This window comes from Rhinatrema bivittatum, chromosome 18 (genome assembly GCF_901001135.1).
Source record: "Rhinatrema bivittatum chromosome 18, aRhiBiv1.1, whole genome shotgun sequence".
NCBI classification, from domain to species: Eukaryota; Metazoa; Chordata; class Amphibia; order Gymnophiona; family Rhinatrematidae; genus Rhinatrema; species Rhinatrema bivittatum.
This window is the reverse complement of record NC_042632.1, coordinates 29,839,715-29,911,622: the sequence shown is the minus strand read 5'-3', so window position 1 is coordinate 29,911,622 and position 71,908 is coordinate 29,839,715. Positions and strand designations below refer to the sequence as shown.

Below are 71,908 nucleotides of genomic sequence, written 5' to 3'. Positions count from 1 at the left end.
TGAACTTTTTGATATCTAAAGAGAGCCCATCTATTACTTGGTATAATTTGATGGGACAGATAGCACACTTCGAACTACTGCATATCAAGCTGGAGCTGGGAAGTAAAAGAAAAGAATATAAATCTTTGTGGGATCATTTTTAGAATATAAGTTAAGTGACTCCAATAATTTGGGAGATATGAGTGGGGTGTGGTTGTGGACGGATGCATGGGTATTGGGTATGCATGCTGGACATAGGGAACACATTTTAAAAAGAAGGAAGATATACAAGGCATGAGCTGTATTGTATTTTAGTTGTATTTTTGATGATCTGATGGTTTCATTTTTCTCATTTGTCTTCTCAATCAACATAATAAAAAACTGACAATTTTAATAAACAATTTTATTTAACTTTCTTGCTGAATAGTAGATGTTGGTCAAAGCACAAAATGGACATTCATTCAGGAAAACAGGTAAATTAACAAATTACTTTATATAAATCAACATTAATAGAAACACTTTTCTCCTTTTTCTTTGTACAGGTTCCAATCATGGATTTAGGATTTTGCTGCCCCTAAGCACTATTGGTGCTGTCACCCATTCCCCCTTTTTCATAAGGTCAGACAACAGTGAGCAGAAGATCTAATGGACAGCATCTGAGAGGCAGATTCTGGGACACATTTTTTTTTAATTCTGAAGCATAGTGGCAAATATTTCCAGCTTTTATTTTGCATTGTAAAAATAAAATTCATTTTTCAGCCTTCCTCATGTTTGTGTAATTTCTTTTCTTTGGGTGAGGAAAAGAGAGGAGACAGAGAGTGTGAGAGGACCAGGGAAAGGGAGAGAAAGGGATGAGGACCAGGAATGGAATGAAGGGGAGAGAACCGGGGAGGAGAGAGTGAGAGAGGACTAGGGATAGGGAGGATGGGAGATGGGGAAGATCAAATTAGGAGGGGGGTGTGAAGATCAGAAATCTGGGATGGGGAAGAGGAGGCAGGAGTAGAAGTTTCTGGGATTGAGAAAGGAAGGAGTAGGAGGGGTTGGGGTGGATTCCAGGATCTGTGGAGAAGGAAGAGATAGGAAGGTAGGGTGCTTCTAGGACCTTGTGCACAGAGTTTGAGATCAAGAGAGAGAGAGGACCTGAATTGCCATGAAGTGGGGGAGGAGAAAGTGGAGGGGAGGAGGGGGGGAGAGGAGAAGGAAGGAGCAGTTGTTCCACCATGCTTCAGTCCTGCTCCTCTTTTCATCCCTTCTTTAACCTCCCAATATGGCACGAGCGCACACACACTGGCATCAATCCTTTCTAACACTCACACAGACACTGATCCCTCCCCCATTCCCCTTTCGCTCATGTACTGATCCCCCCCCCCCCCAGCTTATCCCCTCTCATCCTCCAGCTTCTCTCTTCATCCCACCAATAAATCCCCACTCAGCCCCCCTAACCTCCTCAAAATGATTCCCCTCTGCTCTGTCTGCTCCAGGTTTATCCATCCCCTCGACCCCTATCTCTGCATGGCAGGCAGGGAGGGGCTGGATTAGTGAGCAGAGTAGCTCTTTTTTTGCTCTGCGATGTCTGCTCCAGACTCCCCCTCCCCTCTTATTTCCTTTATCCTGCCTGGGAAGGGAGGGGCTGAATCAGGAAGCAGAGGGCTATTCTTCACTGACTAAGATTCAGCACAACTAGAAGGAAGTAACTAGAAGGTGGAAAAAAATCTGAGACCTTCAGCCAGGCTGTCCCCAGATTTTTGCTGCCCTAGGCAAACGCCAGTTGTGCCTATGGACTAATCCAGGCCTGACAGGTTCACCTTGTTTAACAGTAACAAATGTTTCTTCACAGGTAAGATTCTCTTGCTTCTCCTTTCACTTTTTCATTTGTCTGTATTAGCTCTTTAGGCTCTGACTCCTTGTATTTCTTTTCTTAGAGGTTGTAACACTCTTACAGGCAAATCACACAAACCAAAAACAACCTTTGTTATGGTGCTCTTTCCGCTTTCTGAATTTGACTTTTGTTCTTTGTTATCCAGGTTTGCCTGAAGCAAGCATCAACATCAGGTGAGTACTCAAAAGTCACCACTGTTTTTGTATAAACTGGTTTGACTGGCTGTGATGCACAATTATTTACTGAAAACTCTTTCACTTTGTGTTGCAGGTCCTCTGATTCTCCTCCCCAGTCAATGGCTCTGTGCATGGTAGTGGATTACAATATAAACATGCATAAAGTAATTATCACAAACAGCAAAACACAAACATTGGACATAAAAATAAGCATGATCAGCAGCAAACAAAACCTCACATTGCACCGTCAAGTTATAATGTCACAATAATAATAATGTTAATTAGAGAAGCTTGCTCACATCCCCACGTTTTTCATTTTTTTTAAAGGTATTGGGGTCAGGTGTTAGTTGAAGGTGTTAAGGCATGGCATTCCATGTTAGTGGACCGGCCACTGAACTTGCCCAAATGGAACACCAAGTAATCCTTTGTCAGATCTCAATGTTCTTTGAGGGTATATGTGGAGAGAGGCTCCTAGCCATGCAGTACTGATGCTTGCAATGTGTTCATACAGATATTTTTCTTCAGGTTATAATTACAATTTCCCGTGATGACCTCTCTCACCACAGTACTTTCCTGAGACGTCAAGTCCAAGCCATTTCTAAACAGATACCACATCAGCCGTGAAATGGTCCCAGGGTGCAGGCTTCCTCAGCTCCTCTTGACTACGTCATTCAGGTTTCTCCTGTGCTGAGTTAAAAGCTCAAAAAGATAAACGATCTCATTTAAACTGGTTAATCTTCCATAGTCAGATGTGTATGGCTGTTGCTCAACAGTCAGGATACCTATTAGGTGATGGAGAATCTTTCTGTCAGAAAATAGAAAATAAATATTTTTAAATCAATTATTGTGCAACCTCCTTAATTTGTGAACTGATTTTGTATCAAGTTGTATTTGATTTCCTGTGTATATTTCCTCTTTCATTATGTTTATTTTGTCTTCTTGATAATGTTTTCCATGTAAGATGTTTTCTAATTATAGTTAAGGTAAAGAAAAGAAATTCACGTCCCTAGCGCTGATTTCTTGCCACATTGTAACACTGCATTCTCTTACTCTCTGACTCAGTTGCTGATGCACAGAGCTTCCCTGCCCTTTGAACTTTGTGATCACATACACAATTCTAATTTACAAAACTTCCAGTCCTTTAAGTAAATCTGGTTTCTCCACACAGCAGCCAAATCCTTTAGCTCAGGTCCTTAGACAACCACAGTACAATTGCTCTTTTTTTTCACATTACAGTTTTTCTCTGCTTCACAGGATCATTGCTTTCCAGTACTTGCTTATCATTTTCGGATTTAATTTTTTTCCTTCTAGACCTCCTTTAGGTTATTTTTTCTGAGGAAAATTACTGCTCTGAAACACTTTTCCTTCCCGGCATCTCCCTGATACAGTTTCAAAACCATTTCTTCCTGTAATTTCTCCAACCACCAGTTTCACGTACTTTCACAGGCTTATCAGTCTTTACTTTTACTCTGCCCCTTTCCACAGCCTGATTCTCTGTTTTATACTCACAGATCTCTTTCTCTTTTACAGATCTGACTCACGGCACATGTGCACCTTTAACACAGACACATTCGATTCTGTATCTACTGCATACTAACATTCTCAGAATTCCTCCGTATTCACCTGACTTCTTTCAGCTGGTCTAAGAAATGTATTTTCCCAATCTCTCACAATAACTGCAGGCTGCTGAAAAGTAAAACTTAAATTTCAGTTCCCGTAGGGACCCATTTTACTGTGAGATAAGCTGGCTACTACCAAGAACCCCCTGCAGCCTCCTTGAAAAAAAAACAAACCTTGAGTTTCTGAATCTCAGCCTGGGAACTTTTAGTGTGCTCTTAAAGGGACAGTGCACAGCCACTCCCTTCCAAATAAAAGTACAAACAGAAATCTTGTTTTCTTTTAATATTTTAGTAGTTTAACTTCTGATTACATTACATTATAATTTTCAAAAACTGGTTTAGGGCACTCTATAAATGCCAGAATAACAGCTACTTCTTTTACGATTTGCTGAAAAATATTATTTTTTTGGCAAAACTATAAAATGTTTTCTCTTTCAAAAGAAACTTAGGCCTGGATTTATCAAAATGCGGTAAGTACCGCATGCGATAGCAAAAGGGGTGTGTTTTATGCTAATATAGCATTTATCACTAATTACCTGTGTGAAGAGCTAAGTTAGTGATACCATTTTCAGATTCTGCAATAAGTGCCAGACCTGTTGTATTTCCTGCATTCAACCACTGGGGGACCATTATTGTTGAGAGAGAGAGAGAGAGAGAGAGAGAGAGAGAGAGATGGTAGGGGCACTGGCCATCCATGTGACAGGGGCCATCAGCACCATTTTTATTAGTGGCAGCCGACGGCCCAAGAGTGGGAGATCGCTCCCGGGACCATCACTGAACCACCAGGTGATTTAAAACGTTTTGGGAGGTAGGGAAAGCTAAGGGAGCTGTCGGGGTGGGTTTTTTATCAGCTAGGGCACAGCCAATAAAAAAAACCCGATCAGGCTGCATGAAAAAAAATGCCATACTGGGTCAGAGCAGAGGTCCAGAAAACTCAACATTCTCTGTCAGTTGCCAATCCAGGTCCCAAGTACCTGGTAGAATTCCAAAGGATAGGTCCAAGCCGCCTTGCTCATAACTAGGTAGAAGCAGTGGCTTTCCCTGCTATTTAATTACCACATCATCAGCCGCATTCCTGGCCTAGGGCTTTTATTTATTTCACTCCTTCCCCAGCCACCTGCTAGTTGTGGTGTGGGTACATAAAAACATAACATAAGAACATAAGAACATGTCATACTGGGTCAGACCAAGGGTCCATCAAGCCCAGCATCCTGTTTCCAACAGTGGCCTATCCAAGTCACAAGTAGCTTCTGGAGTTAGATAAAACTCAGATTTGAATACTCCACTGCCCAGCTACATTTATTCCAGGCAACTCGATATCTGCACAACTTTATCCAGGAAAAATGAAGTAGCACTGGGGGGCGTTCCTTGGGCTCACTTTCACTTTGTCTGGGCAAAGTTGATATTCCATACTTGCTGGACAAATTTAAGCAGATAAGTTTGCTTGGACAAATCTCTGTCCTAAAGTTATCCAGATGTATTCAGTGAAATGCGTATCCATGTAGATTTTGCTGAATATCTGGGTAGCTTTTGAAGGATAACTTTCCTGCTAGGCGACTTACTCAATATTGAGCTCTTTATTTCTATAATGTAATACAAAAGCTGGAAAAGTTTCTTCAGAAATGTCTAACTCATGCCACAGACTCTTCCCCTGAACTGCTTCAGGAAACTATGGGGCTGAAAATTAAATATTTTGCCCCTCCTTTTGTCCAACTTCTAGGAGAGGTGGGGGGGGGGGGGTTATCTGTTCCAGCAGTGCCTAGGAGTGCCAAAACCTAAATCCGTCACTGCCTTCCACCCTCTCCATCCTAGATTCTCCCCATCTCCAATCCTCTCTCCTTCGCATCCCCCCATCCCGGGTTCTTCTCTCTTTTCTTTTCCCATCCCAGCACCTCTCATTGGATGAAACGTCCAGGATTAGGTTCAACGAGAGTTAGCGACCCTAGAAGGACAGAGGAAAGAATGTCAGGACAGCATGAGAGGGAGACCAGCGAAAGAGGAACGAGCAGGGTGTAATGGGCCTTTCTGGACTAGGAATCTGAGGCGACAATGCGGGATTTCCTTTTGCACTCAACTCTGGAGTCAGATGGAAAAGCAGAAAGCTTGAGCAGCTGACAGCCCTGGTGGTATAAGTTACTGCTTACCTATTACATAATATTAAAAAAAAACCTCCTGCCGATGCAATTTCTGCTGCTTGGAACTCTGTGTTTTGTGACTGGGCTTTGCTGTTCTAGCAATAAACGCATCCTGTCTGAAGCGCAGTGCTTTGATCCAAGCTGATGGGAAAGGAACATTACGCTTAATGCATGCACGTGGCTGGGGGAAGGGGAATTAAACCTTCTGAAGTCCTTTGTCAGGGCTGTGAGCAGGGCAAGTGAAATCACTCTGACACAGAAAGGAAGAGCCAGTCCCCAACGCAGTCTGTTCTGCTCGCATGTCAGGGAAAGGCAGACTTTCGGTCTCTCAGTGTGTCCCCCTGTGGGCTGCCACCTCTTACCCTCTAGTTTTATTTTTAAAGCTGTGCCAATCATCTCCTTTCTGCCCCCTGCTGTGCTATAGCTCTCTCTTCCGTGCTGTCTCTTCTCTTTTCTCTTCCTCTTCCATTTCCTCACCTCCCTTCTCCTGCAGTACAGGCGTTTTAACTTTCCAGACCCAAACTTCCCTGATGGGTTGTGTGTGTGTGGGGGTTACCGAACAGAGGCTAAATGCCACCAGGAAGTCCCAAATCATTAAACTTTAAATGTAAAAGAGCAGAGAGTGTTTGGGGAGTGTGCCAACTTTGCCAACACTTGAGTTAATGCAATTAAAATGCCTTTTTACATTTATCTTCAGTTAATCAAAATCTAGAGATTTTTTTTTTTGGGACTTCTAATCACTTCCAACCATAACTGTAAGTGTTTGTGTGTTTAGGAGGTCAGGACAAAGTAACTGATTATCAACAGCCCTTTAATTTACTTTAAAAACTCGGAATCTCCGCTCTAGCGCTGAAACCACAGTCTTGGCAATAGGAGCGACATTCTTTCTAAAATTTCCTTGCAAATGTTCTGTAGAATTGCAAAAAAATAAATGTATTTTCCAAGATCCATCACATCTGGAATCCTTTCTGGTAGATAAAGAAAGTTGAGATATAAATGCTGCTAAGAAAAGTAATTATCTCCTTCATGAGTAAAATATTTTGCATTTCTTATAAATAACCTTGTTAATATCCTCCCAATATGGGAACTAAGAATTTTGATGTATTAATGAGTGATAAATCTGCTTTATGTTTTCTTGACATGCAAAATTTTTGCTTATTGATTTTTTGCAATTGTAATTTTGTTTAAAAATTTTAATAAACTATTAAAAAAAACCAAAAACTTGGAATCTTGGGCCAGCCAGGTGGCAGCCCAGTTTCTCCTCCGGGCTGGTCAGGACTCAGGATATCAACTTCATAGCCCCTGGTGAGGGTCAGAATCTCAGCTGTTGCAATATTCTGATGCCTACTGGCCAGACGCAGGGTGCGCTGGGACCCTGGCCGAGGATCATTGCTGCCATGGCTGGACTAGGTGGGTGGATATGAAAGTCCCAGGTTGTTGCAAATTAAAACTCATGGTGCCATGTTGCTAGCCTAAGAGTGGCCAGCTCCAGCTGAGTTGGAAGCCCAAAGGAGGAGGAGGAGGAAATGGCTGAGTCAAAAACCAAACTCAGAATCTGGCTACTTTTGGTTCCCATGCACTTGAAAGCACTAACTAGTGTTGTATCTGAACTAGTTAGTGCTTTCATGTTAAAATATCAAGAGTCCTAGTTTGTTTGTGTGTGTATATAAATACAGTATATATATAGTCTGTATATATATAGTCTTACTTTCAAAGGAAAGTAAAATCCTCAGAAACTTTTGTTTATTTATTTTAAATTGTTTATTTACCGTACACTCCCATGGTACTGATAGGTGCCAAAAAGCAAAATCCTCAGAAACTTTTATTTATTTATTTTAAATTGTTTATTTACCGTACACTCCCATGGTACTGATAGGTGCCAAAAAGCAAAATCCTCAGAAACTTTTATTTATTTAGTTATTTGTTTTAAATTATTTATTTACTGCATACTCCCATGATTGTGGCAGTTTCCAAACTTAAAACACTCATAAAATGTCAGTATATACAATGCAATGAATTTACGCATATTGCCTAAAGCCAACCTCGGTCATGAAAATTCATCAACCTGTGGTCAAGTCGAAATTCTATTTTCACAAATTGCTGTCCCAAAGGCACATTTAAAAAGTCATGTCTTCAAGGCCTTTCTGAATGCTCCAGTGTCTTTCATCAACCTCAGATCATCGGGCATCGTGTTTAAAACAAAACCTTAGACTCGCAAGTCAGCAAATTTCATTCATTTAATGGAGCAGCACTAGCAAGATTTTTCCAGGATATCAACCAAAATCTCCTTCCTCAGTTGCTTCCTCTCTAATCTTATTTCTAGCCTTTCTTTCTTTTTTTGTTCTATTTTTCATTTTTATAATTTTTGTAATTAAAAAAAAGTGATAGTTTTATTATAGAACCCACTCTACCGCTACCAATCTCTTTCAGTTATTATAGCGAGTTCTGGCAAGGAGCTGCAAAGTTTGACCCTGACTTTTAGCCACTCCCACCATGAAGAATCCAAGTAACAGAACCTCCTAGAGACATTCAATTTAAATACTACTATAATCTTCATGAATAATCCATAGCTTGATGCCCATGCTAAGATCCTATCTTTAGTATGATATGGTAAACCTAACCTTGCTTTAACACGCCTTGGTTTCTCCAGTTGGAAAGATGTGATTCAAATAATGATGATAAAAATGAATTTTTAAGAAATGAGAAGAAAAATGGGATATTAATAATTGGTTTAACTGCCAACTGAATAAGTTAGCTACATTTTTGTGGTACTGGTTGCTGTGATTTGAGCCTGTGCATGCTTAACCATACATTGAAAGTAATTTGCATATTGCAATATTTGGAATTAGGCATTCCTTCTGGAGAAGCTTCTTGCAAGCAAATTTATACCAATGGCTCCTCTTTGGCATTTGGACATCTGGCTGCCCCCTCATCACCCCAAGTTGGTGTACCGCCAGAGCTGATTATGTAAAACAAGTGACTCACACAGCAGAGCAGCTACCAAAAGGTACTTGCTTATTCTACCTAATGGTAAATCTGCCCTTGGTGATAGGGTTTAACTCTCTCTCTTCCCCTCCCCCCCCCCCCCCCCCCCAATATTCAATAGCATTCAATCTAAGCCAAAAGGCCAAGAAGGAACCATTCTTGATTCATAGCTCAAAGGTCCGTGTTCGATCCGACATTTGATATTAGCTTAAAGGTCAAGAAGCACTTTATCCAAATAATAATTTTATGCCTGCCTTTCCAAAGGATGATTAAGGTGGCTTGCAGAATTATCTGAATTCAGGTACAATGTCTATGCCCCAAAGAATTTACAATCTCAGTGGGTGCCTGAGGTATCAGGAGATAAAAGTGATTTGCCCAAGATCACAAAGAATAGACGTAGGATTTCAACTCTTTTTACCAGTTCACAGCCTATTGCTCTAACCACTGGGCCACTCCTTCTCCGTCATTAAAATCCAGTCCCCATTTTTTTGTACAGGCAAAACATTATTTGCATAAGGTGCTTCTTGGCCTTTCAGTAACATAGTATTGTCCGCAGAAAAAGACTAAATGGTCCATCCAGTCTGCCAGGCAAGCTTCCCATGGCAGCAATTGCCGCTCCGTGCAGGTTACCTCAATGTTGGGCCGATGCAGTAAAGTGCGTTCAGGCTAAGCGCACTGTTAGCCCCTGTTTGGCCGTGCGTTTTCAATGCGCTATTTTTACCCCTTATACAGTAGCATGTGAAAAACGTGCGGCCAACCCCCCCAAAACTAATAGCGCCCGCAACATGCAAATGCATGTTGATGGGCCTATTAGTTATTCCCGCGCGATACAGAAAGTAAAATGTGCAGCCAAGCCACACATTTTACTTTCAGAAATGAATGCCTGCCAAAGGCAGGAGTTAATTTCGGCCGGCACCAGGAAAGTGTACAGAAAAGCAGTAAAAACTGCTTTTCTGTACACCCTCCGACTTAATATCATAGCGATATTAAGTCGGAGGCCCCAAAAATTTAAAAAAATTAAAAATTAAAAAAATAAAAATCTGCCCGCAGCCCACGGGTTGGAAGACAGATGCTCAATTTTGCCAGCATCTGTTTTCCGAACCCATGGCTGTCAATGGGTTCGAGAACCGACACCGGTAAAATTGAGCTTCGGTTGTCAAACCTGCTGACAGCCGCCGCTTCTGTCAAAAAGGAGGCGCTAGGGATGCGCTAGTGTCCCTAGCGCCTCCTTTTACCGCGGGCCCTCATTTACATACATTTTTTTTCTGAATCGCCTGCCCAGGAGAGTGGCCTGGGAGTGCGCCAGGAGAGCAGGCGCTCACCAGCTCTCCCGCGGGTTTTTCTGTATCGGCCCGTGTGTCTGTTAAGGGTAGTAACTGCTGCTCCATGAAGATTACCCCCATGTCTTATGTTAAGAATAGTAATACTTACAAGCAAGATCAAACAACTGTCAGAGCCATGTCAGCTAATGTAGGGTCAATCAGGGAGATTTGAGCTATGAGGCAAGGAATGTTCCTTCTTGCTCTTTTGGGTTAGATTGAATGCTATTGAATATGGGGGGTAGGGGGAGGGTTAAACCCTGTCACCAAGGGCAGATTTACCTATAGATAGAGTAGGCAAGTACCTTTTGGCAGCTGCCCTCCTGTGTGAGTACTTGTTTTACAAAATCAGCTCCGAGGCCGCACCATTTTGTGAGTATTGGGGGCAGCCAGCTGCCTAAATGCCGGAGAGCAGGCATTCCTACAAATGTGCAGGAGACACACTTATCTAATTACCTTCATCAAAGCAGGAGGATGACATCTCCTGTTAGGAACAAAATGCTTGATGGGGTAGGTGTCATGTATTATTTATTCCCTCCCCCTCTAAGATTCAGGGGCAAAACAGCAGGACTGAGGGAAGAGCAGAGAAGGAGCACTAGTAGGCGCGGGGATGGAGGGACAAAAGTGAGAATGGGGGGAGAAAAGTGAGAAGAAGGGAAGCCAATGTTGCAGAATGGGAAAGGGAGGTTTCAGCAAAGAAATGGGGAAGCATGGAGAAGAAAAAAGCCAATGGAAAGGAAACCTGGGAGAAAGGAAGGGGCAAAAGGAGAAGACTTGGGACTGGAGAGAAGGATGACAAGGAGTGAGGACAGTTAAAGAAGTTCAGAACAGAGAAAGAGCAGAGGAACATGAGAGGATGAGAGAGACAGAGAAAGGACCCAGAGGGCAGCAGGCAGAGGGGACCGAAGGAAAGAAACAATATAGGAAGATGAACTGAGAAACTAAGCTACTTGGATGGCACAGACTGAGAGGACTGCGCCAAAGGCTGGTGGAGACAGAGATGACCCAGGCGCCGAGACGGTGCTGCAGCTGCAGGTGAAGGAAATCCGGGAGAGAGAGGAGAAAAAGTGGTGACAGCGGCGGGAGGAGCTTAGGGAGGGGGGGGGGGGGGGGGGGGGAGGAGCGCCCTGGCACCGGAGGGCTGCCCGGGGAGGGACCCGGGAAAGTGAAAGCAGGAGCCGGACTCCGGCAGCGGGAGGCTGGGAGACGCCAGCTCAGCCCCGTCAGGATGCAACCGCCTCCCCGCAAAGTGAGTGGAAAAGTGCACGGCGGCCAAGGTAGAGAGAGAGGGGGGCAAGGGTGCACCTGGGCAGAGAGAGCCGGGGCGGCGCCTGCTGCCGAGCGTGGGAACCCGGGGCGCGAGCCGAGGCCCGGGCCAGGGCACCAGGCTGCCACGAATCCGGCCAACTCGCCCGGGACGGCTCGAGCCAGAAGGAAGGGCGCGTGCAGAGAGGCTTTGCCTTCCTAGCGCGTGGGTGCCTGCGTTTTGCATTTATTCTCCGTGGTTTATGAAGTTCCCCCGGTCTAATCTGAGCGCCGGGCTTCTTCTTGTCTCATTTGCAAAAAGCAATAAAAAGTCAATCTGCACAAAAAAAAAAAAACAACCCAACAAAAAGCGTGGAGGCAGGCAGTTGGTCGTGGTTGGAGAGTGTTTGCCTAATGCAGAGCCGTTTGCTAGATGTGTGAACCTCCACTTGATACACACTCTGCGGAGGTTTTCCGAGAAGGGTTGGTGTGTTTTTTTTTAGTGTCCTTCCTGGTAGTCTGTGAGATGCTAACAGGAGAGTTCTAGCCGCATATTAGCAAGCTGAGCGTGCAGATGGTCCATGCTACCCTTAATTAACCGAAACTTGCCTTTCGGAGACGCCGAGCTGTCCAGGCGAGCATTTCAGCCCTTATTACCTTCTGCACACAACTCATTGCATGTCATTCTTAGCAGAGTCTATCCTTGGCACCATTTGCACCGGAGAGAAATGGATCATGCATAGTGCTGCTTTTAAGTGTAGAGGATGATTTGGTTTGCAATTAGAGAATAAAAGGACTGGGGTTTTGGGTTTTTTTTAAATATATTTCTGCCTGCATCCTGAAAGTATATTATTTGCATAATGAATTAATACTAGCCATCATAAGTAACTATCTGTGCCACAGGCAAACCTTATTAAATGAAAGTGAACAGCAGTTGGCTGGTGACAGTGGACACAAAATGCTTTTGAGAAGGGGTTTACATACTGCCTTTGAGGAATGGAAGGTTAAATGCCTGCTCCGGTTGACAGGATGAGTATGGGCAGAGGACTGATGCGGGGGTTTCCCAGTGTCACAGGTCTAGGCTCGAACCACTACGCTACTGTGGCAGCAGTGGCATGGTAGGTTTTAGGTGTCACAGGCAATATCTTGTTTCCTGATTTGCACCAGGAGAGATGCACGTATAACCTTGATGCAAGCCCCATACACTCACCAATGGACAGATGCCATATCTAAATTGAAAATCTGATTTCGGAGATGTCCGCCAGATGTCCGCCAGATTATTTAATGATGGTGAGGAACAGCAAACCTTTCCGGAAGCAATCAAGAGGTGTGCAAATTCATGAGAGCTTTGCTCCTTTGTAAAACTTTTTCCTTCCCCCCATTCCAAATGCTGATCAAGTTTTGCACTAGAGCAAAACTGTCACAAGTTTACCCTAGAGAGTTAGGGGAATTCTTTAGAATTTTAGCAGGAAGTTTGATCTTCCTGGTGTTTTTGTTCGCTGGTCGTAATGTCGTCCTCTGCTGATAGCTCGGATGCCGCACTTGGATCTGGATCTTGAGAGGTCAAGACGTGATGGAATCGTGTGGCACTGGTCTGAACTTAGCTCTCCAGCCACTCTTCTCCCCATCCCTGACCTCACTTCCCACTCGCTTCAGACCGATGTTGCCTGATGTGGCCGAAAGACGCAAACTGTCAAGGGGTTCAGCCGTGTGTTTAGTTTGGGGATATAAAATTAAAAAAAAAAATCCATTGGCACCCATCCACCAATAGAAGCAAACTCTCTTATTTAGAATTGTATTCTAATCTGAAATTTGTGGTAAAGATGGCCAGTTTGGAAAGTCGTGTACCTTTTTAGAAGTTTATGAAACTCAAATGCCTGCCTGAGTTGAAAGTTGGATGGACTGAAATACTCCTGCGGATGTTTTAATAGTAATAAAGAATGCCCTTCACGTATTGTGGAAGAAAATAACTTTTTAAGACACACTTTCTTCATCAATTTGGGGGTTTAGCATATACTAGGAAAACACTGTTCTTTCTCTGACAATGGTCTAATTTGTTCTTTTTCTATGGTGCTTTGCGATTTTTTTTTTTAACACTGGGGCCGCTCTGCTGGCTTGCATTTGTGATGGGAGCTGGATTTTCCTTGGAGCTCCTTGAAGGAAGGGAGAGAGGGGGGGTCTCTTCTCATTTACTCAGCCTCCCAAGTTCCTGGAAGAAAACTCCATAAACCATTGTTAAGGTGGACGTGGGGGCAATCCACTACTTGTGCCTGGGATAAACAGCAGGGAATCTGTTGAATTTAGGATTTCCTGCCAGGTAACTTGTAACCTGGATTGGCCACTGTTGGAAACAGGGCACTCGGCCTGGCAAAACTTAGGTTCTTGTGTTATGTTCACATATACTCTCTCCCTCTCGCTCATGCACTCATTCTCGCATACCTCTCTCATATACTGTAAACCCATGCTGTCCCACGGCGCTTGCAGATGCGAGAGGAATATTTGGATGAATGAGTGCAGTGTGGGGAATGCATGCGCTCCCACCTGCATCATGACAGCCGCTCCCAGAGCCTTGCGTGCAAACAGGGGCCAGGCAGGCTGGAGAGTGGTGAGTCTACAGTGCTCGGGCTTGGGGATGCTGGATTTTATTTTTGTTGTTGTTGTCATCGCGTCTCTGAGAGCGGCCCCCCCAGCCCACATGGAGCAGAGGGAGCTGGTGCAGGAGCAGATCAGGCAGCTGCCGTTGCCATTGCCAGATCCTGCCCAGCCAGGGCGCACCCTGCTGCAGCTACAACTCGGATCAAAGCAGCGGCCGGCGGCAGTGCCCTGGGCCAGCTGTAGCCTCCCTGATGTGTGTGGGACTGAAGTTGCGGCAGGAGGAAGGAGGCAGAAGTGGAGCAGCACATCTCCTGAGTTCCTGTGAGGCCTGGCAAGCCGTGTAAGTGTGCACCGGCGCAGGCAGAGCCTGTAGCCACCACAGCAGGAGCCAGGGGGAGAGCCGGCCCTGCCACAGCACAGGTACGGATGCCGCGCCATCTCTTCCCTAACTCCGGGATGGGAGAAGCTAGAGACTACCTGGCACACTCCCTTTATCTGTTATGCAAGGACGGGCTGGCACGATGCGGAGTTGCAAAGCGCCAGCGTGGGTCCTGGCCTGATGCTCTCCTTTCCTGTCCTTTTTTTCTCGGCGGCCCTTGTGCATGGTGGTTTGCTGTGCTCCCCTTTCTCTCTCGAATGGGCCAGATACAAAGGTAGGTGGCCTGGAAAGACTGTGCTGTTGGCTGTAGTCTTCCACCCCTACTTTGCAAGACAGTTGCAAGGAAGAAGCCATGTGATTTTTGCAAAGATCAATCCATAAGGGAACAAGCATTCAGGTAGAAAAGGCAGGAGACCTTGTTTGTCCTGCTACCTAGCCTAAACTTATCTAGTACCCCAGCAGGGATGTTAGCACACAGTTGGTATGCAGAAACAGGAACCTATTTTGTTCCTGTCATGTAGATTCAATGCTTTAAACTTGCAGGAGAAGCATTTTAACATAGCCAGTTAGTGAGTTTACTAAACTGAAATATTGCTTTAACTGAAGCTTTGAATAGAGTTCGGGTTAACATGATAACAGTGGATGTCATCAGATAAAGACCATTTGACCCTCCCACTCTGCCTGGTTTTCCCTACTCTAGCAGAAGGCCATCTCCCAGCTGTTAGGCATACAAGTTTGTCTACCTGCAGGATATTGCTGCGCCTTAGCTGGGAGGTGTAGGCAAGTCAGTCTGTGGCCCAGGCTAGGATGCAGGCTTCTTTTTTCCAGTTATATCCAAGAATGTAGCAAAGTCTTGTTGCTGTTTCATGTTGGTTGGTCTCTTCTTCTTGAGAGTTTGATGCTGCCCTTCTGTGCAAGTTACTTCTTGCCTTTTAATCCCCCTAGAGTCCAACACCTAAAGCTTTCCTCCCCATCCCATTTCCTTTACCTGGTTGATAGGAACATAGAAAGGGGTGGGGTAGATGAAACTCCATTTACAGATAAGAATGTATCGGAAGAGCCAGGAAAACTGAAAGTGGATAAGGCCATGGGCCGGATAAGATACATCCCAGGATACTGAGGGAGCTCAGAGATGTGCTAGCGAGTCCGCTGAAAGACTGTTCAATAGATCCCTGGAAATGTGAGTAGTGCTGCAAGATTGGAGAAGAGTGGTGGTCCCGCTTCACAAGAGTGGGAGCAGAGAGGAGGCTGAAGACGCAGGCCAGTTAGCCTCACCTCACTGGTAGGAAAATGAATGGAAACTCTGCTGAAGGAAAGGATAATCAACTATGTATAATCCAGTGGGTTGCTCGACCCGAGGCAGCACCAATTCACCAGGGGCAGGTCCTGTCAGCAAATTTGTTTCATTTTATTTTATTGGTTGACTAGAGAATTGGATCGAGGAAGAATGTGCAATGTGATTTACTTGGATTTCAGCAAAGCATTTGATATGGTCTCGCATAGAAGACTCGTGAACAAAATGAGAAGCTTAGGAGTGAGTGCCAAGGTGGTGGCATAGCTCGTAAACTGGCTGACTGACAGGAGACAGTGAGTAATGGTAAATGGAACTTACTCTGAAGAAGGAACAGTGTTAAGTGGAGTGCCACAGGGATCGGTTTTGGGTCTGGTTCTGTTTAATATCTTTGTGAGCGATTATTTTAGAAGGGATAGAAGGTAAAGTTTTTGTCTATTTGCAGATGATTCTGAGATCTGCAACAGAATAGACATGCCTGAAGTAGAAGAGAGAATGAAAATATATTTAAGAAAGCTTGAAGATTGGTCAAGGATTTGGCAGCTGGGATTCAATGTCAAGAAGTTCAGAGTCATGCATCTGGGGTGCGGTAATCCAAAAGAGCTGTATGTAATGGGGGATGAGATTAATGTACATGGACCTTGGGGTAATAATGTCTGGTGATCTGAAGACAGCGAAGCAATGTGACAAGGTGATAGCTAAAGCCAGAAAATGCTGGGCTGCTAGAAAGAGGAATAATCCTTGTACAAGTCCTTGGTGAGGCCTTACCTGGCGTATTGTGTTCAGTTTTGGAGTCAGTATCTCAAAGTATAGAGACAGGATGGAGGTAGTCCAAAAAAGGGAGATAAAATGGTATGGGGTCTGCATTGGAAGAGTTATGAAGAGAAGCTGAAGGATCTGAATATGTATACCCTGGAAGAGAGGGAATTGCAGGGGAGATATGATACAGACCTTGTGCATCATTAAAACCTGAAAGGAAACAGAACTAGGGGTCATGAAATGAAATTCCAAGGAAGAAGACTCAGAACCAATATAAGGACATATAGTGGTTGTGAAGACAAAAACAGTAAACAAATTCAAAAGGGCATGGGATAAACACTGTGAATCCTTAAAGGCCTGTAATGAAGAAAAGGGTGCATAGGGGTAATCTTCACGAAACGGCAGTTAGTACCTTTAACGGAAGGCGTGGGGGATTTCTAACCTTAACCAATTCTAACCAATTAACGTTAGAAATCTGCAACATTGCTCTCCACTTTGATGGCAGGAGGGTAAAAAAGGGGTATTGGATTCTGATGACAGCCAATGCTGGGCCCAGACTTTTATGGCCCGGAGTACTGATACGCTGACATTGAGGATAAAGCTTCTTTGGCCAAGTCCAAAAGCAAAACGTGTTCAAACAAATTTATTTGAATTATTAGGAAGGCTGCTCACCCCATAAAAATGTTGCTAGCAGTAATTTTGGTATGGGTTTGACAGTTGCTTGGTTTTTGATTGTAAATATTAGTATCCTTAATGTACGATATGGGGTAACCTGCATGGAGCGGCAGTTACTTACCATGAGAAACTTGTTGGGCAAACTGGATGATCTATTTGGTATATTTCTGCCATGAATACTGTGTTGCTATTACTCCATGGCTTGCCCTTACCACTATCCTCCGTATCTGTCTCGGGCATGTTTAAATTCTGTCCTGGCTATGATTAGTTCTTCCTCTGTTGGTGGGCTGTTCAAGGCATCTACCACCCTTTCAGTAATAGATGTATTTCCTCATGTTTTCTCTGAATCTTCCAACTTCATACCCTGATCCTTTCTCCTTGAATTTTTTTTTAAATGGAAAATGCCGCCTCCTTTATAAAAGCCTGCTAAATATTGGTACATTTCTATCATAACCCTCTTCTCCCATTTTCCAACAAACACTGAGGCTTCTCTGTGTAGGGTTTGTGTTGCAGATCCTTTACCATTCCGGTAGTCTTTCTCTGAACTGCTTTCATCCTATTGATTCCTTTATGAAAGGGCAATCTTCAGAACTGAACGCAGTACTCAAGGTGGGGTTTCCCGAGTGACTTATAGTAGGGAAATATTGCCACCTCTTTTTTTCTGCTGGTGATACCTCTCCTTATACACCTGAGCATAGAGTTAAATTTCTCTTCAGCTTTAGTACTGTCCCTGGCAATTTATTTCTGAATATCTGATTCTGTCCAGGAGATGTTATCATTATCCAACCTAGTTCCCTAGGGACTAATGCTGTGAATGGGGAACTGAAGAATGCAATACGAGGTAGCTGCATCTGTGCAAGAGCATAGGTTCAGATATATCATATGAGTGGTTCACCTGCATTGCTTGCTGGAAACATGCCTAATCTGGGATATAAATCCATCACATCTGTATGTGTCTGGTATCCTGTTCTCAAGTCTTTCTGTTATGTTTAGCACTTTTAGCATTATGAGGAAGCCAGATGTTTTGGCATTGACTGAAGGTAGTGGATAGATAGTTTTTGATGACTGAGTGTGAGGGAATAAGGAATGAAAGTACAGACTAGCACAGATCAGCCAATGCACTTAAAAGCAGGGTGGGGTTTTTTTAATATTTAAATCAATGTTTGTTCTATACACAGTTCTGCCAATGAATTGGCTGCACCTCACTATTGCGCAGCTCATCTCACTTGAAACTTAAGTCATATTGGCCCTTGGGTGCTTCAGCCTCCATGTCCCTTATCCCACATAGGTCATTGCTATGAGGAACTGATGTGGAATTTGTTTGCTTGGCAGGTAAAAGTGACTCAGGAGGTGAAGGTACGTTTCGGAGAACAGCTTTCCAGTCTTCAGAATAAACAGCAGCAAGAGACAGACCTGCTTGAAGACATCAGGTAAAGGAGAAAATAGCAGAAAAAAAATGGCTAGAATGGAAAGACTCTGAAACCACATCTTCCGCATGTTCTGCTGTAAACGTTTTGAGGTTGCATGTCTTTTTTGCTACGAGGTTTGCTAGCCCTCTTGAACTGCAGCTCCCAGTCCTTCTGGCTTGGCTAGTCCAACCCAGCCCTGGTGTGATCCTGCCTTGCTTGCTCTGCATATTTTACATTAATGGGGAAAGGTGACGAATTGCTTGAAGCCTTTGCTGGAAAGCAGGTTATGGTTGAAAGATTGTCACAGCTGAACGGGGAGGGGAGGGGACATATTCATGCCACTCTCATGGGGAATTTTGGGTCATTGCTAATGCCTCATTCTTTTCAAGTTAAATATTTTGTGAGATGTCTGGTTTCCTTCCAGTGGGGGAGGGAAGTTAAATAAACTTCAATGCCCAATAGTCAAGGAGATGAAAGGGATTGAGGGGGGGGGGGGCGGGGGGAGAGAGACTGGAATTTTAACAGGAGATACTGGAAAAGCCACAGTGTGGTATTCATACTCTTACAGAAGCAAAGCCAACTGAGGAGGAAGCAGACAAAAGACTGAGTTATAACTTAACCATTTCCCCAAGCTTGTCCAGGAACTGCTGTACTAAAAATGTAGTGGACAGTGATATTTTTCTGCAAGGATTTAGAACTGAGAATATGTAAAGGTATGGTCATGAGTCGGAAACAAATGTTCACTTTTCCATGTCTCAATTTTTTGTGGCATCTGAGAGCTTCAAACTTTTTCACCAGGATAAACGCTCCCAGTTGGATTGTCGAGGGCTGAATGTGGCATCACAGAATTTCAAACCAAGAACCTTAGCAGGGAGATAAAACAGTATTTCTTCTGTTTTAAATGGTTTGGACAAGCTCCTAGAGGAGTAAGTCCAGAAACTGCTATTAATCAAGTTGACTTAGGGAATTGCCACTTCTATTACTGGAATTAGTTGCATGGAATCTATTTAATGTTTGGGTACTTGCCAGGTACTTTTAATCTGGATTGCCTACTGTTAGAAACCAGGATGCTGGGCTTCATGGACACTTGGTCTGACAACTTCTCACGTTCATAGGTCATCCCTCTATAGTTTAGGAATATTCTCCATGTCCCTTTGGTTAGTACCACATATTGTCATAATCGACTCAAGCATGTCTAATAAATCCCAGATAAAAGTGTGTCTTCTGGGGTAGTGAGGATTCATTTTAGGTTTTTACATACAGCCTTTTAAAGCAAATCGGTGTGCAGGAAAATCATTGTGTTCCTGTATGATTATCATGGAAGAATACTAGGAAGCTTAAAGAATCTGGCATCTACTTAATTCTTTGCAGTGGGTCATTAGGACTTCAGAGTTTTGCCCTCCATCATGATGGTGGGACATCTAAGGTCTCTTGAGGAGCTTTGCTTCTCTCCTTTCCCTAATCTTCTCTTCCCTTTGGAGAAGATGAATCATTCTGTTATCATTTTTTGCTAGGTTAACTCTAACTTTAACAAGGAATTAGCTTTAGATTAAGAACCTAATTCCATTTAAAAAAAACCAAAAAACAATTCCCATAGGTATAAAATGCAGAAAAATGCTTTTTGAATAAGGTCCCACATTGAAAGAAGCTCTTTACTCATTGTATTAATAATATTTACCTTCTTTAATGTGTCTGTTGTTCTGTGGGCTGGGGAGGGTGACGGGGGGGGGGGGGGGTAAAGAGAGAGAGAGATGCGTTGGAGGATGTTGGATCACTGAAACTGCAAGTCCATGGATGCAGAGGGGAAAAAAACAGGACTGTCTCAGGCTGTTCTTCCTGACTATAACCTTCTGGTAACCTATGATCGCTTCAAGTCTCCGACAGTGAGTGTCCATGACTCCAGTCTCCGGTCCTACGTGCTCTCATTCGTGCTCTTTTGTGTTCTCTCTACAGAACCTTCAGTAAGCAGAGGGCAGCCGTTGAGAAAGAGTATGGACAGGTAAGCAGGTTCCAGTGAGCTCTTCTCATCCCAAGCAGCTGTCTCAGATTTACAACCTTTTCCATTTACAGGAAATGCAACGCCTTTGGTGGGAGCACTGCTGTATCAAAGAGATAGGGATGTGTCCCAGGTTTGGAAAACTGGCTGGAACTGCGTGAGAAATCCAAGTCAGTAGGAAGAGGACTGGGTCATCTGATTTGATACAGTCCTATGTTTTATGTTATTGTTGGTCTGTTTTATGTATGTTTGAAATGTAAGTCATGAAGGAGTTTCCTCTGGCAATGAGCATTGAAGAAATTGAAATAAATGAGGGATGAATTGGAGGAAGCAGCATGCCAGATTCTGTTTGAGTGGAGGAGGGAGGTGGGCAATTCTAGGACTGGTCTAAATTTCTCAGAAAGGTGAAATTACGAAACCTACTTGGCAGTCAAGGAAAAGCAAATAAATATGGGAGAGGAAGAGAGGCACACAGGCAGGGAACTGTACACATTGCTTCTGTTTATCTTAGCGTCTGTCTGTAAACAGGACTGTAGAATTTAGCAATGAGGGTGGGAGAGGAGACGACAAAGAAGAGGGCCAAAGGAAAGCGAGGCTAAAGAGCAAGCAGTAGAGTAGAGAATGAAAAAAAAATCAAGCATAAATGAGGGAGCAACCAGAAAAAAGGGAGTGAGCGCTTTTTTGACCCTGATTAAAATTCATTAAAGATGTCTGTTAAATTCACACACGAGCATTCCTCTGTCTTGGCATATCGATTCCTGTTTGTGACTTCTCAGCCTTAGGACATGCATTTTATACTAAATGTGAGGTTTAATTAGTATATATTCAAAATTGTATATGGACATGAAAAAAGGGGGAGAAGAAAGGAAATGATTAGAAAGGGAAGTTGGCAGTTTTTTTATTGTGCTGTCGCATTTTGATTGTATACTCAGCAAGACATCATTTACAGGCACCTGCATATCTCGTCTTTTTCCATCTGTTCACATTTTCTCTCCCTTGCTCTTTTAGTCTGCTGTTTTTTGTATTCCCTTCTTTTTCTCTCTCATCCTGTCTCTTAACTCACTCCTACATTCTCTTCCACAATAGCTCCCTTTCTCCGTGTTCTTCACTTTCACTCCCATACTTGCTGTTTCATCTTTCTCCCTCTCTCTTCTTCCATTTATCATTTTCCTCTGTTACGTGTTTCCTCATTTGTTTGGTATAGGCTACATTTTTCAGGAGGGGGGGCGGGCAGCTCCCTTTATATCTCTTGTAGATGAGAGGTAAACTCATTTAATGAGATTTTGTGTGTTCACTGAATCAGCGGCTTCCCACTCATGGGAATCTCACACTGACTCTCAACTGCTTTGCTTTTTCTACCCTTGGCAAGTCGGGTCCAATTACCCATTCATTCAGCTGTGTCCTATGAATGGAGCAAGTTGTAACATAAAATATTCTAAATCTTATGGGTAATTATGGCCTAATAAATTACAGACAGTGAAAGTGCAAATCTGAGATGGCGGATATTACAAAAGTATTTCAGTACAATCAACCAGTTCATTTGTTTAATAGTCTGAATTTTTTTCAAGCCATGTTGACTAGAGAACACTAGCACAAGAGCAGAATACTGTAATGATGGGACTATTATGTTTGATTATCAGATGAAAGCCAGATTAAGCCAAGTAGATTCTAAAATTTTGTAGTGCTCATATAAAGTTCCCTGTAGTTGGGAAGAGGTATGGTCCAGTGGTTAGAAAAATGAACTCCAACAAGTTATTGAGTCAATGGCAGCACACACCATCTCACTGTGCCTCAGTTTAGCTAAGTACAGCTGGGCAATAATAATCATAACTTTTGTTTTCTTTTCTTCCCTTTCAAAATTATCATGGCATTTGGCACCAAAATTGGTACTACAACTTCTTCACTCAGAGGGGGATGCACAGATGTAGCTTAAGCATTAAATTATAAAGTATGCTGGACTCCTGCTTTAGAAAAGGTAGAAGACCAAGGAACTGCCAACATGACTAAATGGTGATGTGAAAGAGGTTATTTAAAACCAAATGGATATATTTCAAATACTGGAAGGTGGCTCTAAATGAAGAAAATAGGAAAGAGCCTAAGCACTGGCAAGTTGGATGTAAAGCATTAATAAGGCAGACCAAAAGGGAATTTGAAAAAAAGGCAAAACCCCCAAATAAAAACTTTTTCAAGTATATTGGAAGCAAGGGAGGGAGTTGGTTGGACTGCTAAATGATCAACAGGTAAAAGGGGTGCTCAGGGAAGATGAAGCTATAGCAGAAAAACTAAATGAATTCTGTGTCTTCGATCTTTGAGGAGGGTATTGGGGAGCTACCTATGCTGGACTCATTCTTTGAGAGTGATGATTAAGAGGAATTGAACCAAATCATAGTGAACCAGAAAGAAAATGTACAAACTAAAGAATAACAAATTACCGGTTCCAGATGGTAATCACCCCAAAGTTATGAATGAACTAAAAAATGAACTTGCAGACTTATTATTAGCAATCTCTTATTTCTCATTCAAATTAGCTATGGCACCTGAGGTTTGGAGGGTGGCCATCATAATGCCCATTTTTAAAAAGGTTCCAGGGGTGATTCAGGAAACTACAGAACAGTGAGCTTGATATCAGTACCAGGCAAAGTGTTAGAAGCTATACTGAAGAACAAAATTACTAATCATCTAAATTAAAGATTAACGAGACAGAGCCAACATGGATTATATAAATGAAAGTCTTGTTTTACTAATCTGTTGGATATTTTGTGGACAAGGGTGTGTTGGTTGATTTATAGTGCATCTGAATTTTCAAAAAACATTTAACAAAGTCCCTCATGAGAGGCTCATCAGGAAATGAGTCATGGCATAAGCACTGTCCTATTGTGGGTTGGTAACTGATTAAAAGATAGGGATTGGTCATTTTTGTCAGTGGAGAAAGGTAAATAGCAGAGTGTCTCAGGGATCTGTACTGGGACCAGTGCTTTTTAATATAAAAGGGAGTGATGAGGGAGGTTATCAGATTTGCAAATGATACAAAATTGTTCAAACTAGTTAAATCATAAGCTGATTGTGAGGAATTACAAGAGGACCATGCAAGACTGGGAGACTAGGCATCTAAATGGCAGATTAAATTTAATGTGGCCAAGTCAAAGTGATGCATATAGAGAAGAATTATCCAAACTATAGTTACATGATGCTAGGCTCTGTATTAAGTGTCTCTACCCAGGAAAAGGATCTTGGAGTCACAACAGACAGTACTTTGAAATCCTTGGCCTAGTGTGCATTAGTGATCACACGAGCAAATATGTTAGGTATTATAAAGAAAAGAATGGAAAAAATGCTTCTGTATCAATCCCTTAGTTTGATCATATCTTGAGTATTGTGTGCAGTTCTGGTCACTCTGTCTCAAAAAGATATAGCAGAACTTGAAAAGCTGCAGAGAAAGGTGACCAAAATGATAAAGGTGATGGAACAGCTTGAATATGAAGAATGACTAAAGAGGTTGGGGCTCTTCAGCCTGAAAAAGATAGCTGAGAGAAGATATAGAGGTCTTTAAAATCACGTGTGCTGTGCAGTGGTTTATAGGGAACAGTTATTTACCCTTTCCAATAGTAGTAAGATTAGGGGATGCTCCATATAGCTAATGGGTAGGGGTTATTTTTTAAATTCTTTGTTAATTCAGTAATATTGCAACAAGAAAAAAACTTTACATTTAAAATTCAATCAATGAAAGAAGAAAAAAGGAAAAATGTGAAGACGTCAAGAAAAACAATAAATCATCCTGTAGCACTTTTAACACAAATCGGAGGAAGTATTTTTTTCACTCGGCATATAACTAACTGTGGGATTTGTTGCCAGAGGATGTGGTGAAAAGTACATAAACCACTATTAGCCATGCAGAGTGGGGAAGCCACTGCTTATCCTGGTTAAGAGCAAGGAGGATTAGACCTATTCTTTGAAATTCTACTGGGTACTTGCTACCTGGATTGACCACTGTTGACAGGATGCTAGGCTTGATGGAATTTTGGTCTTACCCAGAATGGCATGTCTTCTGTTTTTATGGGCCTATTTTGTTGAAAGGCATTAAAATTCAAATGTAAATATGATGGGTATAGTGGGGTAGATTTTCAGAGGGTTACACACGTAACCCCCGAAAACCTACCCCAAACCCCCCCCCCCCCGCGCGCCGAGCCTATCTTGCATAGGCTTAAGGGACGCGCGTAAGTCCTGGGGCTTTCCTGGGGGGGCATGTCGGGGTGTGTCGCAACCAGTGCATCGTCGGAAGGGGGCATGATGCGGCTGGAGCGTCATCTGGGGGCGTTCCAGAGGCATGGCCATGGCCTCCGCACCAGCCCCCAGACCGGAACATGGCGCGTGGCAGCCGGCCCGGCGTGCGCAAAGTTACGCCTGCCTCTAGCAGGCGTAACTTGTTCAACAAAGGTAGGGGGGGTTAGATAGGGCTGGGGGGGTAGGTTAGGTAGGGGAAGGGAGGGGAAGGTGCGGGGTAGGGTGGAAGGAAAGTTCCCTACGAGGCCGCTCCAATTTCGGAGCGGCTTTGGAGGGAACGGAGGCAGACTGCGTGGCTCGGCGCACGCAGGCTGCCGATTTTGGGCAGCCTTGCGTGCGCCGACCCCGGATTTTAATGGATACACGCGGCTACGTGCGTATCTATTGAAATCCCATGTACTCTTGTTCGTGCCTGGTGCGCGAACAAAAATACACATGTGCGCAAATTTACAAAATCTACCCCATAATCTTTATTTTGTTAGCTCTTAAATGAAACCCAACTGCTATTGCATGTAAGCAACATAACAGTAAGGATGTGCTTAATTGCTAAGGGCTCTCCTCTTCTTGATACCCATTTCAACTGTTGTAACTTTCACAGACACTCAATGGCATCCCATAAAAGAACCCACAACTGCAAACACCATATTCCAGTAGCATTGTGCAACTTCAGAGGGGTGTGCATGTGGATAATGCTTACACAAGCATCAGAAGAGAAGTCTCATGATGTTTTCTAGTACAGGGAGGGTAAAACGAATTCATGTTCCCCCCCCCCCCCCCCACACCAATCTCTGTGCTTCAGCAATCAGTTTTCAGCATTAGTTAAACTTGTTAGAGATGAGTCAACACCATTCGGGTTCAAGATAGGACCGCTCAGCTTTGCTCTCCTAGTCTTTTCATCCAAATTTTGATGAAACAGTCTAGCTGTTTTTCAAACTTCTGGCTGTACATATTCTGGGATTTGTATGTATTTAGACTTTTGTCAGCTCAAAATAAAAGGCTGCAAATAATGGATTGCTTAGACACGGGAATTACAGTCAGCTTTGGCTAAAAGTTGCTTTGAGTTCATCAGCAGGAGTGGCTATCTGTTCAGTTATTATTTTAAGGTCACATCTAAAATCATACCAAGTGCCTAGGGTCAGGAGCTCAATATCTTGCCTTGGCAAGTGGTTAATGTTTAATTTGTGTTCTTTTCCAAATTATTGTGCATTGTATCATTAGGTGAGTAATTGGGTTAAATGCCAACCAGAAGTGGTGGCATTTACATTCTTTGAAATATCCTTCAAGAAAATGGGGTTAGGGGGAATGAATATTCCATTTCATTTCTTAATTTATATACCACAACTGTCAGACTTACAAAAGCTGCCTGAGATGGTTTACAGCAAAATGTAAAACAAAAAACACACAAAAAGAATTAAACGCAGCTCATTCACAAGCCAGTCCCACCCATTTTCTCCCTATTCCAAAAAGGAAAAAAAAGGGAATGAAAAAACTTAACATTTCTGCAATAACCCTTACTCCGCTTTACTGCTCTTCCTCCTGACATTTCTCCAACAACCTTTACTCCACTTTACTGTGCTTCCTACCCTACCCCCTATTGCTCACTATTTAGAAGAAAAGCCAAGTTTTTATGCTTTCTGAAAACCAAGTAATTCCACAGAATCTCCCCTAGCAGTATTTGCAGTTCCAGATTCTCTCAGCAGGAGTAATTTCATGAGAAATGACTACATAATATCTCCATCTCGGACTTTCCCATTGAGAGTCATTGGAGGAAGTGATATTGGTGGCCGTGGGAGGACTTGCAGATAATCCATCCTCGGACTCTTTCAGTAGGACTCTGTAGCTCACAAATGTATTAAAGCCCGTGGGATAAATTATTATAGGGAAAGTCTACACAAAGCTCCTACAGTGCACTGAGCACATAGTAACATAGTAGTTCACAGCAGGAAAAGACCAACTGGTCCATTCTCTTTGCCCAGTTATTCTGTCTGCACTGCTGAGGATATATCCCAGCTGCCAGCCGTAGAGCGTGATCACCTGTAAGATATCGCTCTATATAAGACAGTTTTTGTCATATTCTTTCTTTGTATTTCACCCTCTTGGGCAGCTGAGTATGTAAGATCCCTTTTTTTTTTTTTATTTCTCTCACTGTCTGTTACTCTGCAGATTTTACATGTGTATAACAATGCTGTTTCCTCTGAACCACACAATGCTTTTAGCCCTGAGCAGTGCTGTCATTAGAATTTCATATAGTCTGATCAGCAATCGGCTAAAACATCAGGCTACTGCTCAGTGCGCGGTGGTTTTTGTTCTGCAACCTTTTTGGTGTCCTCCTAACTCCTTGGTGCTCTGGAAATGTTTTCTGAGCACTGGAACAACAGCAGTGACCTTCAGGCAGTGCCTGCCAGCTTCACAAGGCCCCATGGAATGTGACACAGACTTGCTTTACGAACACCCTGTTTACTATAACTTTATAAAGTTGTTGCCTGTGTGGGTGTGAGGATTTTGTGAACAAACCCTGGTTTTTTTTTGTGATTCTAGGCTTTGCAGAGACTGGCAAGTCAGTATCTGAAGAGGGATTGGAATCAGGGCAAGAATGAGACCAATGGAAGCAGGTGGGGTCTGACTCCTAAGGACTGTGTATGAAGAGCCAGAGAAAGCAAACCTGAAACTTTAAGTTTTTGGCATTCCGACTGATGAGACATAGACTGTCTCCCCATCTGTCCCACTGTCTGTCTTTTTATGGGGCGTGGAAGAAATTAGTGGTAGCATCTATGCTTTGTCTATTGCTTTTTCCTTTTTGCAAGAGAGTGGAACAAGAATGGTAGAGAAACACATAAGGTCCTATGTACTAAAAGTGCATTAAAAGCATGCATGCTAAATTCCGTTAATGTATGTGGTGTTGTGTTATATAAAAAGACCCTTAATTGGCTCAAATACGTGCGCTGCTTGGCTCATATGCTGCCATGTTAAGGCACTAGGGGTGTGGAGCCAAAAAAATTTTAATTTTTGCTTTTTTTGGTCTGTTTGTATGTTTTTTGTTTAAAATTATATATATATATATATTTTTTTTTTTTTTTTTTTTTTTGGTGTGTGTACTAATTGAAGTGAAACAAACGACTGCCCATCCCTATAAGGCACCTGCAGGTACTAATTGAAGCGTAGCATTAATGCCCTATACACAAAATGTCCTCTGAGCAGGAGCTAAATTTAACATGCTTTTCTAGCAGGGGACAGTAGTAATCTGCTAACATGCCAGATTAGGAATGCTAGCAGCCCACTACTGGGAGCAGGTCATGTCCTACACTACTTCCTCCCCTCAATCCCCAAAAAAACATTTGTGTCCAAAAAGATAAATTAGGCCCTCTGCCCCAGTCTCCATGTCGCAATCCCATCTCCTTTTTGTGGTTCAGAGTTTGAGGCATCGTTAGGCAGTGCCGTATCAACACTGACCTCCTGCTGGCTCGACATTGGCACTTTTGGAGAGGGGTTGAGGATGGGGAATTGGGTTTTGTTGCATGAAACGACATCAGGAGTTGGGAGGGCTATTTTTGTTGGATGGGGGTGGAAAGAATAACATTTTATTGTTGGGATCGGGTGGTAGGAGGGGACATTGGGGTATAGGTGGCTTGTTTATTTATTTATTTATTTATTTGGAGAGATGGGGGGATTGGGGTGGTAACAGCTTTTTAAGGCTTACGTTTGAGTCCCGTGCACTACTCTTAATGCCACGCGTATTGCATGCTGCAGGCAGAGCCATGACTAGATGGAGCCCTGTTGGATGAGGCGGCCAGCTAGCACGGAGTCCTCTCTGATAGCACAGCCTCTTTCTGAAGATGCCACTGCGCAGGAACCTGCAGTGGCGGCATGGTACCCCCCAATCTGGCACCCTGTCCAGCCTGCCCCGATGGCTCTGCTTGCACCCACATGATGTTGGGTGTGCTTTTCCTAGTACCGCATTTATGCAAACGTTAACAGACGGAACTGGGGAGGGATAGGCACACCCTTGCCTCAACAAAAAGAAATGCACCACAATGGCAGAGCCAGACTCTTGTATTTTAGTGTTCTTCAGCTTCTAATCTTTTTTTACAGTATTAGGAAATGGCCTCAGTGCCAGAATGAGTTGATCCCATTCCCTTTCAGTGGGTCTTGGGACTTGTAATCCTGAAGATAACTAAGATGGAAGGCGTAGCCTCTCCGGGCTAGACCACAGAAATGAACTGAAAAAGTTCTCAACATTCAAAAGAAAGATCCCCGCGTCTCCGGTGACCCTCGCAGGTGCCGAACGCCAGCCCTGGCAGCGGTGGCAGCTGCGGGGAAGCCTGGCCAAAATCCCCTCATTCGCAACCCATGCACACAAAGTGATTCCCCTTCGGAACAAGGTGAGCCTTTGCCCCCGTCCCCCGAGCTCCTCACGGGGCGACTTTGCGCCACTTTGCATCCTTCCAGCACTGCAGCTGCTTTCTGGTGTTTTGGGGAAGGCGTTCTGCTGATTTGCTTGTCAATGCACCAATTAACCTGTCACTGAAGCTGCCCTTCAGGGAGGAATCATTGGATGAAGGTCGGGGGTCATCCTCCAAAATATGAGTGCAATTTGGCCTTTATCTTCTTTTGTGTGTTTAGAGCTTAAACTAACTCTTGCTTTTCAAGTAAAACTTTAAAACAAAGCTACTGATGAATTGTGCTGCACACGGCAATCATCCTAGCCCAAAGGGAGGCAGGAAGGAATGGAAGAACAGCATTCAGTGGGGGGGCAGCACATTTTGTACCCTCCTGGGGTGGCAAACATCCTGGCCCCTGGCCTTGCAGACAGTGTTAACGAGTTTCCTCCTCCGCAGGAGTGTCTTCGTGGTCTGGAAGTCCGTGGTGGAAGGCACTGCCTCCGTGGGACAAGCCAGGGTGACCGCGTCAGAAAATTACCGAAACTTGACAACGGAAGCAGCTAAAACAGCCCGGACTGCAAAGGAACATCTTCTGAAGAAGGTGAAGCTGCAGGATGGGGGAGAGGCAATTAGATTTAATTAAAAAAATAAAAAAGAGAGAGAGCAAGGGATGGAGGTAAAGGGAGAAAGAATAGGGGCACAGTTATTGCGTATTCACGTAGCTTGAAAAAAAGCACAGCATAAACCGTATCCCAAGGAGAATGAATCTTGTACTATTTTCAGCTTTGGCCCCTGTAAGGTAACGTCGTACTGACGCTACGTCTCTGGAAAGTACAGGTCAAGCTGCTCAATACAGTACTGACTTCCCAGGAGGGATTGGTGGAGGCCAGGGTTCCTGGGCAGGTTTAACTGTGTCTTCCCCGTCTCCAGAGCACTGAGCAACTGGCAAAGGTGCAGATGGAACTGATGGAGGCAGTGAGGGAACTGAGCAAAACCAAGAAACGCTACGGGCAGCTGGAGAGGGTCTTTGAAGTGGCCCGAGAGAAGGCCACAGATGCTGAGGCCAGGTAAGAAACTGCCGCTCCCCCCCCCCCCCATCTCCCCCGCAACTGCTATCGGAGGCCTAAACCACCATTCAAATCTTTAGGTCAGGTTTGGTGTGAATTAAGACCCTCTGGGGTCCCAGGCACGAAGACGTTGGGGGCGTTCCCTCATAGTTCGTGATGTCCCTGCATGGAATGCATTCTTTTTGTGTTTAATGTTGCTTATGTAATACTCCGCCTAGGGGGGGGCGGTGCCCCTTACCGTTAGAGGGCCCCTAGGTGGCTGCTGGGTAATCTGGCACTGCAGCAGGGGTAGGAAAGCCTTAATACATCAGGCCCTAAACATGAGCAGTGCTTTTTTCCATTTATTTATTTATTTATTTAGCATTTTTCTATACCGACCTTCATGGTTAAATACCTTATCAGATCAGATTTAGTGTTTGCAAGGGGACGGGGGGGGGGGGGGCAGCCTTGTAAATCCAGGCTCTTCATATCTGTGGAGAAATGCATATTATGTGGGGATGATTATGTACAAGGGAAAGAATATTTAGGGATGCCAATTATATATTCCACAGATAGCCAACAGATAATCTCCAGCAAAGTGTGAAACCCACAATAAGATACTTGATTCACACACACACAAAAAATCATTTACTCTATTATATGGATTCTTTGTTCCAGCATACACTGTTTAAAAAGATTGAAAAAAGGGACAGTCCTATCAAACCAAGGACATGGCACATTTAATTATCCATTGTCCACTTCTAATCAGTCCTCAAAAAGTTACTTTTATGTTCTTAGGTATATGCCTTCATGTGTGTGAAATGTTTCACTCGAAATCCACTTTAAAAATTATTAAAGAAATACTTCCCTCTCTTGCAGTAAACAGCCAGATATGGTTCTGTGTTTCACCGCTTTGCTTCAGGGGCAAAACCTTCATTACAAGTTATATCGTGCTGGCACCTGCCACCTGGGTAGAGAAATAATTGGAAGAAGAGAGATAAATAGCACTATGACGATACCTGTAAGATCAAAGTGGATCACGAGCTCACCATAGATTCATCGTAGGACCCCCATGAGTTCATTACCATGCACCATGGGGTAGCAGACATTTATTCTGAATTGTCATCACCTCACAAGGCAGCAACGAACGCGCACAGGGCATCTGAATTCTCAGTCCATGGAGGTGAGGAAGGATAGACAAAGCTCCCTTGTGAGAGCGAGGGAAGCAACTGACAGCTCTTACAGAAATGGTGGTGAAGGAAAAGAAGTTAGTAATGAAGATTTAGCCTCTGAAGCAGAGCAGTGAAACACAGGACTATATTGGGCTTTTTCTGCACGGAAAAGAGGGATATATGATTTTTTTTTTTTTTAATAATTTTTGAAAGTGGATCATGAGTGAATCATTGTTATGTTTAAATCTGTTTCTTAATAAAGAATCACAACAAAAATGAGCATCACATAGCATGCATTTGGTTCTGTTGTATGTCCTACACCTATCAAATGCAACATTATCCTTGACAGTTTACCAATTAATATCCCCCTATCCTCCACTCCAGTACCAGGCCCGCCTCCCCCCCCCTTCCAAATCCAAACTCTCGTGTGATAACAGTTAATGCAATATATACCATCTACTCTCAGTAATCATTTAAGACCATGCTACGTGCTTTATGCGGTAATGAGGGATATATAAGGCATTCATGTGTACAAAGCTTTTGTCTCCTCCTTCGGTGACCTCACCTTGCCAGAAAGTAGCTTCAAGGGGAAGAGATTATGCCTTTGTCAAGATCACAACTATCCCATGGCAGCCAAATAAAAGGCCCTTTCCCACTCGTGCTCTAATCCTCCATTATTAAGGTCTCTGAGTTACCCAAATTCAGATTTTAATCCCGCAATTGACCCATACCTATTTTAACTTTTGTAACACTACTTCTCAGGATGCACATGGCTTAATAGTATGGATTAACAGAACATCTACAAATGAAGTGACCCAGTAGAAATTCTATGAATATCTGTATGAGCAGCAAGCACTCGAAAAAATGGATCCCATGTCAAAGCAAAAAGGAACAGGGGTGAGAGGTATGCCTGCTTAGTACCTCTCAGAAAAATCAGATCCTCAGAGAATTCCCCATTGACAAAAACCGGTGCTTATTGAGAAGAGAGAGAAAATATAAGAACAGGCCACAAAAACCAAAGGCGGAAAGAGTTCCAAATAAAGGCCAATTCCCTTTATCAAAGGCATTCTCTGAGTCAGAGCTAACTTATAGTTTCTTAAATCTGGAGGAATAATCCAAGGATGCTGTAACCCTGTAGACATTTTAAATTGCTTGCCTTCCTTTAACAAATCCCTTCTGCTCCTTAGATATCAACTCCAGCAGAAAAAGAGACAAATGATCTAGCCATTATTTTTGCCATAAGTTTAATATCATAATTTAACAATGAGGTCAGTCTATAAGAACCTGGAACCATAAGATCCCTCCGAGCTTAGCTAAGATGACAATACCATAAGAAGCTTGCTGGGCAGACTGGATGGACCATTTTGGTCCTTTTCTACCGTCATTACTATGTTACTATATAATAGTTGTTTTATTAGATCCCAATGGAAATTCACCTTTCTCCACCAAGTCCTTAAATAGCTGACCCAGGGATAGACAAACATGATTTATCAATATCTTATACAATTCCCCTGACAATTTGTCTGGTTCCAGGGCCTTAAACAACTTTGACTATTGTTTGGCGGACCATACTTTTTACAGAGTTAAAGGAGCATTTAAAGCTTGAATTTTCTCTTCTGATAGACTAGGAAGATGAGAAGAATTTAAGTAATCTTTCCCAGCTTGAATGTCACATGGGTTCATTACCATGCACTATACAAAATGTCCCCAATTTCCTGATTCGTATGCATCACACGACCGTTACCATTTTTCATTGCTAGTATGTGGCTTTTCCCTCACAAATTCCTAATAGCATTAGCAAGCGCATTCGATCAACTTTAACACCATGCAAATAAAGCGTCTGCTTATAAGAAAGTAGACATTTTTTAGCTTTTTGATGTATTAACTTATTAAAAGCTGCTTGTGTAGCAACAAATTGTAATTTATGAATCGAAGCACTTTATCTATCTTTAACTCTTTTTCCAAAAACAGTTTTTCTTTAGCCAAGGTTGTCTTCTTTCTAGCTGCATATGCAATTATTTCTCCTCTTATTACTGCTTTTTTCAGTCTCCCAAAATAACAAAGGATTTCCTTTATACTCCATATTAAATTCCTCAGATTCTTTTTACTTCACTGCCAGATATTCATGGAATTTCTTTTCTTGGAAGGAAATTCCCATCTCCCTGATTGGTAATTTGGGGAGAAACCCTCTAGGATTATCCAAACCGGTGTAGGGTCTGATATCTCCAAAAGACCTATCTCTGACCCCACCACTTAAGAATAACAGGTATCGGATAATAACATGTAGTCCAGGCATGATTTAGACTCATGCACCCTAGAAAAATGTGTATTCTAAGGTGCATGATTCTAAATCATGACTGGACTATATGTTATTGTCTGATACCTGTTCTATTTATAAAAGATACAGCCTCCTCCACACATCCAGTGGCTGTGTTGACTAAATAGGGGATCCCTCATCTCTGATATTTCAGAGTAGAGTGTTTCATAGGGATTTATCCATTTCAGAGTCAAAAACTATATTAAAGTCTCAACCCAGCAATATCGGAACGTGACTATATTGCGTCGTCATGTTTACTAACTTGGCAAAAAAATCGTGATTATAAACATTTGGCGCCTAAATACTTCCCAACAAAATGTTGTTACCAAAAAGCTGGCCCTCTACAAAAACATATCTTCCCTCAGGTTCCTGAATTGTATGAACCTCCCTTAAAATGTATAGATTTATTGATTAAAATATCTAACCCAGCTTTATGTTGAGATGAAGAGATAGAAAAACCTCTCCCATCCACTGCTTCTTCAGTTTCATATGCTCTATCTCCGATAAATGGGTTTCCTGTAGCATAGCAATATCGGGATGAAATCTCCTCATGGCTTACTGCAATTTATATCGTTTGACCACAGAACCCATCCCGCATGCATTCCTTGTAAGTCACTTGATACTATTAACCATCAGCCCATCCATTTCTCTGTATATGAGAACTAGCATATCCTCTGCTTCTGTACCATTGGACATCCTCCAAGAAACCTATGCTCTAATAACTCAGGCTACCTAAACATTCCCCCTATCAAAGATACACATCTGGCAACCACAAGAGAAAGAGCCTTTTCAATTGCCTCACCTAAACTTTGGAACATCCTACCTAAATTCCTGAGAACCCAACACGACCTAAAAATATTCAAAAAGGACCTAAAAACACTAATGTTCCGCAAATTCTACACTGACCCTCAGACGTCTGATCATTCCAACTCTCAACTGAACTCTCAGTTATAAAACTCTTAATGCATTCTCTTCACCCTGAACTGCATACCCTCTTCTTCCAACCTAATAATGCTCTCTGGACTTGATATGCTTATTTCTGATATTGTTCACATTGTTTTTTCTGTTACACAACTGCTAAGAAAAATGTATATTTTTGTAAACTGTTATGATGGCTCTACCGAATGACGGTATATAAAACTCAACAAATAAATAAATAAATGTATCCCCAGCTTAGACCCACTCTCAGCTCATTTCTTTCATACATAAAATTTAAAAAACCAGTTGTCGCTTGCTAAGTGAAAATAACCCCCCACACCTTCCTCACTTCTACCCATTCTTAAATTTCCAACCCCCTTCCAATAACTGCTCCCTCCTTAACCTCCCCAAACCAACAACAACAAAACACCCTAGGACTACAGGACTTCCATTTCCTCAAAATCAAAAGTAAGATCATTAATAAGAATAGCATTATCCTATGCCATGGGGGCCCTCCCCATCCAGTCTGTGTCCTCTGAATGAACTTAAAGATGAAAGGAAGAATTTTAAATACATGAAGACAAGAAGTGTGGATTTTGTTTTTGGGAAGGGTGAGTCAAGGCTATGATTAGAAGTGAACAATGGCTAAATAAATGTACTATGTGCTTGGTCTGATATGATTGTCTCTCTTCCCACTTTTTTAAGAGTGTAGGCTGGTACAAAGAATCCATATCATATAGTAAAAGATTTTTTGTGTGAATCAACTGAATATATTCTAAAGATAACCATACAAAAATGCATTATATATATACTGTATATTTGGGGATAAGAGAGGGGTGGGTAGCTTGTGCATGAATTCTCCAAGGACTTGTAGTCTTCACTGTCATTTTCTTCTTGGTCAAGGACATGGACATGGTTTTGTCAGTGTCCAGCAGTTTTTGGAGGATGTGATGTGATGGAGTGGAGTACTTTCAAGGGCCTATGACTGGACAGTTGCAAAATCTGAATGTCTAAGTTTAAAGGGCTATTGTACCTATTTTGGTGAGAGGAAGCTTGACAGTTTGGGTTCAGTATTTCATGGGAGCACATTCCCTGACTTGGATGAGGAACTCTTATCACCCTTTAAAGGGATGTGCTTTATGGCAGAATCAAAATGCAAATGAATTAAGCACCTAGTTTGGGATGGTGTCTGACATTCTGTATGTCTGTTCTGCAGGCTAAAAAGGAGTGACCATGGGATTTTTCACTCCAAGACCAGTTTACAGAAGCTCAGTGCCAAGGTACTTTACATTATCAGCCTCTGTACTCAAAACTGTTTCTGGATGAGGAGGAGTGGGTGGAGGCTGAAATTATATGTTAACTATGGTGATGGATTAACAGGATAGAAAATCCTAAACATTAACATTAAAGCTAATAACGTACCCTGGGAAAATAGTCCAATCCCACTGTGAACCCTACCTCCCTCCCTCTCACGAGTGAGCTTTGCCTATCCTTCTCCTATCTCCATGCTCGGAGAATTCACGAGGTCCTGTATAAATGTTCCAGGTCCTGTTAATTACTTCAGTAAGAATGTAGAGACTGATACCGTGCATGTTTATATTGTCCTGTGATATTGTTATAAGTCTGAATAAATGTCTGCTACCCTATATTGTACTATAATACGAATGCAGAAAGCTTGTTGTGAAATTATATCATCATCGGAGGTGACGCTACGACGAATCTCTAGTGACACTGTACTTCTGATCCACTTTGATCTTACAAGTATTGTTTATAGCGATGCTTGTCTCTCTTCTTCCAATTAGTTCTCTACCCAGTTGGCAGCTTGTACCCACCAGCTTGCAGAGGTGAGGAATGAGTACATCCTGACCTTGGCGGCAACAAATGCTCACCTGGAGCACTATTACCTGACTGACCTGCCTGCTGTCATGAAGGTAAGAACAGATTGGAGCAAGTACTGCCACACAGCCTTGCCTGGCATTATATAGATTAGCATTTGTTTGGAGTAACCACTGCCAAATTATCATCTTCATATTCCAGGCGAGAACTTCGCAGCGATAATGAACACATCTTGGATTATTATAGCTTTATAAACACAGGATCCATAGGAAAATATCTTAGAGATTCATCAGTTTGGTTAACCCCTGCAGAAATACAGTTTAAAAATATAGTTCTATACCCTCAAAAACATAAAGGTAACTTGCTTGAACAAGTTAATTTTGCTGTGATTTGGGCCTTGGCATACAGCAAAAGAACTCATGTTTTCTCATTAGTGCTCCCCCCATCAAGCCAGGTAACCCCCAGTGAGGAGTTAGATGCTACACACTAAGAAGAAATTTCCACCTTATAGAAAATGTCCTCTTTATTTAAAAGTGATGTTCTCTTGGAGTAATCTCTCCAAATGGGTTTGTTTTGCACAAACCTTGACAGGCATATGAACCTCATCGTAAGTCACAGGAAGGGCCACATTTCCTGCTTGGGCTCTTCTTAAAGCTTGCATTGTGTTAAGAGAGCTTCCCTCTGGAGTTCATAGAGTGTAATAAGTACAGGCTTGCTTGGAATTTGTTGGTTTTCTTTTAATGAGGCTAGTGGCACCCAATAGAGTTGGGATTATTTCTGTATCTTTCTGCCACATTCTCTTGGTCTCTGATTGCATCTTTTTGGTACTGGAGGATCTTCTTTCTCCATATGCTGTACAGAATAGTCCCTTGGTACTGGCACTGTTAGCAGTGCCATTCTTTGTGTTTCTGTTTTTTCCTTTACTGCCATGTCCAGTGCTCTAGCATCGAGCTCTTTATTGGTTGGAATGGGAATGTTGCTGCAGTTCAGTCTGGCTTGTTGTTGCAGTATTTTTCTGGTCCAGTGATTGTCATAGTATTTACACGGTTTCCACTGGTCGAGCTTTGCCAGTGTATTGCCCCTCTCTGTGGGCAGGCCTTCTGACACTGGCACGTCACAGCCAGTGATGAGATGTGTAACAGATTCCTGTCCTGTTCTGCAGAACCGCTATCTTATCTGTTTGACCATTTTGTTTTCTTAAGCTGACTGTGAGCCGCCTTGTCCGTAGCTCGCTGCCTCATGCTGCAGTTCTCAGGCTTTCACCTTCAGGTTTTGCTCACCTTTCCTTAGCCGTTCCTGTGTCAGGTTTTGATCCTTGCGGAGCAGCTCTTGTCTTGTTTTCCTTGTTTTCTGGTCTAACTCTGTAAAGAGAGGGCCATTTTTTTCCTCTTGTTTTTATAAATTCTGTTGCTTCTGTCTCCCATTGTGCTGGTCGATTCTCTCTCAGTTCTTCTGTTTTGTCAGAACGCTGGTTGCTGTTAAGTAAGCCTGGTGGCCTTTGATAGCTCTATATGTGTGTAATCTTATTTCTGTAAGACCAATATTGCCTTCACCCTTTAGGATGTATGGTCTTCTCATACACTACTTATAGATTTCCTGATAGGCAGGAAGGAGTTTTCTTGTTCTTGCATCCAATTTTTTCAGACCTTTTATAGGGCCAGTCTATGAATCCGAAGCTATTTGAGACTGCGGGGATTGTATGTTGTTCAGTGCTGTTATAGCTATAAAGTTTGGTCATTTACAAGCAGTAGTTGAGATGCTCTGGGATTAAGCAGTTAATGAGAGCACTTGGTGGATTTAGTGCCAGACAAAATATTTTGAGGTGTTTTAGTCCTCGATTTTAGAGTCCTGCATTTCTCTGCAGGTGCGTTTGAAGTTAGCTGTTTTATTCAGTCTGAATTAAAATGCCTCTTTAAAAATTATCTTTTTCCTTAGGCATTTGGACATGTTTAAAGATGATCTAGTCTGTGTGCCCTTTTTTTTTTTCAGTGCTAATAATACATTTTTTTTTAAACTACCAAGCATTCATACAGAGACTACTCAGGTTGAGAGAAACTTTTTAATGTTTTTTTATTTATTTATTTAACATTTTTTTTATACCGACATTAAAATACACATCATATCGGTTTACATTATAACAGAAGGTAGAAATTACAATGAACAGGGGAGGGGGGTGGTGGACAACCAGAAAAAAAGAATTAGAGAGGCTCTAACAGAGAGCCCAAAGCATAGAGGAACGAGAAGGGGGTGGGGGGGTGGTAGGGAGGTGGAAGAAACTATTTGCAAAAACTACAGGGTGTGTGTTGCTTGTATCAGAGTTAATCCGGAAAGGCCTGGTGGAAGAGCCAGGTTTTTAGCATTTTTCTGAATTTAGTTGGGCATGCCTCCAGATGGAGGTTAGAGGGCAGTGCATTCCAATGGGTTGGACCGGCAATTGAGAGAGCACGGTCCCTGGTTGAAGTGAGTCAGGCCTTCTTGAGGGGTGGGACTTGCAGTGTACATTTGTGGTTTGCTTTTGTATGATGGTGAGTGTTTTGAAAAGGATGCGAGATGGGATGGGGAGACAGTGCAGGTCCTTAAGGATGGGGGTTATGTGGTCTGTTTTACTCGCATTGCTCATTATCCTTGCCGTTGCATTTTGAAGAATCTGTAGGGGTTTGATGGTAAAGTAGGGAAGACCAAGGTACAGAGAGTTACAGTAGTCCAGCTTGGATGATAAGGTGGCTTGGATGATCATTTTGAGATCATGTGTGTGGAGCAGTGGCTTGAGCTTTTTTATGACATTGAGTTTGTAGAAAACTCCTTTGAGTACAGAGCTGATATGTTTTTTTAGGTTCAGTAATGGGTCGATAAGGATGCCGAGGTTTCGAACTGGGGGTTGCGAGGTGAGGGAGAGGGCCATAGGGTCATTGGGGGGAAGGATCTTGAGGGTCTGATGGTTGTGGATAAGGAGGAGCTCGGTTTTTGATGAGTTGAGGGCAAGTTGAAGGGATAGGAGTAGTGAGTTACTGGATGTAAGGCATTCCTCCCAGTAGCTTATAGTGGCAGCTAAAGATTCATGTAGGGGGATGACGATCATCTGCACAGATGTAGAATTTGAGGCCGAGATCTGAAAGATGATGACAGAGGGGGAGGAGGTAGATGTTGAAGAGGGTAGAAGAGAGGGAGGAACCTTGGGGGACACCTTGGGTGAGGGTAAAGTGTGAAGATTCTGAGCTGCCAAGTTTAACAGAGAAGCGTCTGTTAGGTATGATTTGAACCAGGGGAGGGCTATGCCGGAGATGCCTATATCAGCTAGGCGGGAAATGAGGAGATTGTGGCTTATCATGTCGAAAGCCACAGATATATCGAGAAAGGCAATGAGATAGTTATGTCCTTGGTCAAGGCCAATGAGGAGGGAGCTATTTATTTTATTATTTATTTTAATTCGGTACTGCAGTGTAGTTTTGCTCTTGCGTTATGGTTACTTCTCATTCTGTTGTTTTAATACTGTTGCGGTAGAGTTTGTTTTTTGACTGGAAATGGGTATCGTTAAACGAGCATGGGGCAGGCAGGAGGGGAGAGGCTTTCGATTGAAGAACAGATTTGGGGTTTTTCCACCTGACGAGCACATCGAAGCTTATTTCATCAGTCTGTGTCAGTTCCTGTCTGTTTGCAGAAAGATCCGTCCTTCCTCCTGTGGTTTCTAGGCTGTGGGCAGCATGTCAGCTAGTCACAAGATGTGAGGGAGTACAAGCCGCAGGGCTAGCAGCAATCTCTAGCATGTTTTATATTTCATCCATGAGGTCAGTGACTTGGGAAGGGTGCAGATAAGACCAGCTTTTTCGTTCCTCCTTCCCCTCCCCCAAAAGTTTTCACTTCAGCTGACAAAGGTTTGAGGAGGGAGTTGAGTTAATTTTGTTTTGTAGAGAAAATAGATTTTGTGACTTGTGTGGGGGGGGGGGGGGCCTGATCCTTAGCAGGGCTTTCTCTTGAATGCGGAAGGGAAGGTTGATGGATCAGGCCCCGTGTGTGAGAGAAGCAGGACGCTGTCTTGGCCGAGCTCCAGCACTGCTGTACTGCAGCTGTAGCCTGCAGGTGGACTTTTATCCCCATGGAAGTAGGGGTCAGAGTCCTTTACCACTCAGGGTGCTGGATCTTATGCTCACAGATGAGTTTGTTCAGCTGGGAGCCTGTTTGCCTTTCCCTTGGTTTTCCTCCGAGCATGTTCTCTGGTATAAGGTGCATCTAATGGGCAGGGAACCAAATAAACACTGAAATACTATTGAAGATCTTCCCATTCTGTGTGGCCTAGTAAAAGCCCAGTGTTCGTGAGTTTTTGACTGCGCTTTCCTTTCGTTTTTTTTATTTTGTTTTCAGCTTTCCCATTTCTGTACCCACTTTCTTGCAAGAGACTTTAGAGGGCAAAAACATTACGGCAAATCAGAAGTCCAAAGCGCTTGTAGTCTGACCTTTTCCCTTTCTTGTTGCAGTGCCTTTTCCTCTTTTGTGTTCTCTTACCAAGCTCTGCCCCTGCTGCCTGCCTTTCTGCTGCCTTCTCAGCCTCTATCTTGATGTCTTTTTCATAGAAACATAGAAATGATGGTAGAAAAAGACCAATCGGCCCATCCAGTCTGCCCAGCAAGCTTAGACTCTTATTTTCCCATACTTATCTGTCTCATCAACCACCAAGTTCAGGGTCCTTGTTGGTAACTGTTTGATTCAAATCTCCTTCCATCCCCTGTCATTGATGCAGAGAGTAATGTTGGAGTTGCATCAAAGGTGAGCATAAGGCTTAATGGTTAAGGGTAGTAACCACTGCATCAAGCAAGTTACCCTGATGCTTGTTTACCCAGACTGCACAGATCAATGCCTTGTTGGGTGTTGTCTGAATGTAAATCCTGTTTTCCACATTTCCCCCTGCCGTAGAAGCAGAGAGCAACGCTGTATATGCATTCAAAGTGATGTATCAGGCTTAATTGGTTTAGGGTAGTAACCGCCGTAACAAGCAAGCTACCCTCATGCTTATTTGTTTACCCAGATTGTGAAGGTCAGTCCTTATTGGTTGTTGTCTGAATGCAAATCCTCTTTTCCACATTTTCCCTTCTGTAGCTGCTGTGCATCCTCCTGTCTGGCCCTTTAAACAACCTCAATAAAACATAAGATTTCCCCATCAATTTCTGCTCTGTGTTACAATCACTACTATTCTCAGGTACAGATTACTGTAATTCCCTTCTCATTGGTCTCTGTTCAGGCTCTGATGCTAGGAGTTAGCAATCTGTTCTTTCCTGTTATTTATTTGGGAGAGTAGTGGGTAAATCCTTGGGCCGGTGGCAGATGACCGCGCCCCCGGGGGAAGATCCCGAGAGGGACCACCGGTCCGGCTCAAAGTTAGGAGACAAACACACACTAGTTCTTTTATTTAGACAGTATACTGAACCACCAGAGATGGCAGTAGTGATCTGGTAAGCCCGGCTGGGCTGTAGTCCCTCAGATACTGGAACAGCGATCCCTGGAGGCTGAGCTGAAGAGAGACTGAGAATATAGTGAGTAGGCAATGAAGCCCAGGAGCTGGAAAGAATAGGCCCTCGAGGAGCGAGTACCTGGTTCCAGGGAAAGCTCAGAGAGAAAGATGGTAACTCACTGATGTAGCTGATATAGTTGGTAGTGATGACTTCCAGGCAGAAAAGTATACGAAGCAAGCCTGGGATCAGGGCCCTCGAGGAGCGAGTACCGGTTCCAGACTGTCGCCTGAAAAAGCAAAGCGAGAGCGAGGCCCCCGAGGAGCGGGTACCTCTGGTAAGTCCGAGGAGGCAGAGTAGCTTAGACAGACAAGAGAGTCCGTTGTCAATCCATGTCCTTGCTAACTCGATGTGTTAGCAAATTCTGAGACCTTAAATATCCGTCGCGGGTGATGTCATCTTCTGGGGAGGCCCCTGAGGTTCGCGCCAATGCCGGTACTTCAATCGGGGCCGCACCACGCGCGAGCCCCTAGGCCTCCAGGAAACAAGATGGTTGCAGCGTCGAGCCGGTCCGGGAACGCCCAAGGACAAGTGGCAGGAGAACGCCGCGGCAGCCAATCTTCCCGCGGACTGAGAGGGAGGCACCAGAGAGGTAAGGAGGGCGGAGAGAGGGCATCGGGCACCGACGGACGCAACAATCTCCCAGCATATACCATTCGTTCTTTACAAATTATACAGAATACCGCAGCGAGACTCTCTTAACTGGAATGCCAGTTCATGGTCATATTACTCCCATCCTTGAATCATTACATTGGCTCCCAATATCACACCACATACAATAGAAACTGGCCATGATCATACACTCCACAATTCACAATATTCATTCTCCTTGGATTTCCTCTGTATTAAAAATTCATGATCCTTCCTGTTCGCTTAGATCAGCAAGCCAAATGTTCCTCGACATCCCCTCTCCAAAGCTAACTCACCTTGAGGAAACAGGAGAGCATGCTTTTCTTCTCAGCGGGTCCACTTCTTTGGAACACCTTACCAAAAGAAGTGAAGTGCCTTCGAGAAGGAAGTTTGTTCAAAAAAGCTCTAAAGGCATATCTTTTCAAAAAAGCATTTCCAAACATAGCTAATAACCTGTAGTCCATCGGGAGTCCTTATCATCAAGCGAAGTACATGCAGTCCTCCATGCTTTATTACCAATACCTACTGCTTCTTCTCACAGCTAAATTTGTAATGTATGTATTAATATGATTTGTTTTGTGCTTTGGTATTTTGTAACCTGATTCTTAATGTATTTTATTTAATTTTTAAATTTATCATTAAATAATTTTTGTTGCCTATTATGTGTGTTTTTATTGTACCCTGCCCTGGAAGTAGGAAGGGTGGGTAACAAATGTTTTAAATAAATAAATAAATCTTTCCTGTTGGAGTGGATTGGAATAAATTTGGTTTTTTTCTGTGCCAGGGATGCATGCACTCGCATGCATCCCTGGCACAGGAAGAGGGCAATAATGAGCCTCCCGGGGGGGACACACCTTACAGAGACACAAGTACTTTGTACCCTCAGGACTGCAGGTTGACTTTCAAAGGGAAACGCTGGTGGCACACAGAACATTGCACAAAGTACGCACTAGGAATTACACATGGAGATTTGATCACGTCATCTCCTTTTTTATATTTTTCTGCCAGGTAGAAGTACCTGCACTGGGAACAGAGAGGGAGGGAAATAATTAGACTGGGTTTTTGCACAGCCAAACACAACTTTATCCATATAAAAGCTTCTGATTCTTGCTCCCTTGGTGACTGCTCTGCTGTTTGCTTGTGGTTCTTCATTTAGTCTGCTTTACTGTAGCGTTTCCCAACCAATGTGCCATGGCAAACTGATGCGCCTTCAAATCTGATCAGACGTGCCTTGGAAAAGTCGCCACTGCTTGCTGCCCGGATCCAGGCCAGCTCTTAGCACCTTGCAGCAAAATGAGACCCAAGTGATGGCTCTTAAATGTGTTGGAGCTCCTTTCTGAGAAGTTGTTTAATCGTGCATGCCTCTTCCTAGCTACAGCATGAGCCCTGGAGTGTGCTAATTTAATAGGCAGCATGCAGGGCACGGTAGCTGGTCTTCCCTTTGTGCAACACAAACACTGCACACACTACTTTTCATTTTCCCTATCCTGATCCCTCTGAGACCTTCCAGCCTCTGTCTTGTCCTCAGGATGAGTGAGACAGGGAGAGCATGCACTGAGCACTGGATGTGATTCGCACTGAGTGTTGGGAGCAGCAGCGGTGAAGGAACTCTGTCAAGGTAACTGAGTGAGTGGGCAGCCCACAGCATACCAAGATCTCCCTTGTCTTGCACTTAAATATAGAGAAAGCTGGACCATCGTGATGAGTTTGTGTGAGCCTCTACCTCCTCTCTCCCTTTCGTTTGAAATCTTTCAGTGTTTCCCTACCTCTTTTTTTTTCCCGCTATGTGAGTCCTTTCTATGTCTGCATTCCCTGCTCCATGCCACTCAAGTCAATGTAGGTATGCCTTGGGCTTGAAAAGGTTAGAAAACACTGCTTTACTTCATATTTTTGTAAGCCTTTTGAACATTTGCACTTGCCACTGATTGTCACCTTCCATGCATTATAACATAACATTGTTTGGCCAGTCAGAGCATTGCACTAGTTGAGCAACTAAAGTCTCTTCTGTACAGAGTATGATTTCATACATGGGATGAAACCAGATTCTTGCATTTAACCAAAGTCAGGGGTGTAGATTCCTGCACTATTTTCGAGGGAGTGGGAATTAACAAAAAGATTATGTAGCCTTTGCAAAAAGAAAATGGACTTGTAAGTTAGAATAAGTTGATTTGTGCAAAGAAAAATGTCTCAAAATGTGAGTCAGCCTCTTGCCTTGTTTGGCCTACAGAGAGCCTCTGAGGTTTGTTTCTTAAACCTAAGATGACCTCACTTTTTGTATGTATTAACTTGAAGTGCAATGGAAATTCACAGGTCTGGGAATCGCCATATCTTACCTTGGCCACTGTTCTCGTTATCTGATATTATCAACTTTCTCTTCCAAAATTCTTCTTTTCAGTGTTTGGATGGTGATCTGTATGACAGGCTGAGGGACCACCTAACTCTAATTAGCAAGACTGAAATTGACTCCTGTCACTTGACTCAGAAGCAGTTCAGAGGGATTCTAGAAGCCTCTAAACAGGTAACATTTTATTCTAACTCTCTTCATAGAAAGCTACTTTAGAGCAGTGGTTCTCAACCGATGTGTCGCGACACACCAGTGTGTCACCAAGCACACGCAGGTGTGTTGCCACACTTCCCGGTCCCCTGCTGAGTGGAGGACCTGAGCAAGATAGGTCCTCCACCTGGGCTTAAAACGCTGAAAGCCTGGGCGGAACGCGGCAGGAGAGCTGGAGTCAGTGGCACCGGCATGTTCTCTTCTGCCCGCTCCCCACTCCCCGGAAGAGGAAGTGGTGATCAGCGGCTGTGTGTGCGGGAAGAAGAGACCATGCTAGTGCAGGCAGCGTCAGCCCAAAGAACAGAAGAGAGCCGCAGCCTGAGGAATGAGCAGCTCGGCTCGCAGAAAAACAAAAAACGTCAACCCCCGCGGCAAATGGGACTCCTTGCTCCACGAGGGCTGAAAATGAAGTAGATTGCTGCTGCCTTTAGGGTTAGAAGTGGAGGAGGCTGCTGCTGCCGCTAGTTCGGGGGAGGGGGAGAGTGAGTGAATGAGCAAGCATGTGTGTTTGAAATCCTGTGTGTATGTGAGTGAGATAGCATGTATGTGAATGACTGAGAGCTTGTACATGTGAAAGAGAGTATGTGTGTGATTGAGAACTGGTTTAGGTGAGGGAGCAGTGAGTATGTGATTGAGAGCCAGTGTGTAAATGAGAGAAATAGAGAGAGCATGTGTGTCTGTGTGTGATTGAGAGCTGGTTGAGGTGAGGTAGCATGTGAGTATGTGATTGAGAGCCTGTGTGTAAATGAGAGAAAGAGAGAGCATGTTTGTAAGCATGTGAATGAGAATCTGTGTGTGAGAGAAAAGGACAGCATGTATGTGTGTGACTGAAAGCCTGTGTGTGTAAGCCTGAAAAGATAGACAGCATGTGTGTAAATGTGTAATTAAGAGCCTATATAAGTGAGAGAGAAAAAGCATGTGTATATATGAGGATTGTGAGCCAGTGTGTGAGAGAGAGAGGAGAAAGTTCCAAGCAAACCAAGCCTCCTCCTGCTAAATCACAACAATCTCCGGGCACCTGGATATCAAACGTTCCCAGGTATGCAGAGCAAAACATTTTTTGTATCCTTATTATTTTTCATTATTGGGTCTTTGTGTCTACTATTTTAAAATATTTTATTGGTATCTAGAAATTTTTGATATGAGTTTTTATTTATTGGATATTCCATTCATCCGCTGTTTTGAAATAATCTGTTCTTTTTGTTAGTATGGTTTTACTGCTACTGATTTTATATTTCTTGATTTGTTTTATAAGGATGGGTGATGTTTCTTTTTTTCCTTTGTTGCACTGCATACAGAGACTCTGGCTTGTTGCGGCTTCCAATTTTTTCTGCATGCTTCTAGTTATGTGTTTTGGTCTCTTTATTCTTTGTTAGGTGAAGGTCAGCACATGTGATTCAGGTGAGGTCTCTGCTGGCGTGTAGTTTCTGTGTAGGGCTCTATAGCAGCCTGACTTGGTCCGTTTTCCTAATAGGAGATGTATTGGTGTCTTAAGGCCTGGTGTAATATTTTCAGTGTTGCCTTTTCTTAGGTAAGGTGATTACTGTTAAGTGCTGGAAATTGGTGCTGTTTTGGTGTGGGATGTTTACCGTTTATGCAATTTCTGTTCAGACAAAATATGTATCTTTTCCTTGTGTCATTCTTAACAATAAAAATAATACTGGACCTTTTATTTTTTTATTTCCGCCGTAAATTGTAATGAGCAGTGTGTCACACATGTGAGCGTGGTCTGTCAGATGTGTCACGATGGGGAAAAGGTTGAGAACCACTGCCTTAGAGAGCACCAAATGTCCTGACCCCATGTGTAACCAGCAGGCAACTGACAGGGCTGCTACCTCCATGCACCACTCAAAACCATCACCACCCCTCATGCAGATACTGCCCCAGCTTTCAGGGGAGAGAAAATACAAAGATGTGAAGAGCAAATAAAATGTACTGGTTCCTGATGGCATCCAAAGCTTCAGGCCTCAAGCACAAATTTTCATAGTAGTCAGGACTCAGGACTGGTTAGGGTTAACTGCTAAGTGCATTACTCATTTTCGGCTCCACTTTATTTCTCTTTTAACACTGTAAAGGTTTGTTCCCTTTATTCAACTAAAAGTGAAAGGGTAATGTTTAGTGATTGTCGAATAAAATCTTCATGGAAGCTGCCATGCAGAGGGGGTCAGACTTGGTAGCGCATCAACTGTTGCTATGCGTTGGAGAGTGAGAAAGGAGTGCAGGGGTAGAAAAGTTATTTATAACATACTACGTGTTGTTTGTGTATCGCTGCAAGTATTTTATAGCTGCTATTAAGAAATAAATATTTATTTTTATTTTTATTTTATTTATCGAGTTTTATATACCGTCATTCGGGTTTGCCATCACAACGGTTTACAATTGTCGATGGGAGGGAGTATGTTAGCAGGTTAGCAATTCAACATGATTAAATATAAGTTACAATGTACAATTACGGTTTACAATTCTTGATGGGAAAGGGAATGTTAGCAGGTTAGCAAATCAACATGTTTAGATTCATGCATACTTGTTTTCATGAATATAAATGGTAATTCATCCACTTCTGCTTCTTTCTTCCTTTCTCTTATTGTCTCACCGCCTCTGTTTCCTGGTCCTGTATAATCCACTCCTCCCCCCGTCACCATACATCTCTTTTCATTGCCCCCTCCTCCACAATTGATCTTTCTTCACTTCTCCTCTTTCCTCTCGTTTCGGTTTCTTGGTTCTTTTTTTTTTTTTTGTGCATCCAGGTCTCCCGAGAGCAAAACCTTCAGCTTTTCTTACAGGACTCCACGGTCTTCAGCCCAACACCTGTTCAACAGTTTCAGCCTTCTGGAGCAGACAAGGTATCATCTCCCAAGTGACTGAAGAGGGACTGGAAGGGGCTCCTTCAGGAATGTGCAGGAGGAGAAGCTTGGGAGGCTACATTGGTAAAACCAGCATAGGTGCAAATGAGCAAGAGATCAGGCCTTTCTCTCACTTTCTGCCTGGAGGAAAAACTATTTAGTGCCGTCTGAATTAAACTGCCTTTATATTCCCTTAGAAGAACTTTCCTGACCTGCAAACATCAGATCATCTATGGTCCCCCTCCATTTTGGTTTTAAGCTAATATGCACAGTTAGGGCTAGATGTACTAAAAGAGTTGTTTTTTTTTCTCATTTTGTATCTATGAGAAAAATGCATAATACATAGGGCCTTTACTCATTAGTGAAAAATTGATTGCCACGGGTTGCACACAACCCAGACCATGCAGTCCAGACATTCAAGACCAGTATCAATTGGTATTTATTTAATGTTATTAACTTAAACAGTCCCCTGATTTATAATTACAGAAATAATTCCAAGGGTCTTCTGCAGGTATAATAGTGCTTTACCCACAGAGATGGCCCATTTTAGAAAGCTACATGTGCATGCTTTGATGTGCATAGGGGTGTGGCACTCCAGTGGGTTGGGGGTGCATGGGCTTTATTTTCTTCAAAATTGTCTGCCTGCTGTGCGGGCAAACTTTTGCGCATATGTCCTGCTCTGCGCGTAAGTTTACCGAACGGATTGGAGGCGATGCTGGGGGAAGGAGTTTGAGGGTGTTGAACTTGCGTGCATATACTTTGCTGTTTTAAGAAGTATGCACGTACGTTTTCAGGGAAAATTTGTGCAGTCATCTGCATAGATTAGGTGAGATAAATCTCAAAATGGACCTGTATGCACGTTTTTGCTGATTTGGGAGGTCATTTTCAAGTGTCCTGCAAAACGGAGTATAAGGTAAATAGCAATAAAAGAAAAATAGACTTAAACTAACTCGGTAAACTTGTAGGAATAATTGTTTTGTAAAGCTATAGAGTACTGAAGTTTTTCCCAGGAGGGGCACCACACAGATGGACAGTGGTCAGAGCAAGATTTTGTGGAAAACTAAAGAGATACAGATTCTTCTCTAAGAAGTTCTTGACGTTTCAAAAAATCTCTACGCAAATATGCTGTGTAAGAGCTCTTTGATGTACGTTTATTACCTAAAGGGGATCAAACTAGGTGTAGGTCTATCGGACCAGAAAGCAGCATAAATGGGATGAAGAGAAACCACTATTTTTTTTTCAATCAAGAGGAAAAATCATAATAAATGACTATAAATGCAAGGTAATAAATAGGAGATCCTCAAACACAAAAATGTTGAATGCATAACTACATATCATGTGATTATAAAACGTGATAAACCATTACAAGAAGGGCAAGGTCAGGAAAATTTCGGTAAGTACACAAATAATTAAAAAAAAAAAAAAAAAGTCTCAACATAAGGAAAAAAGAGGAACCTCAGTTTATATAAAGCACCTCAAAACAACCTGTGACCTGGACGTGTCTCCAGGGCTGGTACTAGGGCATGGAGCTTTTGTTTTTGTACCTGCCCTGCGTCCACCTCCTACTATTTCTTGCTTTTGGTCCCAGGTTCAATTCCACGGCTGACCTGATGCAAACGTAGGTCCAGGCTGACCTTGCTTTTTTTTTTTTTTTTTAAATGTCTTGGGTTTTTGAGAAAATTACTGCTGTGCTTGGGAAGTTGAGAAGCAACAGCTCCCTCTCTCTCTTCCTAATCCAGCCATGTTGCATGCGGCTGGGAGTTGTAGTCATTGCTGCCGCCAGGTTTTGACCGAGCCCAACCACAGCGGAGCTTTAAACACTACAACTCCCAGTGTGCCCCACGACCAGACATCCCACACTTCTCGTCTGACTGGGCATTCACTTGCATCAAAAAGACAGCAGCTGCAGTTCTAAAAGAAGATATATTTTTAGCAACTTGAGTATGTCCTCTTCTTTGTAAGGTTTCTGAATTTGTGGTTTGTAGAAATCTAAAATGGTTTACAATTCAGTTAAAACTAAAAGAGCACAGAATGATTCCCACTCAAAATGACTACTTCTTCCAAAAAGGAAATAAAAAATACAAATCTCTCCCAATAGCCACTCACAATTTTTTATATATCAGAATCACCCTTTCTCAATGTGGAGAATGAAATTTGAACTCCTTAGTGTAATTCTTATGGCCGCATCATCAAGCCTGACAACATGCCTACCTGGTATTGAAACGGAATCTGTCTGGTCTTATAATCATTTGTAGTCACAAGCATAAGAATTGGAACTTTACCAGCATAATGGTTATTTCTTCACACGGTGATATTTTAGTTATGCAAAACTTTTTCAGCTCAACAAATGGCCGATGTTTTGCATGAACTCTGCTTCATCAGGAGCTGACCAGGTACAATTTTATTATGGTTAGATCACCATTTCATTTTAACTCTGTTCATATATCTTTCATCCGGACCAGTCCAGTCTCACAAGCTTCAAAACAAACTATTATGCTGGTAAAATTCCATCTCTTATGCTTGTGACCGCAAATGATTATAAGACCGGACGGCCTCCGTTTCAATACCAGGTAGGCACGTTGTCAGGCTTGATGATGCGGCCATAAGAATTACACTAAGGAGTTAAAATTCCATTCTTCACATTGAGACAGGGTGATTCTGATATATAAAAAATTGTGAGTGGCTACTGGGAGAGATTTGTATTTTTAATTTCCTTTTTGGAAGACGTAACAATTCAGTCAGCCATGTCAAGAGTGAGGGTAAGTTAGCTAAGCAATAAAGATCAAAGCAGTCAGCCACTTCCTGCTTTTCATCTCATTTGCATTCTTACCCCTAGGTATGCCATCTAGAGAAATGGAGCAGCAGCCAGAATGGGGAAAGCGGGCTGGAGAAAGAGGCTCGGAGATGGGCAACACGAGCTGCCAGGGATTACAAACTCAAGGCCCATGGAGAGCGGGTAAGAGCTCAGTGAACACCAAGATCTTCATTACAGATGGGTCACAAAGCCCACTCTTAGCCAGGTATTCACCCATAGCTGGGATTTATGGGATCTAATTGTGCTAATTAGGACGACCTAGGAAATAAGAGTACGATGGAGCATACATGCCAGAATGAAAAGCTGAAGCACTAAGACCCTGAGCAGAACTCACAGGCTGCAGAGAAAGAAGGCATGACTAATAACTGAGGCTAAGAGTCTGGACATGGTCCTAGAGAGGGATAGCATGAAAGACACTCAAAGGTCATATTGTGCTCCAATTCTGGAGACAGCACCTCGAATAAACAATAGTCAGTGTAGGGGGTGATCCAGAGAAGGTTTACTGAGATGGTGCAGGATCTGCACAAAAGCCCTATAAGATACTGTATATACTTTAGAGCACTGATTGTTAACCTTTTTTCCATCAGGACACAGCTGGCAGATGATGCTGACTTGTGTGACACACCGATCACATGATTATCACAGAGCTAAATGTAAATATATACGCCATATCCACAGGATTTTCACCTACTCCCCACCCTCCAACAATGGTTGTTTTGCAGAACTAAGACATTTTCCCATGCATACAAAAAAGATAGTCTGATTCTGGTGTCATCTCAGTAACAGCAACATGAACACACTCTAAGGGGATTAGCGCTTTCAAAATGCACATCCAAACCCCCCCCCCCCCCCCCGCGAAGCTAATAGTGCTCATCACATGCAAATGCACGTTGCTGAGACTATTAGCTGTTCTTCCCCATTGAAAAAAATGTGCACCCGACGTGCACATTCTTACCCTCAGAAATTAATGTCTGCCTAGAGCAGGGGTTAATTTCTGAGCAGCCCAAAAAGTGTAGAGAAAAGCAAAAAATACTGCTTTTCTATACTTTCTCCGACTTAATATTGTGGTAATGTTAAGTTGGAGAAACCAAAAGGACCAGAACGTTTATAAATAAATAAAAAGTGTGCCTGCAGTCAGGTTAGGAAAAGGGACGCTGGTGAAACTGAGCCTCCATTTTCCTAACCCGCTGACAGCCACCTCTCCTGGGTGCCTACTGGGAGGTGCTAAGGGCGCACATTTGTCCCTAGTGCCTCCTTTATAGCGGGACCCCTCATTTAAATATTTAATTGCACGCCCAGGAGAGGTGGCTGGGCGCACGTTAGGAAAGCGGGCACTCAACGCTGAGCGCTCATTTTCCACACAGATTTAGTGCATTGGCCACAGAATGTTTTAGCTCCTCTGTTTTCTCAGTAGCGTTATCCTGTTCACCGATCAGAGTAGCATTGTTCTGAAAATAAGTCATACTGAAGACAATATATTTCTTGCATATGCCTCACTTAAATAATGTATCATTCCCTCAAAAAATGACTCGTAAGTTGCCAAGTTTATAATCCAGTTAAGATATCAAGGTCTGTGAATTACTGTCTCCACCAAGGAATACGAATATGGTCATTTATTTCTGGTTAATTAACTTTTTCCAATGTTCTTTAAAGCATAAATGCGTTTTGAAGATTTTCAATCGCAAATTTAATCTGATTGTAAACCTATTCCTTTACTACTGTGCATTATCCATTCAATAGCGTCTTCACTTTTGAGCCTGTTTGGATATTAAGTAAACGTTGGGGACAGCTAGTGTCGTTCCTCCTTACCATGCAGTTTCTTCTGGTCTGCTTTAGTAGTCATGCTCTCTTAACTTGGTCACCCAGGAGTCTGGGTGTTAGTACCCCTCTCAATGTGTTTCTTAGTATCTTAACTGTAAAATTCATTATAGGTCAGTGAAATGATGCAAGAAGATACGGAGGTTTTGGTACAAATTAAGAGTACAAATATAATACCGGAACCAAGCCATCAGCAACATCATAGTGTTAATAAATTCCTTCCTCTTCAGACCCCAAGCTGCCTTTGATACATAACTGTGAGCAGCTTGGCAAGCCCCAGGATTAGTTGCAACAGGAAAACTGGAGTCATCCTTTCCAAATTAATAGAGAAGAAATGCGTTTTACAGTAAGGTTGTCCTGGGCTGTAGCATTCCTACATAAATGAATATGTATTTATTCTACCCATTATATTGCATTCAAAATAAGCTGCAATTTATATTATATAAAGATCTGATGCAAGGCAATAATCCACCTTTATGAAATCTGTATCACTGAAGTGTGATCATCAGCCATTAGATGCTCACTTTTTTTTATTTTTTGAATTTTTATTGCAAGCATCAAAAGCAAACATTTCTGTATTTGAAAGCAGTTTATACCAACCCCTGAGGAAGAGGATGCTTGAAACATATCAGTTGTGATGGGTTACAGAAGATGAATACAGCATTTTGATCTGGACATTTTCAACTTTCATCTGTGCCAGTTTGTTGAGATAAGTACCTGCTAGACACATTTCATTGGGGAATTGGACATTTGTTTTACAAACTGTTATTGCAAGTATCAAGAACAAAAAAAAAGTGAGCATCTAATGGCTGATGATTACACTTTAGCGATACAGATATCATAAAGGTGGTTTATTGCCTTGCATTGGGTCTTTATATGATGGCCGATTAATTTATTTTTATAATTTACAGCTTATTTAGAATGTGATGTAGTGGGAATATTTTTGTATTTTTTTATATATATATTGGTTTTACCTAAGTGGTTTGATTTGGACGTTGTGTTTCTTCTGCCATCAGAGCACTATTGAAGAGTTTATGCTGGATGCCTAGGAGGTATTAATGTGTATTGAGTAGCACACCACCAAGAATTGAATTAGTATTGTGTTCAAAACTCCTTTAGTGTGCACCAAAGTGCACAAGCTGATTCATTTGGTTATAGTCTGAATTCGGATACTGTGAGATGAAGTGATGTGCGGATGAGCCCTGTTTGTGAGCAATGAATGGTGGAACTGAAGTACATTTCACAGCTGTATGCTCTAATTGCTCTGCCATGTGTCTAGCCCAAGATTTACTGTAATCTCTGGAGTAGGTGGAACCATTCCAGTTTGCACTGTGATTGTAGTCATTCCGTATCTACGCTATTAAAAAGCCCTTTGTTTTTAGTTCCTGGTTCTGGGTAAGTTCATAGCTTTTAAAACCCGGAATAGCTGAAACTGCTCTGCAGCAGGAGTTTTATTTTCACCCTTGTGACCTTGTGTCCTTCCCTCCTGCATAGTCTGGAGGATGGAATTTTCTGTTGTACCAAGTGCACAATAAACCAATTCTGTCCATTTCTCCATAGGTAGCCCTCTTGTGTCTCCATACCCTGCCCTAAGATAGGAAAGCTTGCATGCCTGAGGGCTCCTTACCCCAGAGATGGTGGTCTTTAGGGAATAGGGATCCCTGTTGCAGCTGTTAAGACAAATCTCTGTGAACTCTTTGATTCAGGTTCTGCAAAGGTTGGAAGCCAGAAGGCAGAAGGCTTCCGAGGAGGAAGCACTGGGAATGGGGCAGAAAATTGAAGAAGTGACAGAAGGCATCCGTAAAGCAGAGGTAGGTCTTGTCGATTAATAAGAGAGGACCATCTGTGCCTTTACAGCTGTCTGTCCATCCAGGTTCATGTGTCTGATTTGGGAGTTCTAAACCATGAGGGAGGAAGGACTGTACCTATTCATTTCTCTCTCTCTGTCTTTTGATCCCTATAATTACTTAGGTTTTTTTTTTTATTATTTTTGTTTTGTTTTTGACCCACTAGTTTTCTTCTGTTCCTCTTGTTTTTCCAGTTTAGCTGGAGCCTGGAATGGGAACCCATGCCATGAACCTTCATTAACAGCTCTCCAGAGTATTTTGCCCCCATTTTATATCTGTCCATTTCGTAGGCCAGCCATCAAGGCGATTGTCCTCGGCCAGGGGTCACTCAACCAACTCCATTTGGAGCACGCAATTGTGGTCTCTAAGTCTGGCTGTTATATGTCACTGTTTACCAATTGCTAAGGCTTTCTTCCTTCCCTCCCGATCACTATGAGTGTTATTTCTTAGCACTACCAACCCAACAGGGAGTAGATTCCTGGTCCAGGAATTAAACTTGGGTCAATTTGCATGGCAGAATATAGAACTGCTGCTAGGCCTCCAAGCTAGCCCATCTGTCAGGCCAATGCAATACTGTGCGCTCAGGCTAGCACACCGATTAACCCATGGTTGGATGCGCATCCTTAACCCTTTATGCCTTTGGAAAGAATTCAGACTTTTGTTGTATCTTTCATATACAGGATATTACCACCAGTAAAAGTATCTATTGGGTTCTTTAAAATCCTATTTTACATGGGTATTAAGGTTAAAAAAAAATGCTTCTGAGCTTCTTTTACTAATTGTCTAAGCCCTTTTTGGTATTCTGTAGTTGCCTGTAAATCTATTTAGTTTCACGGTTTAATCACCATATGCACAACTTGGTAATTCAAGAGTGGGCTTTGTTTCATTTCCACTGTGACGTTTCAGTACAGTTTATTCAGGTGACTAAGCGTTGGCTTTACTCTGCTCTGTCACTCCTGGGGGAGCAGGGTAAAGCCAGCGCTTAGTCACCTGAATAAACCGAGCGCACCGTTTAGCCCCCGTTTGGCCGCGCGTTTTAGACTACGATTACCCCTTATACTGTAAGGGGAGGTAATAGCACGTGGAAAACGCGCGGCCAACCATATTGACTTCTCTGGGGTCTGTGTGCAAAGGCCTTTGAAACCTAACTCAATAATTTTAAAGGCACTATAGCACCTAAATTTAAGCATCTATTTTTGCTAAGTGCTTAAATTTAGATATCTAGAGGGTTAGAGTTAGGGTGGGGGGAAAACATTGGACACCTAGCATTGATTTGAAGTCCTGAGTACCTTAGGCACTTAAATCTAGGAATATAGCTTGCAGGCCTAGATTTGGGCACCAAACCTCAGCTGAAAAATCACCTAAAGCTGAGACACCTGAATGCCTTTTGAAAATGGGACTCCATGGGACTGGGCCGAGAAGGGACACCTTTAGCTAGTCCTAAGTGCCCGGTGATATGGACGTGTCTGGTAACTAAAGTGGAGGGAGAACAGAGGTTTGCCTTTTTCTTTCAGTGTTCTCCCTGCCTAAGCATCTTCTTCTCCCCCTAAGATAAGTAAGGTAAAAGCCGAGGCCCGGATAGCGATGCTGCGGCAGGCCAACGTGGATGTGGACACCTGGCTATCCGGGGCTATGGTGCAAGCCAACGAGGAGCTGGAGCAGGAGAGGCGGCTGAGTGAGGCCAGGATGTCCAACGGAGGAGATGACGCACCTGCAGTAAGCACCAGGGCTTTAGTTCCCTTGGTTTATTCACTGTACACAGCTCTGCATATTTTCTGTATGTACATGCAGACTGTCAGAATCTGTACCAGCTCACCCAAGAGTGAAAGCCTCTGTAAGTGTGACGAGAGAACCAGCAGGTTGAGACCCGCTGCACAAGAAATACAGGAGGGACTAGAGACCAGGTGCCTTTGCCAGGGTTACAGGATATGACAAGAAGAGTCCATGTGCTTCTTCTGTTAGAATTAGAGGGTAACGCTGCGTCCTGTGCAACCTTCCAAGGCTTGCAAAGTAACATTACAGCCCTTGCTCCTGGACCAGAGATACAAGGCTGAGAAGAGAGTTCCTAGGTCCCTAGCAAAGCTACTGGGCCACACTGAAGCCAGGGTGCATGTAACAAGGTACAAGCTGCAGTCTTTGCACCCCCTGTCAAGGTGACAGAGATGTGTCGGGGCCTGTGCGACTGTCAGGGTTATGGGATTACACCAGGGCTTTCGGACAGTTACTTCCCCCGTGAGGTTCTGCCAGCTCCCCACGTTTCACAGCCTGCGATTTTAATATAGCGCTGAATCGTGATTGGTGCACGTTGTTGTCAGGTCTGGCAACTCATGGCAGAGGGATGCCAGAACTGCAAAGGTGTTATTTTAGGTGTTTCTCTTGCTTTTTTCTTTAATTGGTTTCTTCAAGTTGTTTGGTTTTTTTTTTGGCTGCTCTGCTGTGTTCAGATAGAAGAGTTTGATTTCACGGAGTTTGAGGACTTTGATGAGAGCTCTGAGATATTTGAAGAGTCAAGCCACAGTCTCAGCAGCTCCCGGTCGTACCCGCTGCCTTGCAGAGTGCTCTATGGTTACCAGGTAGGGAGCGTTCTGCGTCAGCCTAGCACATCTTTGCTTCTGCGTCCTGCTTGCTTTCATGTTTCTCTCAGATTTTGTTCTTATCTCTTGCATATTCTCATGTTCTTGCCTCTTTTTTTTTTTTCCCTCCTAGATCTCATACTTTTTATGCCCTCTTCTTGGGTTTTTCTTCCTTTTTACTATCCATGTCTTTCTGGACTGTCTACAAGTCCTCTTTGTTTTCTTTTACATATTCACATTTGTTTTATTTATCCATCACCTCTCACTCTCATGCATTTCATTGTCCTTTTTTTTTTTCTTTGGAGCCTCCCAAACCCCTTGTTTCTTCTTCCAATTCAGTTAAAACCAGGGATGGGATCCTGGTACCTTCAGTCTTCACTCACAGTTAGCCTCACTGGTCATTTCAGCAGCAGTCCTGAGGCCGAAAGCCATGCGCCAGGGCTCCTTCCAGAACCCCATGTCATGGGTTCTAGATCCAACCACCCAGGTGTGCCCCCTTATTGATCATGATTGCCTCTTCCCCAAGGGCTACAGCCAAACTGGGAAGGGTGAAAGTGCACAGCACCTGCCACCGAGCAATCGGACCGGTCCTTTATTGCCCTTTCTGAATGCCCTTTCTCGCATGCTTTCACACGTTCTTTCAGTTTTTTCTTTATACTGTAGATCTTTTTTTGTGTGTGTTCCCCTGTAGGCTGGTCAGGCAGATGAACTGTCCATCACTCAGGGAGAACAGCTGGAGATCATAGAGGATGGTGATGTGGAAGAGTGGGTCAAGGTGAGTGCTCAGATGAATAAAACGTGAATCTTCATCCTAAAAGCAAAGATTATACCGCTGTCAGTACAAATCCCATGGAGATCATAACTGAATGGCCCATGCTAGAATTCTCTGTGAATGTGCTGCAAGATAAATTCTAAAGATGTAGAGTGGTGCACTTAACGTATGTTTCTTCTGTTATAAACTTCTGCCCAGTGCAATACAAACTGCCAGACCAGATAATCGTGTGGAGAATTCTGTTCCCCTGACCCTCTTCTCTTCCCATCATATCTTCTCCAGGCTCGCAACAAGACAGGACAAGTGGGCTACGTCCCAGAAAAGTACCTTGCATTCATAAGTTTTACCGACGGTGACCGGCGGGTGATAGGTGGAACTTCCAAAGACCAGTTCAGTGGCACATCGATGGGCAGAGAACCAGGAGGTGTGACGGGATGTTTTCCAGTTGTCTTCAGTTATTTTGTTTTGCAAGATTTGGAGTCTCTGCCTGTGTGTGCTTGTTTCTGCCCATGTATAGATAAAAACGAATTTGAGGAACAAATCGTGCTCCTTGTTATACTTTCTGTTGCACAGTATTGGCTAGTTCCGTGTATTTAAAGAGAGCACTGGAGCCAGCACATGGGATCTGATCTGTGAACATTTTTCTCCCATTCTGTGTCTGTGAGAGCTAGAGTATTTGTTCTCCTTCCACTGCTTCACTATCGGCTCTCTTCTCTTTACTGTCTGTTACATGTAAAGACTAAGGACCAGATAGTAATAATCGAGCAAAAATCCTCCTTTCTTTGTCCATCAATTCATCTGCATTCGGAAAATTCAGTCAGATCCCTGACACTCTCTCATTCTTCCCCAGACTAGCTTTTATTTAAATAACCTTTTCCATATCATACTTACTGTCCTCTCTCTCCTTCTTCTCTCTGCAGAGTGCTTGGCGAGAGCCCTGTATGATTACGAAAGGCAGAGTGCTGAGGAACTCACTTTCCCCGAGGGAGCCATAATCCGAATTCTGCTGAAGGAAGAAGGAGGCGTAGATGATGGATTCTGGAAGGGGGAATATAATGGCCAGGTTGGAGTCTTTCCGTCTTTGATGGTGGAAGAAATTCTGAACGATGGCTCAGAACTGGGTCAGGTAGGTGCTGCTTCTCTCTACACCTTAAATGAATGCCAGGAATCATTCTGTATCGATATCACAGCTTGTCCAGCGACTTTCAGCCTTCGCTAGACTTAAAAGAATCAAGGATAAACAAAATACAAGTCCTTCTTTTACGCCAGAAAATGGCAGCCCCTGCCAGGGAGAGTTGAGATCTGTGATGAGGTTTGCATAGAGGAAGGGAATGAATGGCGATGGATCCTAGATTTTCCTTGCCTCAAGAAAGGATGACTACAGTGTAGCATTTTGTTTGGGAAACTCATCAATTGCAGAACTGGAAATATCTACAAAGCTTGCCTGTTAGGGGATATACCCTATATCTTAAATTAATAATTTAGGAAAATGCTTGCATCCAAAATGATGTCAAGATGCTGAAGGAATAAACTGGATTAGTCTTTGCTGCTTGCTGATCAAAAACTAGATCAAAAAGGCTAGATCAAAAGCAGAGCAGCAAATATTAATTAAAAAGACATAGGGACAAAGAATTAGATACTGTGGGAGGACTTGAGGCAATTTTTTTTAAAAGCCCACACATCAAAAATAAAGGATTTGATAAAAAGAAAGACTCACGGAGAAGAAAGCCTTTTGTGGAAAATTAGGAGATGTCGCTGCAAGGATTCTGATGCTGGAACAGCATCATCATTTAAAGCGTGCACACCGCAGTATGAGAGGAAGCAGAAATGTGAAGCTTGTTCATTAAATGTCTACATAAAAATATAAATTACCAAAGGAATCTGAGAGATACCTAAGGAATTTTCAAAGACACAAGTTAAGCATCTAAGTAGTTAGCTGAATAAAGTGAGATGTCCTAAAAGTCAACAGTTCAGTCTTTGAAATTGTCCAGATCTGGAAACTCCTGGATTCTGCTTCCGGTCTCCAGGAGAACTCCAAGCATCTCCAGAGTGAAAGACGTAAAGTGTACAGATAGCAGCAGTGATCCAGCGAGGACACCCGCACGGACAGGGAGGAAACGCTTCTCTCTCGAGTGCTACTTTGCCCACCTCTCCTGCACTCGATTAGTCCTACACATTTGTGCTTAGAGCAGGAAGCCGATAGGCCATGGGATGATGGGAGGAAGAGGCGCGAGCAGCAGCCATGCCCCTGTGGCTGCTCTCACTGGATCACTGCCGTGGCACCACGCGGTTTTTACATCTACTTCTACGGTTTAAAAGAGAAGAACAGGGGCAGGTAAAGAAATGAAAATAAGGTAGAGAGAGAGAGTGGAGGAGAGGAGAAGAAAGAATAGGAGAAAGCAACAAGATAACAGAGGAGGAGGAAAGATCAAATGGGGAAGAGAAAATAGATGTGTACGGTAGATGGAAGCAGAAATGGATTTTCCAATAGGTCTGTGCCTAAGGCAGCAAAAAATCTGGGAGCAGCAGGCCTGCTGAAGATTTGCTGCCTCCCTGCTGGGCTGAATCTTGCTTGGGAGTGAGCCTGAAGTAGACAGAGAACCAATCTGCTCCCTAATCCAAGTTGAGGGGGTGAGGAGAGGGACTGAAGGAGAAGAGGAATGGCTGATGGGCATGTTTGTATGTGAGAGTGAAGGGAGCTGGGGTGGGGGGGGGGGAGCGGTGTTTCTCAGTGTGAAATACAAGGGATCAGTGCTGTGTGTATGTGTGCGTGTGTCCTCTCTCTCTCTTCCCCTCCAACCTCCTTCTCTAGTCCTCTCTCTCTCCTTTCCCCTCCAGCCCCCAACTCTAGTCCCCTCTCTCTCTCTTCCCCATCCCCTTCTCTATTCTCTAGTCTCTTCCCCATCCCCTCAACCCCATTTCCAGTCCTCTTTTGCTCTCTTCTCCCCTTCCCCAATATCTCTTCCCTTTGCTGATACTTGAGATCCCTTTACTTCACCCAAATAAAAAATAATTTGTCACGGAGACTAGCAAGATTAAACTATTTGATTTGTATAATGTAATCTAAAAGATGGGAATGTTTGCCAAAGTGTTTCATGATCTTCTAAATCTTTCTGCGGATTCTACCATTCCACTGTCACAGTAAACTATGGAGCTGTGCCTTAGATTTTCCTCTACTATTTATCATTTCTAAAGTCCTGCAAGACGTACGCAGCGCTGTACAGATACACATTAGAGACAGTCCCTGCTCCATGGAGCTTACGATCTAGTTGACTTGCATACATGACAAGCCAGTCTATGGGAAGTGCTTTTTTAATAGAGAATTGATTAGGGTTTAAAAGTGGCTTAAAAAAGGTGACTTTTTACACTGGATTTGAATATGGCCAGGGAGGGAGCATGATGTACCGATTCAGAAAGTCTATTCCAGGCGTACAGTGTAATAAGAAGGAACACTTGATTTGTTTGGGTTACGGTTTGCCTAGATTTCTGGAAAATATATATTTGCCTAGTGATATTTAAAAAATCAGGAGGGGAGCCTACTTCTCAGAGCTCTCCTCTTGCTAACATCTTGGGGTCTTGTAAAATCAAAAGTTGTCAGGTATGATGATTGGTGCTATGTATGTGATACTGAGGGGCACTTTAATAGTAAAGCCCAGCCTTCTAGCTAAATGAGTTTCTCTCTCTCTCTCTCTGCTCTTCCAGAAGTTTCTCCTTAGTCTACAGGCAGATTAGGATGGGCCTGAGCTGTGAGAATCGAGCCCAATCAATGTATGCTTTATGTTGTACCAATATTAATTTGAAAGTCCATGTCAGAACTTCCAATTGTCAGTGATGACGCCTCAGTGCATTGTGATGTTGGAAGTAAGTCCTGGGCCTTGCAAATACTGAGCTACAAACAGGGAGAGGCCAGTGTTGATGACAGAGAGAGAAAAACTGTACAGAATGGAGAACAGGAAACTATAGCCTTGGATACATTTCATTTAGAGTTTATTTCCAATTTTAATTAACTTACAGAATAACTGAGTTCAGTTTGGGAGCACATCCCTCTTTGCCTTTTAACCCCCATGCCAGACTCAGATGGTATCTTCCTCTCTGCTGTGAGGTCATGATGATGTCACAACAGCTGCTTATAAAGGTCTAAGTCAGCTGGGAGCAGCATCATTTCAAAGGAGGGCAGTGAGCAGGAAGCAGCTCTGTTGACTCTGGCTGTGGCTGTCAGGGGCATGAGGGACTTGAGACTTCTAGAAATAAACTGCAAGCAACAGAAGAAAGAAGGGAGCATAGGGTAGGACTGACTCACCCAGAAATGACATTTTTATACCTTTCTCACCTCCCAATCTCCCCCAATTCCTCGCTCTTTATTTTATCCCTTCCCATCATCTCCCTTTTCCTCCAACCTATTTAACTCTTCCTCTCCCATACGTTTCCCCATTACCTTATAAGATAGTTTGTTTGTTATTATTATTAATCATTTATGGAATGCTACCAGTTGTACTGTGGTGTATTTGAACTGCTACACTTCTTGCCAGCATTTTCATTGTTTTGAGGGTTTCTAACATGTAGGTAATAGGGTTCCCAGATGCCTTCAGATTACCAGGCACAAGATGAATTGGTTCTAGTTTCTGTTGCATCTATGAATTTGTAATCTTGACTTTCATTAAAAAAAAATCAATGGAACTATAACTCTGTACATGCAGGGAAGCAAAATGGGACTGGTTAAACCTACAGCTCATGACCTGGAACCATTTGATAGCCTTGATTTATAAAATAATGTTTTATGCACACATGAGGAATTATTCCAGTAAAAGTGGAATAACTGCAGTCCTATGGCCCATACCTTTCTGGCAGTGTTTGTTTAAACTCGTGACAGTGGCAAAAAAAAGTACATCAACCACTTCTGTGCCTACATGACTGCCACTTGAGACTATAACTGACAGCATTTGCTTTAGAAATCAAAAGGTCTCGGGCAGGCAAAGTCGTCGTGCTGTGTGCCACCATGCAGGAGACCCGGGTTTGATTCCTGGCTGAGGCTGGGAATCCTGCAGAAGCCCTCAGAGGGGTGGAGGGAAAGTCTCAGCCATTGCTTGATGTTGTCACCTCAGAGTGGACGCATGCTAGGTCCCTGAGGGAGATGGGGTCTATAGTACCTTCCAAAGGACTTTCCCTGCAATGGCTGGGCTAAGCGAGGAGTTATAAAATAGGGGGAGGGGGGAGTACAGGTAGCTTGGAACGAAAGCACACGACGCTGTAGCCCAACAGATGGAAACTCTGATTGTGCTGGAAGCCTACATGAGCAGGATGAATCTGCAGGGCCCCAAACCAGTTCAGTCTCATAGGAGGCTCTCTTTAATATTTTTTGGATGTGGCAATTTTGGGCTTCCAGCTCAATCAGAACTAGAGCTAGGATCCGGTATCAGGTGCTTTCATGTGCAACTACCTGGGGAATGTTTCTCCTATTTCCCCACTTAGTGCAGTCATGGCCGAGGCCATGCACCCGGACTCTTTGTCGTCCTGAAGTCATGGGCCTTACATCCAGCCACAGGGTGTCGACTAGTATGCAGTGATTGTGACTCCCTCCCTTTCCCAGGGGCTGGGAGCATTGATTCCGTAATGGCCCCAGCCCCAGCTAACCCAGGAAGCAGAAGACCTCAGCCAGGAATTGAACTCTGGTCCCTGCCACGGAGCCACCAGGCTGGCCCCATTGAGGTTTTCTAACTTGGTTATATGGTAGTAAGTTCAAGCTAAACCAGTTTGGATTTTGCCAACATTGCATGTATATGAACTTCTAGTTGTGTTTTTCTTTATTGGGCATTGTTGGAAATGCATTAAAAATAAGTACAGAGAGAATTTGAGCGGGAGAGGAAGCAGGTAGATAGAAGTAGGAGAGAACAATGGGAAGGGGATTTTGAAGAAGGATGGAAGAGAAAGAAGGGAAAGGTAAAGAAAAGAATACTTGGGTTGGAAGGGGAAAAAGAGAAGATGGGTGAGGATGGAAAGAAGGGTTGGGAAGGACGAGCCACATATCTGGCTAAATTCTAGCCTCCTAAGTTAGGGGCGTTCCAGGAGCGTAACTGGGAGGAGTTGTTAGCCAGCTAACTCCAATATTCAGAACTCGTCAGATGACTTAGTCGGCTAAGACTGGTCGGGCCAAAGAGCTTTCCTAAAGTTAGGTCTCTATAGTTAGCCAGCTAACTTTAAAGATAGCCGGCTATATTCAATAGTGTGGTTTCACTATTGAATATACCTCCAAAGTTAGCCAGTTAAGTTTATCTGGATAACTTTGCTAGCCAGACTTTGTATGAATATGGCTCTCGAAATGCTTTATATGGGAGTGAGAAAACTGGAGTAAATTGTTTCTGGGTTCTAATTTTCTTTGATATGTAGATCTGGTGTCCCTACCTTTTTGAATTGTATCTACTGATCAGTAGGCGGCCAACATATAATAGTAACACTAACCTGACTGTGTTAATCCCTCACTGGATCAGATTTTCCATGGATGGAACTGGTGTGCTGTATTAATAAGCCTATTTCTTTGCAGGAACTCCATTTGCCGGCTCCACCATTCTTCTCACTGCCAACTCTTGCACATAGTGCAGATCCTAGAATTCAACTTCATAACGCAACACCTGCCTCAGAGGTCATTTCAGGAGGTGAGAACATACCGTATTTTTCGCTCCATAAGACGCACCTGACCATAAGACGCACCTAGGATTCAGAGGGGGAAAATTTAAAAAAAAAAAAATTGTGCTAAACCGGCTCTGCGTCTGGGCGTCTTATGGAGCAAATTAGGGGAGTGCATAGTTTTTTTTTTTCTCCCCATTTTGTTTTCGGGTCTGGGGAGGGCCATTTCGGTCCACTCCCCAGATCAGAAAATTTTTCTTTCTGTGGGAACCCCCAAAACCCCCCCCCCATCCCAACCCTTTAAATTAACAACCTCCACCCCCCTGACCCCCCCAAGACCTGCCGAATTAATTTCCTGCAACCCCCCACCCTCCTGACCCCCCGAAGACCTGCCGAATTAATTTCCTGCAACCCCCCACCCTCCTGACCCCCCCAAGACCTGCCAAACGTCCCTGGTGGTCCAGCGGGGGTCCAGGAGCGGTCCGGGAACGATCTCCTGGGCGTGAGCCGTCGGCTGCCAGTAAACAAAATGGCGCCGACGGCCCTATGCCCTCACTATGTCACTGAGACCGACCGCTGCTATTGGTCGGTCTCAGTGACATAGTGAGGGCATAGGGCCGTCGGCGCCATTTTGTTTACTGGCAGCCGACGGCCCTATGCCCTCACTATGTCACTGAGACCGACCGCTGCTATTGGTCGGTCTCAGTGACATAGTGAGGGCATAGGGCCGTCGGCGCCATTTTGTTTACTGGCAGCCGACGGCCCTATGCCCTCACTATGTCACTGAGACCGATCGCTGCTATTGGTCGGTCTCAGTGACATAGTGAGGGCATAGGGCCGTCGGCTGCCAGTAAACAAAATGGCGCCGACGGCCCTATGCCCTCACTATGTCACTGAGACCGACCAATAGCAGCGGTCGGTCTCAGTGACATAGTGAGGGCATAGGGCCGTCGGCGCCATTTTGTTTACTGGCAGCCGACGGCTCACGCCCAGGAGATCGTTCCCGGACCGCTCCTGGACCCCCGCTGGACCACCAGGGACGTTTGGCAGGTCTTGGGGGGGTCAGGAGGGTGGGGGGTTGCAGGAAATTAATTCGGCAGGTCTTGGGGGGGTCAGGAGGGTGGGGGGTTGCAGGAAATTAATTTGTCAGGTCTTGGGGGGGGGGGGGTTGTAGGAAATTAAGTCGGCAGGTCTTGGGGGAGTCGGGGGGGGGTGTTTGTTAGATTTTTGTTTGGTTTTTTTTTTATATTCGCTCCATAAGACGCACATACATTTTCCCCCCACCTTTGGGGGAAAAAAAGTGCGTCTTATGGAGCGAAAAATACGGTAAATAAGGCTTTAGTTTGTCTTTGGACCAGACATATATTAATGACTGCAGCAAGATATATATTTGGAGTGACTGGAATTGTTATGAAATATTTCTTCTGCTTTTCTTAAATGTGCATATTGATCAGACAATGGAGCACTTGCTTTTGATGGTTGCATGAAACCCTGCCCCATTTCTTAAAGATGGGGTGTAGAAGGAAGGGGACAACAAACTTTGAAAAGTTGTTTTATATTTTGAAATGAATGATAAGGAATTTGTTTTTTGTTAATTATTCCTTTGAAAACACTTTCGGGTCCATACTCAAACGTGTGGCCAGATACATTTTGGAGTTAGCTGGACAAACTCCAATGTTTAAAATTCTCTCTCGCCATTGACTAACTAAATTTAGCCGGATAAAAAGAGATGGCGTTGGGGTGTTCCCAGGACCGGTTTAACTTTTGGCTCATCGGCACTGCGTAATTCTGGTCAGCCAAACAGCAGGCCTAAAGTTGACTGAATAACTTTGTCTGGTTAACATTAGATCAGACACTTAGCCCAAGCTTATTCGGTCTTACTATCTGGATAACGTTAATCAGACAAAATTATCTGGCTAACTTTATCTGCTCTACGCTGGCTGACTATCAGCTGGTGAGTGGTGCGAGTATCCAAGTTATGTATGTGTATATTCATCTCTTGAGCATAGTCTTGGAGAAAACGCTTCACAAGTAGTGTTTGTGTCTGCCTTGTGTTGAGTGTGCATGGCTATAATTTAGCTTTCTTTTAGAATAAATACTATAGTGGCAGTGTGATGACTCCTAGACTTTACATCACAGGGGAAGGGGCAACACTTGACAGACAAATCACCCAATGGTGCAGTCCTTGGGCAAGGGAGGATAACTATCCATGACACATGCCAAGAGGTTGGAGTCTTCCCATTCATATTATCATTTTGGGAGTAGCAGGAAATATTGTTTTCTTCTAACACTTGGCTGCAAATGGGATACATATCAAAGAAGAATTTTAGAAGAAGATTACACTGAGAACAGGAAAGGAGGCCTTTAGTCATTAACACCAAGTTGTATTTGTAGTTGTAGGGCAAGATGGTCCAAGTAGCACACAAACCTCCACAGATCTGGCGCCATCATGGATTCGACCGGTAAGAAACACTATGGATAATTAGTAACCTGTGCTTAATTTACTGGGGGCATAGTGAGTCCCAAAATGAATATATTTTATGGGGATGGGAATTTGTTTGCAACAAAATAGGAAATAAAGTTGATATTTCCTATTTTGTTGCATTTCGGGGATAACAAAAAATGTTAAGAAAAAACACAATATTTCATGTTTTTACTATTTTTTGGGGGGAGCTGGAACCATTGGGCAGCTCATGTCACATGGTAGGGGCAAAGGACAGCTAATGGCAGCCACCGGTCTGGGAGTGGGAGGTCGCTCGTGGCCTCCCGCTAGACCATCAGGAATTTTTGATGAGTCTGAGAGAGTGGGCCAGGGTGGGCAGGGAGCTCCACATTTTAATAAATGGGAAGGGTTGGGGCAGGTTCTGGGATTTGTTTGTTTTTTTTAAACTGAAAATGAAAATGAAAACAAAACTAATGATCCGGGGGTGGACCTAAAATGGCCTACTCATGAAATGATTCAAATTACGACCCAAAACATTTTGGGGGTACCACTCCTAATATTTTGTAATTACAGCTATTCCATAAGATTCCTGGATTTGTGAGGTCATCTTAGGCAATCACCAAATTTTGATATCCAAGGAACAAATCCCAGGGTTCCACTTACCACTACATAGGGTTTCCAACTCCTGTTTTCCAATTATTCTGAGTTGGTTTTTTTTTTTAAAGAAAACCTAAGATAGGAGGAGTTTTAAAACAGGATTAGTTCATCTGTTCCTTCTGATCTAGAGTCAGGTAGTACTCCTAGAGGCAGACGGGCAGTTTTAATGAAAGGATGCTTACAGCCTGTTGGATTCATCACTCACTGTTTATCTTGTTCTTCCTTCAAGCAGTTGACACAGCCTGCATAGACTGCATTTTGTGATTGCCAAACACTAGGCTTCCACTCTGCATTTATCATAGCTTATATAAATGTCAAAAGTTCTTTATTTCCTCTTATGTAGCATTTATCAATACAATGAAGTGAAACAGATTTCTAAAAATAGGTCTGCAGCTTATGGTCCTCATTTGAATCATCTTTTTTTTTTTTTTTTTAATTGAGCAATTTTCTCCAGCTCGGTCGGAACTGGGAATGGGATCTAGCATCATGAGCTTTCATTCACAGCGACCTGGAGATATTTCTCCTATTCTGTAATGCCCGCTTTCTCCAACATACTCGGTCTGGTCTCTGTAGTGACAGTCCTTGGCCTCCATGACAGAGCACTGTAATCATGAGTCCTGAATCCAGCCACTAGGTGTCACCCTTAAACAATGACCAAGACTCCTTTCTCCCCCAACGGCTGCAAACACACCTCCACAGCATGTCCAACTGACCCAGGGAACAGAATACCTGACGTGGAGATGGAACCAGTGATCCTCCTGCTTGGTAGTGCATAGCATTGCCACTGGACCAGCCCAGCATTTGCACCTTTAATAATCCCTCAGTGGTTTGCTGAAATCTCTTCAGTTCGTTATGTTTTAAAATAACAGTACTAGCCTAAATTTGAGTTTAATAATCCAGTTGGCAGCTAAAGTAAACCAAACTCATTGTTGCCTCGTTTTTATTCTGAATTTTAGTTGCCTTTTTTTATTTTTACAGGCACAAGATAAGACAATCTACCCAATACAGTTTCAGCTTCCCTCCCTCCCAATCTATGTCCCCACTGCATTCTTCAAAAAAAAAAAAAAATCCCTTTACCATATCTATCAGACAAAGACCCATTAATTCAAAATGTAATACCTATCGAGTTAAAACCAAGTCTTCACTTTGTTTAAGAAAGAAAGCTCTTCTCAAGTCTGATTTCACCTGGCAAAAAATTCTGGAGCATTGGGGCAGAAACAAAAAAAAAATAAAAAAATCCTGGGCTCTCACATTCTTTGCTTCATGAACCATCAGAACACAGAACCTATCTCATTGACTAGATGTCAATTCCTGTATGGGGTAATACCAAGTAGAATGGATCCTAGGGAGATGTTTGTATTTTAAAACTTTGTAAGACTCCTCATACTTACTCGCGTCGACTGCCATGAACAGAAATTAATCGTGGCGCTGCAGGATGCAGCCTGATACCTGCGTTGTACTGATACATGAAAGCATAAATGGAGAATGAGCAAGTGAAGATGACTTGTGGAAAGAGGCTGTGAACAGCAGAGGATGTGGGCAGCTATAGTAAAATGTGCTCAGATCTCACAAGTAAAATAGAACCAAAAAATGGAAGGTGGCCTAGGCAGAAGAGAAAATGATAACTGAGAATCAAGCAACTTGATGTTATTTTTAGGACTCTAGTAATACTGCAGTTTTAAATGGGAAGTGGAAATACATACATGAATGCATACAAATGAGGATTCTCAGTGCTGGCTTCCTGTCTTGCTGGTTCAAGAACCTTGTCATCTGTGCCTAGTAACTGCAATGTTGTGCAGTCAATTATTTTAATATCCCTTGATGCTTAATATAGAAAATATTTCAGCAGCCTACTGATTGTGAAGCATTGTTGCAATGGAAGTGCTTGCCAAGAACTGTGTATTCCAAATATTTTGCCAGCTCTGTGAAGACAAACAGATGCTCTGTTCATTATGTTGTCCAAATCCAAGGATCTGCATTTTCCTTTTTTAAATGCATGCCGTTATCCCTTACTTGTCGCTGGGGCCCATGGAATGTAACATGTCTGAGGCTTTGGATTCCAGCACCTGGTCTGCTGTGCTCCTTTAGCACTTCTAAATCATTTCTCCAAGACGGGTGTTGACGTTCTGTATGCTGGTCTTACGGTGGAGTCTGGAGATAAAGTGCATGAGGCTCCTGTAGCTTTTTCATACTGATTCTCTATCATCTCTTCTTTGCAGCTCCGAGCTCCTCCTCCACCTCCTTCCAAGCTGCCAGAAGACAATGAGGAACAATATGTCTGAACTCTCCTCTGTTTCTAGAGAGATTCACAGCTGGTATCAGTATCTTGTGTCCTGCATGGATCAAACACAATCGCAAGAAATCTGCTGCTGCCCAGTTATGAAGAAGGGCTTGGGCGTGGCGGCTGGGCTAGCATTGACCGTTTTGTGGCATTTCTATGCTGTAATGTTGATGCGATCCGTTCAGATCACCTCAGGATCTTTGCTCTTATTTTCCAAAAACTCCTCCTCGTCCTTGCAACCCACGGAGCCGCTTCAGTGTGCCAGGAACCATGACTTATCAGTCAGGAATTCTAGTAAATTCTAATTAGTTCAGAATGGGTGAGGACATTTGATTGTGTGGCTCTCCTAGCCCTTGTGGGAAGATAGGGAGCAGCTACTTTGATTTTGCTAATTTCACATGGTTAGGAAATCTCATGTAAGTTATTGTAAATATTGCTAAATGAAAGAGAGGAAAATAGTCTATGATGCGTAGGTAAGTGCTGCTTATGCCTGAGAAAACAAGTGCTGCTGTCATCCTTAAAGATGCTGGAACTTCATACCCCTCCACAAAAGGTATTTTCAGTCCTGTGTACTGGAAGATAAACTTAATCCAGTTTATACATGCTTTTGATCTCTTAATCTCTCTGTCCTTCTCCATTGTGCTCCTTATCCCATATCTTGCTTCTCATCCCTTTTCTTATTTTCGCTTCCTCCTGTTCACTTTTTCATTCATTTTTTCTTTTCTTTTCCTTGATCCCTCTTTTCCCTGCTACCTACATGCATGGTACCTGGATATTTCAGTCTGCTTAATACGGCAGTTCTCTGTGCCAGCTTACACTGAGAGAGTATTTTCTCTCCTGCCAAAGACATTGGCGGCCTATTCACTAAAGGTTCTCCCCCGTTTTGTGTCTATGGAAAAATGCTTACTAAATAGTACAGATTGCCAGACTTAGTTTGCTGCCTGTCTGTTTTGTTGTTGAAAAAACCGTTGCTGAACATCAGTGTCTCTCTGTCTGTGCTGGAAAGCATCTCTCCTTCCTCAGACACGTGTTAGGCATTGTTTCCTTGTTCCCTTCCGAAAACACAGAATTGCTTTACAGAAGGCGAGATTACAGCCAAGCACGGTGGGAGGAACACAAACCCTGAAAAACCTGCTCGATCTGCAGGGAACTGAACCGCGCTGTTGTGCTCTATTCTTGAGGCAGAGCAGGGCATTTTGGGAAATATTTTCTGTATGTGAGGAAGTTGCCCCATATCATCGATCCTCCTTTTCCAAATTGGCATTAAGAATGGATCTTTTCCTCGTCATTCTGCCAACTGTGCGACCTACTAGAATGTGAGCACCAAGAGAGGCAACTGCTCTAACTGTTGGATCTGTTATTCACATACGTTTTGTCGAACCTTTGTTCTAAAAGTGTTTACAAACTCAAGCCAAAACGTAGTGTACGTTGAATTTCCTGGCAAAGCTGCCCTTTTGACCGAATGCTTACACGATAAAGCTAAGTCAAATAAAGAAATATCATGTGAATTGTTTTTTTCTGACTCGCGGCTTTAATGGTTATCACTTTACTTACAATCAGAATAAAACTTGAACTGAGTGGCTGCTGCTGGATCCAGTTAAAGCAGGGAATACCAGTGGCTGTAAAAGGAGCTATTAGAGATTTCACATGGGCTTGGTTTGGGAATTGAGAGTAACATGCTCCCAGCTGAGGAGCATTGCCAGCCGTAGATGGGCTGGACTGAGGAGATGAGGACATTTGCAATTGAGCTCAGTTGTAAAGTGAGGCTAGTACTTGATGTGGGCTGCCGGGGTGATGTTAAGTATCTAAAGGCTCATTCATTGTAAGGGATATTGGCAGCTTCAGAAGGGACATCAGTTGGGCAGGACAGCAGATGTTTGGAAAATTTAAGCCACGGATGGTAAAGTCCAGAACTTTAGCTTTACAGAAGACTAGACGATGGGGAGTTTGATGTCGGGGCACGTATTCTGATTTTTGCGACATCCCGAGTTGATTCACAAAGCTACATTTTTAATATTTAGCTGGTGATGTATTCAGGTAACCTACAGTGACTGGCGCTCTTCCTCTAAAACCAGTTCTGGTTATTTGGAGGACAATTTTAAAAAAGATCTAGCCAGGTACTTAGGAGTTAGCCAGCCAAATTCCCTGGGGTGAAAGCTGTAG

General features: G+C 43.2%; 1 protein-coding gene across 2 annotated transcripts; it reads left to right on the top strand.

The window, feature by feature from the left end:
* Nucleotides 1-11,221: 11,221 nt before the first annotated feature.
* FCHSD1 (FCH and double SH3 domains 1) lies at nt 11,222-71,258 on the top strand. Of its 2 annotated transcripts, XM_029583466.1 has the most exons (20): nt 11,222-11,341; nt 18,369-18,466; nt 20,399-20,444; nt 27,261-27,334; nt 29,558-29,702; nt 30,032-30,168; nt 35,771-35,834; nt 36,357-36,485; nt 44,917-45,039; nt 47,823-47,918; nt 50,755-50,874; nt 54,258-54,362; nt 55,950-56,114; nt 56,843-56,971; nt 57,663-57,746; nt 58,026-58,167; nt 58,664-58,869; nt 64,282-64,393; nt 66,759-66,826; nt 69,684-71,258. In XM_029583466.1, the coding sequence occupies exons 1-20, from the start codon at nt 11,321-11,323 to the stop codon at nt 69,744-69,746; spliced, it is 2,127 nt and encodes a 708-aa protein (XP_029439326.1). In that variant the 5' UTR covers nt 11,222-11,320; the 3' UTR covers nt 69,747-71,258. The 2 variants fall into 2 exon arrangements, with proteins under 2 accessions (XP_029439326.1, XP_029439327.1); XM_029583467.1 differs by lacking the exons at nt 11,222-11,341; nt 18,369-18,466 and adding an exon at nt 28,863-29,101.
* The last annotated feature ends 650 nt before the right edge of the window (nt 71,259-71,908 follow it).

Bases quoted from the DNA above. Each gene is read 5' to 3' on its own strand.
- FCHSD1 (XM_029583466.1), top strand. From the start codon at position 11,321: ATGCAACCGCCTCCCCGCAAA. The intron at 57,747-58,025 runs GTGAGTGCTCAG...TATCTTCTCCAG, and splicing joins ATGTGGAAGAGTGGGTCAAG to GCTCGCAACAAGACAGGACA. The intron at 66,827-69,683 runs GTAAGAAACACT...TCTTCTTTGCAG, and splicing joins CGCCATCATGGATTCGACCG to CTCCGAGCTCCTCCTCCACC.